The 72089-nt window shown below is 47.4% G+C and overlaps 3 protein-coding genes across 5 annotated transcripts; 1 reads left to right on the forward strand and 2 right to left on the reverse strand.

Annotated features, from left to right (window-relative positions):
• Positions 1-29738: 29738 nt before the first annotated feature.
• Positions 29739-37812, reverse strand: LOC109739450 (uncharacterized). Of its 3 annotated transcripts, XR_005757375.3 has the most exons (8): positions 37038-37612; positions 34069-34136; positions 33909-33987; positions 32098-32218; positions 31748-31933; positions 31488-31577; positions 31352-31387; positions 29739-30065 (listed from the first exon to the last, which is right to left on the reverse strand). XR_005757375.3 is itself a non-coding variant. In XM_073500354.1 (2 exons), exon 1 carries the CDS (start codon positions 37481-37483, stop codon positions 37055-37057), a length of 429 nt encoding a protein of 142 aa, XP_073356455.1. In that variant the 5' UTR covers positions 37484-37812; the 3' UTR covers positions 33342-34136; positions 37038-37054. The 3 variants fall into 3 exon arrangements, 1 of the variants encoding a protein (XP_073356455.1); XR_012184821.1 differs by lacking the exons at positions 29739-30065; positions 31352-31387; positions 31488-31577; positions 31748-31933; positions 32098-32218 and having other exon boundaries at positions 33832-33987; XM_073500354.1 differs by lacking the exons at positions 29739-30065; positions 31352-31387; positions 31488-31577; positions 31748-31933; positions 32098-32218 and having other exon boundaries at positions 33342-34136; positions 37038-37812.
• LOC109739447 (serine/threonine-protein kinase RIPK) lies at positions 30546-33350 on the forward strand. The gene is made up of 4 exons (XM_020298537.4): positions 30546-31113; positions 31226-31361; positions 31771-31907; positions 32422-33350. Exons 1-4 carry the CDS (start codon positions 30715-30717, stop codon positions 33109-33111), a joined length of 1362 nt encoding a protein of 453 aa, XP_020154126.1. The 5' UTR covers positions 30546-30714; the 3' UTR covers positions 33112-33350.
• Positions 37813-38391: 579 nt separating the features above from the next.
• On the reverse strand, positions 38392-41858 carry LOC109739448 (uncharacterized). The gene is made up of 5 exons (XM_020298538.4): positions 41467-41858; positions 40238-40296; positions 39620-39664; positions 39497-39541; positions 38392-39238 (listed from the first exon to the last, which is right to left on the reverse strand). The coding sequence occupies exons 1-5, from the start codon at positions 41596-41598 to the stop codon at positions 38644-38646; spliced, it is 876 nt and encodes a 291-aa protein (XP_020154127.1). The 5' UTR covers positions 41599-41858; the 3' UTR covers positions 38392-38643.
• Between the last annotated feature and the right edge of the window lie 30231 nt (positions 41859-72089).

The raw sequence follows: 72089 nt of genomic DNA on the forward strand, positions 1-72089 counted from the left end.
ACGATAGCCAATCCATTCCCAAAATCACATACAAACCTTGCGATTCCAAAACAATGAGGTCTGAGGGGAAAACATGCCTTCCAATGGCTAACGGTATCTTAAAACATCCTTGGGTGGCCATATACTCTGCTCCTGGCGAGGTTACTAACATGGGGCTTTTGAGAACTTGGGTGGACATCTTAAACTTGTTTACGAATCCCCTTGATATGTATGAATGCGATGCACCAGTATCGAAAAGAACAGTTGCAGTAAATGACTTAACCAAAAACTTACCTATTACTGCATCAGGCTGAGCTTCAATCTCCTCCACGCTCACGTGGTTCACATGTCCTTTGTTGAACGGGTTCGGCTTCTTCCCAGAGCTTCCATTGCCGTTTCCATTTTGGGCTTCGGGACAATCAGTTGCATAATGTCCTGTCTTCTGGCACTTGAAACAAGTAATGTGACTTAGATCTCTCTTGGTTGGGGTAGATGGGTTGGTGCGGTTTTGTCTGTTTCCTCCTTCATTCCCATTACCATTCTTGGAGCCATTATGGTTGTGCGAACTACCTCCTCCATGGGTATGCTGAAACTGTCCTCCCGGCTTCGGGGTAAATCGTGGCTTCTGCTGGGCTCCAGAATTATACTTCCTTTGTCCATACTTCCTCTTGCGGTTTTCAATCTGCTGTTGCTTCCCTTCTATCATGAGAGCTCTATCTACCAGCTCTTGGTAGTTGTTGAAAGTTGCTACCATCAACTGCATACTCAGCTCATCATTCAATCCTTCCAGAAACTTCTCCTGCTTGGCTGCATCCGTAGCAACGTCATCTGGTGCATAACGTGCTAACTTACTGAATTCCTCCACATACTGGCCTACGGTGCGTCCTCCTTGGCGTAGGTTGCGAAACTCACGCTTCTTCATAGCCATAGCTCCTGCTGAAACATGAGATGTACGGAAAGCTTGCTGAAACTGGTCCCATGTGACAGTGTCAATAGGGTGCGTGGCTGTATAATTCTCCCACCATGATGCTGCGGGTCCATCAAGCTGATGTGCGGCAAAACGCACTCTTTCCGCATCTGTGCATCCTGTAGTGGTCAACTCCCTTCCAACTTTGCGGAGCCAATCATCTGCAACAATCGGCTCGGTGCTACTGGAAAACACCGGCGGGTTTAGCCTTAAGAAACAGGCTAAGTGGTCAACAGGTGGTGGTGGCGGTGGGTTGTTGTGGTTGTTGTTGCCTTGGTTCTGAACTAACACTTGCATCAGGGCATTCTGTTGCTGAATCAACTGGGTGATCTCTGGCGGGAAAACAAATCCGGGGTCGCGTCTCGGAGGCATCTGATAGGTTTTGAAAAGATGAGAATTAAGAATAGAATGAGGTCTAGAGAGAAAACACTACCCATATGCTCATGAGACAAATTCAATCAATATCACTCAATCAATCCAAACAAGGCAAAACAATCGATCTAACTAGCGTTTACAAAGTGCTTGAACTATCCTACTAAATGGGGGAAAAACTACTACTGATATGGTAGTCTACTAAAAATTCTGATCCGTTGAAGACTCCATGATGTCTGCTCCAGCTTCATCAATCCATTCGTCTTCACTTGGTTCCGAGTCGGTGTCGTCGATGATGATGTAGTTATCCGGACAAGTGCATTCGTCGACTTCTGCTTTTGGCACTGGATTTCCCACGAATGTTCCAATCTTATTCTCCAGGTCGTCAATCTTCCCGACTAGTGCGTTGATTTCCTCCAAATAGTCTTCGCGTGTAGTCTTGAGTTCCTCTTGGAGTTCCTTGATCTTCGTGAATGCCTTCTTCAGTTCTTCCTTGTCCGTGCACATCTGGTTCTCCTGGTGTCGAATATGTTGGTTCTGCTCCTGGATGAAAGCTGCAATTGATCCATCCTTCTTGGTCTTGATCATCTCCCATTGCGCGTCTCGACGTCCACAAATTTGGTAAATTGTATCCTTAAGCTCCTGGTGATAGACTTCTCCAATGCGTCCCATGGCGATATGTGCGGCCATGCTCTTCCCTAAACTCCAAGTTGGTGCTTCGAAAACCAATCTTATGGGTTCCGTAATTGGCGCAAATGTCCTTCCTGGAATGATCACTTGAATCTTCCAGCTCTCCTCTTCAGGTAATGTAGCGTTGTAGGTTCCGGTGACGCTTGGTATTCCTATGTTCAAGTACTTGGTGACTTCCTTCAAATGTCGTCCAAATGGCGTGTCTTCATCTGGTTGCATGAACTTGCTCCTTGCATTCGCCATTCCTAAAAGAGTAGAAAGTGGAGAGGGGTCAGAAATGAGAAGAGAGAAGTTTTCTAGGGCTTAAGCTTAGTGGTCGTGTCCTATAGTCAGCGTGTGCTCTGATACCAACTTTGTAGCGACCAGACCTCAAATGGCCTGTGCTGCTATGCACCAGTGTCATCCCTGGATCAGTAATGCTGACACGCACAGTACAAATGGAGGATTTATAACAGAGTAGCAATCACACACTTATTACATCGAATATCTCCAAAGAGATTAAGTATAATAAACATGGCTTAAGGCCATCTAATAACGATAACAGCGGAAGACTTGGAAGATAAGTGAGTCCATCAACTCCAGCGGCATCACTGAGTATAAGACCACGACCTAAGGCTCCTTACTCGTCGTCTGAAAAGTCTGCAACATGAAACGTTGCAGCCCGGCGGCGGGGCTAGGCGGCGGGCTCTGGCTCGGGGAGGGGCGCGAGGGGGCGGCGGCGGCGGCTTCCCGGCGGCGGCGGCGAGGCAAAAGGCGGCGGCGACGGCAGGCTAGCTGCGGGCGGCGGCGGCGTGCTCCTCCGGCGGCGGCGCGGGGTGAGGAAAGAGGTGGGGGTGCGGCTATATATATATAGGAGGGGGGTGGCTACTTGGGGAAGGGGGCGGGCGAGGCGGCGTGCGGCGAGCGGACTCCGGCGGGCGGTCGGCGTGCGGGAGGAGGAAGGCAACGGGGCGGGCCGTCGGCTGGGCCTTTGGCCTAGTCGGCGCGGGCGCATTTTTTATTTTTTTTAAATATGTTCCGCGGAAAATATTGCGTAGAAAAATAAATACAAATCCGAAAAATATGAAATAAATTTTCCCCGTCTAGTTAGAAAATCTATAATAGGGTGAACATTTTTAAAATCAAAAATAAATACTTTGAAAACATGCATATTTTTAAATGCAATAAAAATTGCAAATAAAATCCGGTTAAATTCCAAATAATGATTTTAACATTTTTCCTCCAGTATTTCAATTGTTTTGGAGAAGTCATATTTTCTCCTCTCGTTTATTTAAAAATGAAATATTTTTCCGGAGAGAAAAATAATTAAAAATCCCAATCCTCGTTTTGAAAAATCAAATAAGAAAAATTCGAGAAATTCCCAACTCTCTCCGAGGGTCCTTGAGTTGCTTAGGATTTATCGAGGATTTGTCAGAATGCAACAAAACATGATATGCAAATGATGATCTATGTATAACATTCCAAATTGAAAATTTGGGATGTTACAGGAGTCCCGGATGAGATCCCGGACGTCTCGAGAGGTTCCGGAATGGTCCGGAGGTGAAGAATTATATATAGGAAGTCAAGTTTCGGCCACCGGGAAAGTTTCGGGGGTTACCGGTATTGTACCGGGACCACCGGAAGGGTCCCGGGGGTCCACCGGGTGGGGCCACCTGTCCCGGAGGGCCCCGTGGGCTGAAAGTGGAAGGGAACCAGCCCCTAGTGGGCTGGGGCGCCCCCCTTGGGCCTCCCCCCATGCGCCTAGGGTTCGGAACCCTAGGGGGAGCTTCCCCCTTGCCTTGGGGGGCAAGGCAACCCCTTCCCCCTTTGGCCGCCGCCCCCCCCTTGGAGATCCCATCTCCCAGGGCTGGCGCACCCCCCCCAGGGGCCTATATAAAGGGGGGAGGGAGGGCAGCAATCTACAGCCTTGGGCGCCTCCCTCCTCCCCTGCAACACCTCTCTCTCTCTCGCAGAAGCTCGGCGAAGCCCTGCCGGAGACCCGCTACATCCACCACCACGTCGTCGTGCTGTTGGATCTCCATCAACCTCTCCTTCCCCCTTGCTGGATCAAGAAGGAGGAGACGTCGCTGCACCGTACGAGTGTTGAACGCGGAGGTGCCGTCCGTTCGGCACTCGATCATCGGAGATTTGGATCACGGCGAGTACGACTCCGTCATCCACGTTCATTGGAACGCTTCCGCTCACGATCTACAAGGGTATGTAGATGCACTCCTTTCCCCTCGTTGCTAGTAGACTCCATAGATGCATCTTGGTGAGCGTAGGAAAATTTTAAATTATGCTACGATTCCCAACAGTGGCATCATGAGCCAGGTCTATGCGTAGTTACTATGCACGAGTAGAACACAAAGAAGTTATGGGCGTTGAGTTTGCCAATTCTTCTTGCCGCTACTAGTCTTTTCTTGTTTCGGCGGCATTGTAGGATGAAGCGGCCCGGACCGACCTTACACGTACACTTACGTGAGACAGGTTCCACCGACTGACATGCACTAGATGCTTAAGGTGGCTAGCGGGTGTCTGTCTCTCCTACTTTAGTCGGAACGGATTCGATGAAAAGGGTCCTTATGAAGGGTAAATAGAAATTGGCAAATCACGTTGTGGTCATACGTAGGTAATAAACTTTCTTGCTAGAAACCTACAAACCACGTAAAAAAACTTGCAACAACAATTAGAGGACGTCTAACTTGTTTTTGCAGCAAGTGCTATGTGATGTGATATGGCCAGAAGATGTGATGAATGATATATGTGATGTATGAGATTGATCATATTCTTGTAATAGGAATCACGACTTGCATGTCGATGAGTATGACAACCGGCAGGAGCCATAGGAGTTGTCTTTATTATTTTGTATGACCTGCGTGTCATTGAATAACGCAGTGTAAATTACTTTACTTTATTGCTAAACGCGTTAGCCATAGAAGTAGAAGTAATCGTTGGCGTGACGACTTCATGAAGACACAATGATGGAGATCATGGTGTCATGCCGGTGACGAAGATGATCATGGTGCCCCGAAGATGGAGATCAAAGGAGCATGATGACATTGGCCATATCGTGTCACTATTTGATTGCATGTGATGTTTATCATGTTTTTGCATCTTATTTGCTTAGAACGACGGTAGCAAGTAGGATGATCCCTTATAATAATTCAAGAAAGTGTTCACCCTAACTGTGCACCGTTGCGAAGGTTCGTTGTTTCGAAGCACCACGTGATGATCGGGTGTGATAGATTCTAACGTTCGAATACAACGGGTGTTGACGAGCCTAGCATGTACAGACATGGCCTCGGAACACACGCAATACACTTAGGTTGACTTGACGAGCCTAGCATGTACAGACATGGCCTCGGAACACGGAGGACCGAAAGGTCGAGCATGAGTCGTATAGAAGATACGATCAACATGGAGATGTTCACCGATCTTGACTAGTCCGTCTCACGTGATGATCGGACACGGCCTAGTTAAGCTCGGATCATGTTTCACTTAGATGACGAGAGGGATGTCTATCTGAGTGGGAGTTCATTAAATAATTTGATTAGATGAACTCAATTATCATGATATTAGTCTAAAATCTTTACACTATGTCTTGTAGATCAAATGGCCAACGTTGTCCTCAATTTCAACGCGTTCCTAGAGAAAACCAAGCTGAAAGATGATGGCAGCAACTATACGGACTGGGTACGGAACCTGAGGCTCATCCTCATAGTAGCCAAGAAAGATTATGTCTTAGAAGCACCGCTAGGTGATGCACCAATCCCACAGAACCAAGACGTTATGAACGCTTGGCAATCACGTGCTGATGATTACTCCCTCGTTCAGTGAGGCATGCTTTACAGCTTAGAACCGGGTCTCCAAAAGCGTTTTGAGAAACATGGAGCATATGAGATGTTCGAGGAGCTGAAACTGGTTTTTCAAGCTCATGCCCGGGTCGAGAGATATGATGTCTCCGACAAGTTCTTCAGCTGTAAAATGGAGGAGAACAGTTCTGTTAGTGAGCACATACTCAGAATGTCTGGGTTGCACAACCGCTTGTCTCAGCTGGGAGTTAATCTCCCGGATGACGCGGTCATTGACAGAATCCTCCAGTCGCTTCCACCAAGCTACAAGAGCTTTGTGATGAACTAAAATATGCAGGGGATGGAAAAGACCATTCCTGAAGTATATTCAATGCTGAAATCAGCGGAAGGGGAGATCAGAAAAGAACATCAAGTGTTGATGGTGAATAAAACCACTAAGTTCAAGAAGGGCAAGGGTAAGAAGAACTTCAAGAAGGACGGCAAGGGAGTTGCCGCGCCCGGTAAACCAGTTACTGGGAAGAAGTCAAAGAATGGACCCAAGCCCGGGACTGAGTGCTTTTATTGCAAGGGAAGTGGTCACTGGAAGCGGAACTGCCCCAAATATTTAGCGGACAAGAAGAAGGCCGGCAACACCCAAGGTATATGTGATATACAAGTAATTGATGTGTACCTTACCAGTACTCGTAGTAGCTCCTGGGTATTTGATACCGGTGCGGTTGCTCATATTTGTAACTCAAAGCAGGAACTACGGAATAAACGGAGACTGGCAAAGGACGAGGTGATGATGCGCGTCGGGAATGGTTCCAAGGTCGATGTGATCGCCGTCGGCATGCTACCTCTGCATCTACCCACGGGATTAGTTTTAAACCTCAATAATTGTTATTTAGTGCCAGCTTTGAGCATGAACATTGTATCTGGATCTTGTTTAATTCGAGATGGCTACTCATTTAAATCCGAGAATAATGGTTGTTCTATTTATTTGAGAGATATGTTTTATGGTCATGCCCCGCTGGTCAATGGTTTATTTTTGATGAATCTCGAACGTGATGTTACACATGTTCATAGTGTGAATACCAAAAGATGTAAAGTTGATAACGATAGTCCCACATACTTGTGGCACTGCCGCCTTGGTCACATTGGTGTCAAGCGCATGAAGAAGCTCCATGCAGATGGACTTTTGGAGTCTCTTGATTACGAATCATTTGACACGTGCGAACCATGCCTCATGGGTAAGATGACCAAGACTCCGTTCTCCGGAACAATGGAGCGAGCAACCAACTTATTGGAAATCATACATACCGATGTGTGTGGTCCAATGAGTGTTGAGGCTCGCGGAGGATATCGTTATGTTCTCACTCTCACTGATGATTTAAGTAGATATGGGTATGTCTACCTGATGAAACACAAGTCTGAAACCTTTGAAAAGTTCAAGGAATTTCAGAGTGAGGTTGAGAATCAACGTGACAGGAGAATAAAATTCCTACGATCAGATCGTGGTGGAGAATATTTAAGTCACGAGTTTGGTGCACACTTAAGGAAATGTGGAATAGTTTCACAACTCACGCCGCCTGGAACACCTCAGAGAAATGGTGTGTCCGAACGTCGTAATCGCACTCTATTGGATATGGTGCGATCTATGATGTCTCTTACCGATTTACCGCTCTCATTTTGGGGTTATGCTTTAGAGACTGCCACATTCACTTTAAATAGGGCTCCGTCGAAATCCGTTGAGACGACACCGTATGAATTATGGTTTGGGAAGAAACCTAAGCTGTCGTTTCTAAAAGTTTGGGGATGCGATGCTTATGTCAAGAAACTTCAACCTGAAAAGCTCGAACCCAAATCGGAAAAATGCGTCTTCATAGGATACCCTAAGGAAACTATTGGGTACACCTTCTACCTCAGATCCGAAGGCAAGATCTTCGTTGCCAAGAACGGGTCCTTTCTAGAGAAGGAGTTCTCTCGAAAGAATTGAGTGGGAGGAAAGTGGAACTTGATGAGGTGATAGTCACCCCTTCCGAACCGGCAAGTAGCGCAGCGCGGGAAGATGTTCCTGTGGTGCCTACACCGACTGGGGAGGAAGTTAATGATGATGATCATGAAGCTACAGATCAAGTCACTGAACTTCATAGGTCCACAAGGACACGTTCCGCACCAGAGTGGTACGGCAACCCTGTCCTGGAAATCATGTTGTTAGACAACGGTGAACCTTCGAACTATGAAGAAGCGATGGCGGGCCCGGATTTCGACAAATGGCTAGAAGCCATGAAATCCGAGATAGAATCCATGTATGAAAACAAAGTATGGACTTTGACTGACTTGCCCAATGATCGGCGAGCCATAGAAAATAAATGGATCTTTTAAAAAGAAGACGGACGCAGATGGTAATGTGACCATCTACAAAGCTCGACCTGTCGCTAAGGGTTATCGACAAGTTCAAGGGGTTGACTATGATGAGACTTTCTCACCCGTAGCGAAGCTGAAGTCTTTCCGAATCATGTTAGCAATTGCCGCATACTATGATTATGAGATATGGCAGATGGACGTCAAAACGGCATTCCTTAATGGCTTCCTTAAGGAAGAGTTGTATATGATACAGCCGGAAGGTTTTGTCGATCCTAAGAATGCTAACAAAGTATGCAAGCTCCAGCGCTCAATCTATGGGCTGGTGCAAGCGTCTCGGAGTTGGAACATTCGCTTTGATGAGATGATCAAAGCGTTTGGGTTTACACAGACTTATGGAGAAGCCTGTGTTTACAAGAAAGTGAGTGGGAGCTCTGTAGCATTTCTCATATTATATGTGGATGACATACTATTGATGGGAAATGATATAGAATTCTTGGAAAGTATAAAGGCCTATTTGAATAAGTGTTTTTCAATGAAGGACCTTGGAGAAGCTGCTTATATATTAGGCATCAAGATCTATAGAGATAGATCAAGACGCCTCATTGGTCTTTCACAGAGTACATACCTTGACAAGATATTGAAGAAGTTCAGTATGGATCAGTCCAAGAAGGGGTTCTTGCCTGTATTGCAAGGTGTGCAATTGAGCACGGCTCAATGCCCGACCACGGCAGAAGATATAGAAGAGATGAGTGTCATCCCCTATGCCTCGGCCATAGGGTCTATTATGTATGCCATGCTGTGTACCAGACCTGATGTAAACCTTGCCGTAAGTTTGGTAGGAAGGTACCAAAGTAATCCCGGCAAGGAACACTAGACAGCGGTCAAGAATATCCTGAAGTACCTGAAGAGGACTAAGGATATGTTTCTCGTTTATGGAGGTGACGAAGAGCTCGTCGTAAAGGGTTACGTCGACGCTAGCTTCGACACAGATCTGGATGACTCGAAGTCACAGACCGGATACGTGTATATTTTGAATGGAGGAGCAGTAAGCTGGTGCAGTTGCAAGCAAAGCGTCGTGGCGGGATCTACATGTGAAGCGGAGTACATGGCAGCCTCGGAGGCAGCACAGGAAGCAGTCTGGATGAAGGAGTTCATTACCGATCTAGGGGTGATTCCCAATGCGTCGGGCCCAATGACTCTCTTCTGTGACAACACTGGAGCTATTGCCCTTGCGAAGGAGCCCAGGATTCACAGGAAGACCAGGCATATCAAGCGTCGCTTCAACTCCATTCGTGAAAGTGTTCAAAATGGAGACATAGATATTTGTAAAGTACACACGGACCTGAATGTAGCAGATCCGTTGACTAAACCTCTCCCTAGGGAAAAACATGATCAACACCAGGACGCAATGGGTGTTCGATTCATCACAATGTAACTAGATTATTGACTCTAGTGCAAGTGGGAGACTGTTGGAAATATGCCCTAGAGGCAATAATAAAAGGTTATTATTATATTTCTTTATTCATGATAATCGTCTATTATTCATGCTATAATTGTATTGTCCGGAAATCGTAATACATGTGTGAATACATAGACCACAACGTGTCCCTAGTAAGCCTCTAGTTGACTAGCTCGTTGATCAACAGATAGTCATGGTTTCCTGACTATGGACATTGGATGTCATTGATAACGGGATCACATCATTAGGAGAATGATGTGATGGACAAGACCCAATCCTAAGCATAGCATAAAAGATCGTGTAGTTTCGTTTGCTAGAGCTTTTCCAATGTCAAGTATCTTTTCCTTAGACCATGAGATCGTGCAACTCCCGGATACCGTAGGAGTGCTTTGGGTGTGCCAAACGTCACAACGTAACTGGGTGACTATAAAGGTGCATTACGGGTATCTCCGAAAGTGTCTGTTGGGTTGGCACGGATCGAGACTGGGATTTGTCACTCCGTGTGACGGAGAGGTATCTCTGGGCCCACTCGGTAATGCATCATCATAATGAGCTCAATGTGACTAAGGCGTTAGTCACGGGATCATGCATTGCGGTACGAGTAAAGAGACTTGCCGGTAACGAGATTGAACAAGGTATTGGGATACCGACGATCGAATCTCGGGCAAGTAACATACCGATTGACAAAGGGAATTGCATACGGATTGATTGAATCCTCGACACCGTGGTTCATCCGATGAGATCATCGTGGAACATGTGGGAGCCAACATGGGTATCTAGATCCCGCTGTTGGTTATTGACCGGAGAGGCGTCTCGGTCATGTCTGCATGTCTCCCGAACCCGTAGGGTCTACACACTTAAGGTCCGGTGATGCTAGGGTTGTAGAGATATATGTATGCGGAAACCCGAAAGTTGTTCAGAGTCCCGGATGAGATCCCGGACGTCACGAGAGGTTCCGGAATGGTCCGGAGGTGAAGAATTATATATAGGAAGTCAAGTTTCGGCCACCGGGAAAGTTTCGGGGGTTACCGGTATTGTACCGGGACCACCGGAAGGGTCCCGGGGGTCCACCGGGTGGGGCCACCTGTCCCGGAGGGCCCCGTGGGCTGAAAGTGGAAGGGAACCAGCCCCTAGTGGGCTGGGGCGCCCCCCTTGGGCCTCCCCCCATGCGCCTAGGGTTGGTAACCCTAGGGGGGAGCTTCCCCCTTGCCTTGGGGGGCAAGGCAACCCCTTCCCCCTTTGGCCGCCCCCCCCCCCCTGGAGATCCCATCTCCCAGGGCTGGCGCACCCCCTCAGGGGCCTATATAAAGGGGGGGAGGGAGGGCAGCAATCTACAGCCTTGGGCGCCTCCCTCCTCCCCTGCAACACCTCTCTCTCTCTCTCTCGCAGAAGCTCGGCGAAGCCCTGCCGGAGACCCGCTACATCCACCACCACGCCGTCGTGCTGTTGGATCTCCATCAACCTCTCCTTCCCCCTTGCTGGATCAAGAAGGAGGAGACGTCGCTGCACCATACGTGTGTTGAACGCGGAGGTGCCGTCCGTTCGGCACTCGATCATCGGAGATTTGGATCACGGCGAGTACGACTCCGTCATCCACGTTCATTGGAACGCTTCCGCTCGCGATCTACAAGGGTATGTAGATGCACTCCTTTCCCCTCGTTGCTAGTAGACTCCATAGATGCATCTTGGTGAGCGTAGGAAAATTTTAAATTATGCTACGATTCCCAACAATATTTGTGTACCTTGGCACCCTTTGGCATGAAGCAATAGGTGGGAGCGTAGTCATCATTGCCTTCATCAGCCTTGTTGGTGGAGCCATTTTCTTCAGAGTTGAAGATAGACTTGCTGACGAATGCAGTAGCGAGAGCTAGACTCGCCACACCAGACTCGGACTCCTCAGATGCCTCCTCTTCCTCATGTTCCTCGGATTCAGCCTCAGAGTCCATTTCCTTGCCAATGAATGTCCGAGCCTTCTTTGAGCTGCTCTTCTTATAAGATGAAGATTTTGAGGATGAAGACTTTGAAGATTTCTTCTTCGCATCATCAGAACTGTAATCCTTGTATTTCTTCTTCTTTGATTCCTTTTCCCACTGAGGACAATCTTGAATGTAGTGACCAGGTTTCTTGCATTTGTGGCAAAGCCTCTTCTCGTAGTCACTGGATGAGGAATCATTGCTCCTTGAGGGTTTTCCAAAGCGACCACATCTTGAGAACTTCTGAAATTTCTTCACGAGCAGTGCTAGTTCATGGCTCAGTTCTTCAGGATCACCAAGGCTGCTGCCAGAATCTTCATCTTCAGATTCAGACACTGCCTTGGCCTTCAGGGCACGTGATCTGCCATAGCTCGAACCATAGAGATCTCTCTTTTCAGCAAGCTGGAACTCATGAGTATTTAGCCTCTCGAGGATATTAGCGGGATCAAGTGACTTGTAGTCAGCACGCTCTTGTATCATCAGTGCCAGAGTATCAAATGAGGAATCAAGCGATCTTAGCAATTTCTTCACCACCTCATGGTCGGTGATGTCAGTGGCACCAAGTGCTTGAAGCTCATTTGAGATGTCAGTGAGGCGATCGAAGGTTTGTTGAACATTTTCATTGTCGAGTCTTTTGAAGCGGTTGAAGAGATTGCGAAGAACATCAACTCGAGAGTCACGCTGTGTTGAGACTCCTTCATTGACTTTGGACAGCCTATCCCAGATAAGCTTAGTAGTTTCCAAAGCACTCACTCTTCCATACTGTCCTTTGCTCAGATGGCCACAAATGATATTCTTCGCTTGAGAATCGAGTTGCTTGAATCTCTTCACATCAGCAGCATTTAGAGAAGGTGTGACTGAGGGAACACCATTTTCCACAACATACCAGAGATTGTTATCAATTGCCTCAAGATGCATTCGCATCTTATTCTTCTAGTAGGGGTAGTCCGTCCCATCGAAGGTAGGACACCCAGCAGAGACCTTGATCATACTTGCGGTTGACATAACTAAAACTCCAGGCGGTTAAACCAAAATCACACAGAACAAGGGAGTACCTTGCTCTGATACCAATTGAAAGTGCGTTATATCGACTAGAGGGGGGTGAATAGGCGATTTTTATGAATTCTTCACTGAGGAATTTGCGAGTGAGGAAATTCCTTAGCGAAGAACTACTAGCAGCGGAATAAGTACTCAAAAGTAAACATAACAGAACACAAGCATGGTCATCATGATGAAATGAAGACAAGCATAGAGTACTGAAAGCGTAAACACAGGATAACACAGGATGAAGACAAACAGACTGAAGAAATTGAACTGAGGAAATTGAGAAAGTCTTCAGTCAAAGTCTTCAAACACAGATATGAAGAAATGAAAGGGTTGAGAAATAGAACCAGTAAGCTTGGTGAAGACAATGAGTTGGTAGACCAGTTCCAACTGCTGTCTCAGTTGTACATCTGGTTGGAGCGGCTAGGTATTTAAACCTGAGGACACACAGTCCCGGACACACAGTCCTCACCGTATTCTCCTTGAGCTAAGGTCACACAGACCTCGCCCAATCACTCGTGGTAAGTCTTCAGGTGACTTCCGAACCTTCACAAACTCGGTCACTCGGCAATCCACAATTCCTCTTGGATGCTCTAGACCATGATGCCTAACCGTCTGGAAGAAGCACAATCTTCAAAGGTAATAAGCGTCAGATCTACGCAGGATCAATCTGTTCAGTGATGCTCAATCACTTTGGGTTTTTAGGTGTTTGGGTTCGGGTTTTCCTCACTCGATGATTTTCGCTCAAAGTCCTCAGAGGATGGGATGCTCTCAAATGACAAGTGTCAGTTTCTCTCGGAGCAGCCAACCAGCTAGTGGTTGTAGGGGGCGGTTATTTATAGCCTAGGGAGCAGCCCGACATGATAAGATATAAATGCCCTTCAATGATATGACCGTTAGGTGGGTAGATATTTTGGGACAACTGGCGCATAGCACAGCAACGGTCGGAAATTTGAGTATCAAATTCCTCAGGGCTATCATGTTCCTCACAGTGTAGGCAATCCGCACTGGCGAATTCCTAACTACTCAGTCAGAACAAATTCCTCAGCGACCAGAAGAACTTCGTCTCTGTCACTGTAGAAATTGACTGAACTGTATGAGATTTCCAATGGCTTCACTCGAAGGGATTGGTAGGTGTAGGGTTTTGAGTTCAGCATCACTTGGAAATTTTTCCTTAGTATTTCCTCGACCCCCTTTGACAGTACGGTGTCTCCTATGACTCAAGAAAGAGAAAATGAAACTACGAAAACAAAAGTCTTCACGCTTCATGTTCCTCTAATGAATACCAAGTCTTCAAGGTCACACCAATTTCTTCACTTTCGAAGTCTTCAGAAAGTCTTCAGAAATTCAAAGTCTTCAGTCGAAGAACTTCATTTTTAGGGGTCGACTTTCTCTGTAAATATCAAACTCCTCATAGACTTATAGACCTGTGTACACTCATAAACACATTAGTCCCTTAACCTATAAGTGTTCAATACACCAAAAGCACTAAGGGGCACTAGATGCACTTACAATATAGTACGCGTCGAAGAGGTGGGAGGGGACTAGCATATATACTATACGTACGCGTCTGTGAACAAGTACACCTCACTCAGTGTCGGGACTTTTCGGTTTACGAGGCACGTGCCACATCAAAATTGTGAAATTGGCTATTCAAACATCACATAACACCTCTTTAGGCCACATGCATGCAGGCGGTGGTTATCCTAGCTGGACACTCACATGTGACGCTTCCATCTGTGGGCCCACGAGGCCATCGTCGATGCATGCATCACTTTGACCTACATCGGGAGAGGTTAATTAATTTCACCATCGTTGAGGATTCTTTTTTGGGTTGTATTTCGGTAGGAGCATATAGTATGCGTCGAAGAGGGGGATGGGACCATCATATGTAGTACGCTTCATGAACCTCGCTCTGTGTGGGTGGTTTATGGTTTTTGAGGCATGTGGCACATCAAAGTTGTGCATTTTGGGTATTCAACATATGTTTAGCCCACATATAAAGGGATAGTGGTTGTCCTCTCGCACCCACTTAAGCGGTTATCAGCGATATCGATGCTTTCCATCTGTGGGCCCGCTTGGTCCATCACTACTTTTTGCCTGACAATGAGAGAGGTTAATTTGACTTAGGAGGGGATTATTTTTTGCTTGTAATACGGTATATATATAGGTCATGCTCTGGGATGACATGATACAGTTTGAGCACACACACATGCATGTGTACGCATGATCCCTCCCATCGAGTCGAAGTGGCTAGTACAACAACACGTCATTCACCGATCTCGCTCTGTGTGGGGAGTGTACGATTTTCGACGCACGCGCCACATCAATGTTGTGAAATGGTATTCAAACATGCATGCATGCATCACCTCCATACATATGCATGTAGTGGTTGTCTTCGAACGGTACACTCCCTCACGTGGTTATCGGCTACAAGCCTATATATTCGTGGGCCCGCATGGACATCCATGATCACCTTGACCGACAACAAGATAGGTTACCATGGCTGGTTCTTCCTTTGGTTCGTGTTATCGTAGTATAGGTCATGGTGAGATTCAGACCTAATTAAGTTTGACCGCATATACTATGCACGCATGCATGCATGAATCCCCGTCGTCGGCTTGAAGTGTGGTGTAACATACATATGCATCATCAACCTAACCCTCACTCAGTGTGGGGATTTCTAGTTCGAAATCACGGTGCCACATCAAAGTTGTTCCATTGTGTATTAAAAAACACACCTCTCCATACATATGTTTGGGCCACACGCATACAGTGGTTGTCTTCAGGGACTAGCTACTTGCGTGATTATTGGTGAGCTAGTGCCCATCTCCGGGGTCGCATGGACGACCATCACTTTGACCAACAACAAGAGAGAGGTTGTACGACCAAGGTGGATTATTCTTGGTCCGTTTTACGACCCATCTTGGTGAGATGCCTCTCTGGCCCGCCGACTGAAAGTGTGTGTGGGGGGGGGGGGGCCTGCTACTTCGCACTTTGCTAGGTGAACCTTGGTTGAGGGGGGCATGCATTCATAGCTTAGGATTCCCTTCGTGCCGACACGAGGGGGGCTGCTAGCTACTTCGCACTTTGCTAGGCGAACCTCAGTTGGGGGGCATGCATTCATAGTTTAGGATCCCCTTCGTGCCGACACGAGGGGGCAAGCAATGCCGTGCACTTTGCGAGATAGGTGCCACATCGAAGTTGCATTTGGTATTTGAACATCAAACCACCCTTTTCATACATAAATTTCGTCCACATGCAAGTGTGTTCGTGTTCTGACCCTCTCCCACGTCATTTTTTGCCAAATTTATGAACATTAGACAAGTCGGATGATGCAACAGACACGGTTCACTCAAACTAACCGTGTGCCACACCGGTGCCCCTGTCACGCACATATCTGCACAGTACATTGGGCTCCACGAGGCTTGCCCTCTCAAAAGTATCTACCCGTCTGCAGCTTTTTTCTGTTTGATAACACACAGTTAATGTGTTTCGACCATGTGTGATGTTTCTTGTTCCCAATCACACCTGCATCCCCTGAAAATATCTGCCCGCCTCGAGGGTTTTTCTGTTTCATAACACACGGTTGTTATCTCCGGACTGTGTGCAATGCACCATCATCAAAATTTTCAATAGCCCCGGCATTTCACTCCCGCGTAGTAAAATTTTCAATACCCGCGTCATTCCCTCAAACACACCCCCGCCCCCTCCACACACACACACACACCAAAACCTCCTGGGGCGCGCACACACACACACCCTCCCTCGCTCGAAACCCTAGCAAGGTCCCCGCCGCTGCCGCAAGGTCTCCATTGTCAACATTTGCCGGTTTGCCCGTGCAGCTTACCCGCCGATCTCCATACCCAGGCCGCCCTGAGTTTCTTAGATGACGCCTGCCAAACGCCCCGTTTCCCACATATCCCCATCTCCATCCCCATCCCTCACTCCAGAGTGTCATAGCCTAAGCCCGGCTACGCTTCATGTGGAGCTCGAGGAGCGACTGGCCCAAAAGAGGTGTATCGCGGTCTCTTCGCCCGACGTCGCCGAGGAAGCCGACGACCATTACTGGTCGCAGGCACTCAATCAGCGGGCTAGAGTATGCGGGTATGTTGCGGACGTCGGCTACGACATCGAGGTCGTCGACAGCGACGGCCTGAGGCGGGCTATGTCACAGGTTAAGTGGCCCACCCCCAACCCCTCGGGTTCAACCACCGTCGATATCATCCATGGCCCCGCCGCAGATCTCATCTGGCTCAATGTCAAGAATTTGCCATCCTACATCGCCATCGAGCCCCTTTTGTCATTTCTGAAGGACATGTTCTGCGACGCTGGCTTGGGATCCACAGCTTCCAAGTCAGACCTCATCGACGGCGACCACGAGGAGGGCACCCTCTCCGACTCATCCAAGGGGAAAGAGCCCATTTGCTCTTCCAAGGGGAAAGAGCCCGTCTGCGACATCAGCGAAGCACCCTACAACCGTGCTCTTCCAAGGGTAAAGAGCCCATCTGAGACAACATGGAGCGCATCCAGGGTCCATGCTCTTCCCACTGGAACGAGCTCATCTATGACAAGTGAGGAAACCCATGATCTGTTTTGCCGTGCCTCTTCACAGGGGAAACCCATGATTTGTTTTGTCGAGTCCCTTTTGTAGTGTAGTGAGAATATGTCCAATTTTAAATGTTATATTTGGTTGTTTGCAGTATGCCTTGTTTATTTCAGTTGTTCACAATGTGATGCTCTATATGTGCAATTATTTACCGTGCAGTACATTTCATCAATCCAGTTTTAAACATATCGATAGGAATGCATATATTTGCTTGCTGTTAAGCCTGTTATAGCTAGCATATGCCTCTTTTAAAGTTTTTTGATTCTCGGTTGTTTGTAGTTAGCATATGTCCAGTTTCAAATGCTATCTTTGGTTGTTCATAGTATGCCTTGTTTTTTCCAGTTATTCACAACGTGATGTTCTATATGTGCAAGTATGAACTATGCAGTTCAATTTCATCAGTACCAGTTTCAACAATACCACTATGAATGACTACATTTGGTTGCTGCATCTTGTAGTTAACACGCCTTTCCATTTTTATTTAACAATAACCAGTGTACTTAGACCGGCACAATACCAGTTTGAATGACTATGTTTGCTTGATGTTAAATGTTAGGCCTGTTGCAGTTACCTTTTCACTTGTTTTGCTTTACTAGCGTGCTTAAACCTGCACACTGAAGCTATCTTTTGGAGATTATTTTGTCTGCCATGGATAATTTTGGTTGATGTTTAGCCTGTTGTGCTTAACATGCCTCTCGATGTACCTATACAGGACAATTTTGGGAACGACTGCTGTTTTCCATCGAGGTTAGTTTCATCTCATGGCTTATATATGCTCACTGCTCAGGATATCGGTAGCTGGTACCATATAGGTCGGGGGCTGATAAGGGACTAATCGGTGAATCGGACTTTTAATTGAATATATCTGTAACCCATTTATCGTTAGGTTAACTAGGGCCATATGTAATATATCTGAGTCTACATAGCAAAATGCACTGTACTTAATGTCTAAATATGCAACCCTAGGCTACATAGCAACAAGGAAGAGTGTTACCTTAATGTTCTGATGATGTCTAGATATACGTGGAAGAGCAACAGCAGCAGCAGCAGTAGCAACAACAACAACAACAACAACAACACATCCCTGTTTGGATACTCAACTTAGCTAGAGGTTAGAATTAGTTTCTAGCTCATGACTAACCCTGAACTAACTCCATCCAAAGAGGTGTTTGTATGACAGGGTTAGATTGACAATAAATGCACTAGGAGAACTAACTCCAATTAGCACCTCTTGGGTTGGATAGTTTTTTTGGGTGGGTTAGATGCAACTAGCTCAAACTAGCCCTCATGTTTGGATATAATTTACGGCTATTTGAGCCTGAACTAACTCAAACTAACTCTAACCCATGGATACAGCAGCAGTTAATCAGCCGATAATTTGTAAGAATGCAATAAACTCCTTCCGGCCCATAATATAAGATGTTAATTCATCTAATATGTGAGTATATTGGATGTTATAAGATATTATAAAAGAGTGTTGTACTACATCATTGTACAATTGATGCTTAGCTTCTAATATTAACTTGGTGCTTTTAGGTACATATGTCATCGGTAAAGATCCGCGCTTCCACCCTTTCTGCGTATGGGGCAATGAGATATCGATGAACCAACATCAAGTGAGGAAGCTGATAAAGATTGTTAGTAAAATGGGTCAAAAGATGGCAATTAAACTATTTTTTACACTTTATCCAATACAACAACGAACTGTAGGATGGTAAGTAAGAACTCCGCAGCCTTCTTTTTACTGCCCATAATGAGTTGTGTTAGATGACAATGTCTGAATCTTTTTCCTTTGAAGTGGTTCCCAAAGCAGTTTACTCAAGATTACCTCTCAAACTACATGATTGGTGGGCATGCAAAGGTTAAAGTATTTCTACCAGAACACGATGATTATCTGGATGTTTTCATGAAGACCGTGAAGGATGGGCGGTCGGCCATCACAAGGGGTTGGACTAGAGTCGTGCATGCCTTCTGCATGGAGGAGGGCACAATATGGGCATTCCGCTTCACCTTATTCAGCAACCAGAATGTATTTCGCCTCTTTCTTTACCGTCTTTAATAATACAAGTATACAACTGTGGTTCATCATTCTTTATTTGGTTCTTATGTAATTCTTGAACATATGTATCTATGAATCGAATAATGCATTGCTTGTTTGAACCTGATGGATATGAATAAAGCTATAGCATACATTCAAATTAAAATTCAAATCTGGTACAATTTGAAATAGCGGCAATTAAATTACGGTGAAATTACGCTCTCCAGGTCATTACGGCACACACGGTTGGTAAAACACAAACTTTTGCGATAAACACTATAATCCGACACGGTTCACGGAGAGGAAACGTGTGCAAGCATGCACACAGTTGCCGTTTGCAAAGCGTGTGCGATGTCAGACAATATCACAAACGGTGCGGGCAAACTAAACGTTTGTGATAGTTGCCTTGTCGTACACGATTCACAACCATGAACTATTTCTGATGAAGTATGCATCGTAAACGTTGCACCACAGAATAGCGTGTGTGGTAGTTGTCATGTACGACGATGTTACGACGGTCCGACGTTTCGTAATCCTATCCGACACTCGTACGACGATTAGCTAACCTTCTTAATTAGTTATCGCATACGGTTTGGGAAAAGCGAATGTGTGTGATTGTATGCTTATCATACACGTTCTATAATAGTGAACCATTTGTGATGGGCCGCGCATCGTAAACGTAGCATCATACAATACCGACTGCGATGGCAATGCGAGCACAAACGAGTAGGAGTATTGTATATGCATCTTGGCTCCCTATCCCCAACGGTTTCTGGGTCATGTGGGAAGGACCCCCCTATCGCCCACACTCACTTGGCGACGGTTCCAAATGTCGTTGCAGAAAGGGGTTAAAAACCGTTTATATAGCACCGACGCGTACCAGTGTGGTGACAGTGGCCGAATTGATCTTGAGATCCGATCTTTTGGTTTCCTTTGTTTGGTCGTCTTCGCCCTCACTCGCCAGGTGATACTCTGGCCTGGGGGCGAGGGGGAAGATGGAGAGGTCATTGGAGCCCGTCTCTTGATGAAGAGAGTGTGATTCGGCCGTCGGCGATTAGGGTGTGAGCGTCATGCCGTGAGGGCCATGGTCATTAACTGACTGTTTCATCGATCCTTTTCCGATCACACAGCGGAACTCTCAATGAAAGCACCTATGTCGGTACTAAAATGGGCAGACCTCGGGGTAGGTGGTCCCGAGTTGTGGATCTCAAATCTATGGGTAACAAGGGACGAAGGAGACAATATTTACCTAGGTTTGGGCCCGCTCGAAGAGGTAATACCTACGTCATGCTTGATTGTATTGATGATGCTGATGTATCGATTACAGGTTTGATCTACCTCGAGATTGTAAGTAGAGTTCTAACCCTAAGGCTAGGTGATTGCAATTGTGATCCTCCCACTATGGACTAGGCCTCCTATTTTATATAGACACCAGGGGTACCTAGGGTTACACATGGTCGGTTGCTGATCTAGGGTTACATGCACCGCCGAGCCGGTGCAGGTCTTGGAGTACACGCCAAGTCTTCGGTAGAGTCCATCTTGATCACTCCGAAGTATGAGGCTTCCAAAGTCCTTCCTTAGAGAAAGGGTGTGCCATAAACTCGGCCTATGGACTGTGGGACGACTAGGTCAGTACCCCCTAATCCAGGACATTGTTAGTGAGTGAAAAGAAAAGGACCCTGAAGCGGTAGACAACGACCGACACCACAAGGACAATGATGTTCTTCAACATTAACGTCTTTAGGAAGAAAATGATGCTCAAGCGCTGTCGTCACCGGATCTAACCACCAGAGCCGAGAGATTTTCACCTAAAGAACAACTCCGAATATATTTGAACCATGCCCCCAACAATGTAATGACGCAAAAAACGTCGTCATTATCAGGTATAAACCAACTTGGGTCAGACCCATGGTTTTCACCCATAGCTCGAGACCGGCTACTCGATAAGCACCATCAAATCAGAGTGAATGAGGTCTTGTCGCCACAACTTTTCCATGATCCTAGCAGCTACATGCACTAGGCTAGAATCTCACCACGACCACAGCACAAACCATACACTCTACGTCAAGCTGTTGCTTGTAAATTGCATCTCATAGTCGGAAGTAAATTGGATCGAGTGAGAGCCACCAAACCCACAGAGGAGACTTCCAGTTGCATCCCGCAACTTTGTCAGTTCACACTAGTCACCTCAACAACGACACTCACAATACCCTTCAGAACGAAGGTCCGGAAGCACCGAACGGGTCCCGGGCAGATCCAGATGCCAGCAGCCAGCATGCACCCAAGCGCCATCAGATTCAGTGGACACAGAGTTGGTTGCGGCCAGACCATGCAGGGGCAAAGCCTTTAAGGACGCGTTTGGTAGGCTGCATATACCTCAGCCAGGCCCGCACAGGAAGAAAAAGCCCCGTTTGGTTACCCGCTTTCACTATAGGGCATGCATAGCACGAAGATTAAAGCACCTCTGGGCATGCATCCCTGTGAACGCTCAAATCGGCCATTTTTCCTCAGCCAGGCCCGAGCAATGCAACCCTAGGCATGTGGGCGTGGGTGGTTGCACGTGTGGGTGCGGTCCCGAGATGTCGCGTGGGTAGCCATACGTAGAACACCGTGGTCGATGTCGAGGTGGGGTAGCCAGTGTCGGGGAAGTCATATCGTGGAGCCGCGGGCGCAAGGAGGCGCGGAGTTAGCATGGGCGTAGTGGTGTCGAAGTACTAATGCGCCGGAAAGAAGACGGTGTTGATGACGCGTCGCGTCGGGTGTGCCAAACCCGGGGACACGTTGTAGATGAAGGCACGCGTCGGTGTTGCCAGCACCGGGCATGCGTAGACAGACGAAGACGAAGTTGACGAAACGCCACTCCATGCTTGCCAGGCCCGGGGACACGTCGTGGACGAAGGCATGCACCAGTGTTGCCAACACCGAGCATGCGTAGACAGGGACCTGCACGAGCTATACGCCATGTCGGAGAAGTCGGAGAGGCCAGCAGAGAAGGACTCAACGACGGTTGTGGCGCCAATCGACGTGCGGCCAATGTCGCTCGCGGTTGTCGAAGTAGACGAAGTGGTCGAGGTAAATGATGGCGACGCTGGCGACGGGCTAGTGCTGGACGAAGACGAAGGAGGTGGACATGCGGCGGCCGAAGAAGAGCAGCGGCAGCGGCCTGACGGCGGCGGCAGCTAGGTTAGTAGCGCGGCGGCGGTGCTCGAAGTAGGCTAGGAACCCGACATCGTGACGAAGACCGGCGCGGACGATGACGTTCCCGCGCCAAGGGAGGCGGCGCGGCGCATACCACGAGAGGTCGACGTGCGGGGACGGCGGTGGACTGCGGGCCGCGGCGCTACGTCCCGAAGGGGCGACGCAGCAGCGGCGAGCAGGTCGGGGCAATGATGGAAGACCTCGGGGCGGCGGTGGGGGCCGCGGCGCCACGGCCCGAAGGGGCGGCGCAGTGGCAGAACCCGGGTCGGTGCAACCGCGTGGACGGCCTCGGGCGGCGGCGTAGACTGCGTGCCACGCTCGCTACGGCCCGATGGGGCGACGCAACAGCAATGCGAGGGTCGGTGCAGCCACGGTGACAGCCTGGAACGAACGTACTCGGGGGCGGCGGTAGACCGCGGGCGAGGACACTACGGCCCAAAGGGGCGACGCAACGGCAGCACGCGGGTCAATGCAGCCACGGGGAGAACCACGGGGCGGCGGCGTTGTGGCCCGATGGAGCGACGTAACGGCAGCCCGATGCTCGATCGGTGGAGGGCCGCGCTGAACTCGAAGACGATCTTTACGGGACCTGCGGAGGCGCGCGCAACCGACAGGCCAGATCGGTCGCACGGCGTAGATGGAGCGGATCGCAGGCGATAGGGTGATCAATCCTATCACTCGCGAGGTTGGGTAGCTGCTCAGCTGGCGATGAAGGTACTGTGTGGTGAGTTATCCGGCCGAACGTAGCAGGAGCTTGCAATTGCGTTGAGCCAATGCAAGTTGGGTGATGTAGGTGGCTTGGCTGCACGTACTAATGCACTGCCATCCAACACACGGACGAGCAAGGGCTAGTGCACTTCAGGCATGCATTCATCGCGCGTGAGACTAACCTCGGGCCGCACGGTGTGGATAACCACATGCGGGCGCGGGGCAGAGCGTTTGCACCAACGCACCACGGGCGTGCCGTCCTGCAGGGAGGAGCGCGATGTAGCTGGATGAAGGCGAGGTTGAAGGAGGATCCCGATCCAATCAAGGCAACGACGGTCGGCGTAGAACGACGCGAGCGACGGATGCGCGGACGACGGACATTTCGGGCCGCCGCATGTCGCACGTGGCCATCGTGTCGAAGAAGAAGCCGCGTAGTCGTGCCGATGTCGAATTAGAGGCGCGCGAGGGACGGCGGCGGCGGCGGGCGACGCAAACCGATTTTAGATCGAAAAACCAAAAGAAACGCCGATCAAGACGATCGGCGACAGAGAGAAACCACGGATCAAAGGATCGGGAGAAAGACTCTCTAGGGCAGCCGGTCAACATGACCACGGACGAACCCTAGGTACGGGCAGCGCGGCCCACGGCGGCGGTCATGGAGGCCGACCGTCCCTGGGGCGGTGCGGAGCGGAAGCGACGGCGGCGGCTAGGGTTTGGATCAGTTAGGCTAATACCATGTTAGAAGGGAGAGAGAGGATTAGTGAAATAGTTCGTTGTATTGCTTGAGCCTCGTGGGCACATATATAAGAGTACATAATTTACTTGGAGTACTAAAAGAAGCCAGAATACTTCCTAGTCTATCCTATGTTTTCAAACTAATCAATATACTGAACAGCAGCCGTGACTTGGCTTGGTGAAGTCGGAGAATACGCGCCGGTGTATTTTGTGTGATTCCTCCGTCTGCAGCTTCTCTTCACTGTAATTCACCGACGGGGCCGTCGTTTTGCACACTTTGGTTCCGTTTATCTCCAAAAGAGAAGGTACGAAACACAGACCTCATTCTTTATAATTTCACGGCATGAAAGATATTTCGGAGTCCGTTTGGGCCGGAGATATTTTCTTGCATGCAGCTCGGACGCCACAGCGACATCTGACACGTACGTAATGTAAGATTGAGCTGAAGAGGAGAGAAAGCATTGGAGTCGGATAAGTTTTAGACAGCACCGTGCCGAAGAAGTGAAGGATGGTAATTAGCTGCAAGAGCGTCCTCTCTATAGTGTATTGGTATGAACAAGCATGAATTGACGGACGGCCCGAAGCAACCCCAATATTGATATTACGGTTGTTGCCAAACACTTGTCAGGAGGATCGAGATATTTGCTGGATCCAGGAGGAGACAAGGGAGGGCGCCGAATGACAAAAATACATGGGGCGTGCCCCTTTTCCTCCCAAAATCAAAATCAAAAGGAGCAGGCGCGAAATATCCCCGGGATGAGAAGTCTATCCTTGCAGCAGCAGCATCGTCGACGGAAAGGAATATAAGAGCATCTACATGCAGACGCCTTAAACCTTCTCTCATACGTTCATTGGACGCGCCCGATCAGTGACCGAATAGAAGAGAGAAGAAAAAAAATGACCCAACCGAATCTTTTATATTATCTATATGTCCGGGCTGTCCGCGAATCCTTATATTAAGGACAAATATAAAGAGGATGCGAGGGCTCGCAGACGCGCCCGGTCTATCTGTCATGCAGGAAGCAAACCCACCCCGGACAACCTTTTATTTTTCTTTGTTCAATCTTTTCTTTCTCCCGTCTCCATCAATCACGTGCACATGACCGGACATATGAGGAATAAAATGATGATCGTGGCTACGCGGACGGACAAATAAAGGCTCAAACGGACACGCCCGGTCACTGACCGGGCTCGTCCGCTCGCGTTTAGGGGATCATATTTGCTAAGTCCGGATGTACATGACCTAGCATGGCAGAGCGCGATCGTGCTGCCGCTAATGACGGGTCCACGGCAGAGCCATAGGTGTCCGTCAGTGTCAGCTGACACAAAAAAGAAAAAGAAAAAGAAATGTCAAATTTTCAATGACACCATTAATTGGCATGTTATGGCAAGTTTACTGTACTTTGATGTTTGCCGACCCATTTTTCCCTCCCGGTGGCCCGCGGCGGCGCCAGAGCCCAGAATGGGGGTATGCGGCTGCTCGATCGGCTCTCGATCTGCCACTGTTCCATCAGGTTAAGCCGTCCTCCTGCTCCCACCCGCACCGCACGTCGCAGTGTCGTGCGCGCGTAGTAGCAGTGGAGTCTGGGAGTACACGAAATCCATCTACTCTACTCTTTTCGGCAGCTTCCCACGCCATGCGACCCACGCCACGCACGCACGCACGCGAATCCGTCGCGTCCTCCTGCCCCGAAAACGACACGACGCCGGTTTGTAAATTCTAATCGGTTTCCATCGTTCGGACGGCGTGGACTAAAACGACCGGCCTGATACGGCCCAGGATACGGCGGGCTCGAGGTCACCTCACCTGCTGGAAGAGGAAGAATGATCGGCTGCGATGCCAGCCCTGGGATTTCGCGCACGTCCGGCCACCGGCACGCCGGTGCGCCGCTCCGCGGGGCCGGGGAGCCCGACGGCCAACCACGTGTCCGCGTGCGCTGCCGGCGACGGGCGAACCGCCGACCGTGTAGCGTGTACGCTTCCTCCCGTGCCACCCCGCCTCGCCTCGGAGGAGCGGGGGTAAAAAGCCGGAGAGGGATTGTACTAGTTGACTCGCCGGCGGTGTCGCCTGGATGCTCTGCTGTCGGCCCGACCGCTGGCTCGTGCGCCGGAGCGCGCGTGGAGGCGTGGCGTCCGGATAGAGAGCGGTGCAAGTTGCAACTGTTCATCTGAAACCCTTGCTTTCTCTAAAAAACAAACTGGATCCCTTGCTGGCACCCGATATAGTGTAGAATATTGTTCGTGCATCTTTTGAAAGGATTGTTAACTGGATTTTGGGCGGCAACGCTGGATCCCGGATATAAAGAAGGGAAGGTACTACCTTTGGACTTTGAAATGGTCGCTCTCAGTGTCCCCCTGAGTTAATTGCACACAAATACCACAATTGGGGTATCATATGCAGATTGGTACCATGATTGCTAATTTTTACGTGTCAGTATCAGCATTGCTCCGGACTTTTGCAAAAAGGTCTAAACCGTGTATAAACACGTATTGACGGTGTATCTGACTGGCGGGGGCCACCTGTCCAGCGCCGACGTGGCAATTTTTTTACAGAAAACCCCCCTTACTTTGCACGTAATCACATAAATGCCCAATTATTTTGCGGGAAAAAGGCTCCGGTGAGAGTTTTTTTTGTTCGCAATATTACAACACCGAATCGGACTTTTTTGAAGTTTTCGTTACGTTGGACAAAGAAATTAAATAAACGAAAAAGAGAGCCTACAGGATTCGAACCTGCGACGCGCGATGCAGACGCTGGGCGCTCTAGCCACCACGACACAGCTACTGCTGTGTTAGCTGTGTCAGTGTCCAGCTAGGCCTGCTACTTTTTTTTTTGTTCGCGTTCGGCTCGTTCGTTGCCAAACTTTCTTTTCATTTCATTTCTCTTATGTTTTACTTTTGTTTCACCACGCATTATGTACATTTTCAACAAATATTTTTAAAAAAATTGAATATGCATTTAAAATATGTTCAGCGTATATTAAAAAAAATTAATATATTAAATAAATGTTCACAATTTGTGAAGAAAAGTTCATCGTGCATTAAAAATGATCACTATACGCAGAAAAAGTGCTCGGCATACATTAAAAAAATGTTCATGCTCATTTGAAAACATGTTCATCATATAATGGAGCCTATCTTAAAAAATGTTCAGGAAGTATGTTAAAAATCCAGAAGAAAAACTAGCCCAATGAATTAAAAAATAAGGAGGAATAGAAATAAAAAACAAAGGAAGAAAATCCAAAAAATAAGCTAAAACCAGAAAAAAAAAGGTTTTTTTAGGAAAACCAGCCACGCATTATGTACAATGTTCAACATATATTTTTAAAAAATTGAATATGCATTTGAAACAAATTTGAACTAAAACCACGACGAGTAATTTGGAATTTGAACTAAAACCACGACGAGTAATTTGGAACGGAGGGAGTACATGTAGATTAACTAGATTTGCTGCCTAGTCATCTTTAGCTCACCCTTTCCATCCTTGCTAGTATCAAATTATCAAGTGGCCCAACTGGTAGAAGCTTAGCCGGTTTGAAGCTAGTTTTCTGCCTAATCCTAGTTGCAAACTAGGCGAAGGAATTCGATTCCTAGAGTCTAGCTAGAGATGTAGAGCCTCATTGATTCACAAGAATTTTAAAACGCAGGAGCAAGAAAATACAAAATTGAAGTGCCATGCCCACTTAATCCTATACATCCATAGGATTAACAAACCACAAGATTTTGGTAGTACCGACGTTGTAGTAACAACGTTGACGTGCTCTGGACTCTATTTATTTCGTGTAGCGGTTGTACAACTTGATGCTTTGGTTGCTTCATGGATCATCATGATGTTCATGTCCGATTGAACTTGTTTTAATAATAAACCTGAAAACTGTTGTCCGTTAGTTCCACAAGGCACCGCATGTAGCTGCATGCCCGTACCATATCCGAACCACCATACGCACGAAATCTTTCACCAATTATATAGGACATCTTATAGTAAGTAGTCGGAGGCTAGCGAACATCTTGTCCATTGCTAGAAAGACAAAGCGAATCATGAGGCCACACGCCCTATATCTTGTAAACAAACCTGTAGGAGTCCACGTGTAGGTGCTCTAATCTCTGGCTCTGTCTTGTCTCCCTGCGAGTTGAATTCAAATAGGAGTATTTCCAAGGGAGATGTCGTATCGGCTCACCGCCGTTTCACATAGAAACAGCCTAGCTAGGTCACACGTTTGCGAATGTTATCTTAATTCTTGCTCCTCCAGAGGACTATTTTAATTAGCGCACAGCCCCTCTTGGAATAAGTCAATTGTCGAAACTTGTCTTCCGAGAAAATGGCAGGAAAAGGAAGAGAAGCCACGCAAGAAGGTCTTTTCGTGCCCGGGTGATGAAAGAAACGTTCCGATGCGCTGTTCAATGCCTGCGTTGCCCAGCGATCTCATGCGCTCGATCATTCAACGGAAATGATTCTTATTTTATTTTATTTGAGGCTGCGGTGCTCCGGCGGACTAGGGTTAATACATACCCTTCTTCTGATTCTGGATTGTTCTTCCCTCTCTGAATTCCTTTCTAGATTCTTCTTTTACTCTTGGTCGGGGAAGAGTTTTTACCATCACGCGCAAAAAAGAAGAATAAGAGTTTTTACAAGGTCGGTAGTGTTACGGCAACGACAATCTATGGTCAGGACTCCCGAGGGTGAAAGGTCTTGCAGTTTCTACATGCAGCGGCGGTAAAAACGTGCTTGCTTACCATGTCCGGTCAGACGTCCACGGCCCCGGTTGGCCTGCGTTGCACCAAGCGTCTGAGACGGTGGCCCTTTTTTTCTCTCCATGATAATAATGGATGGATGGATGCACCGGCCAAACCAACAAGGCACTCATTTGCCATTACCGGACCCCAGGGGACATGAGTTAATTGCATAGAAGTACGGGGCATCACATGCAGATTGGTACCATGATTACTAATTTTTGCGTGTCAGTACCATCATTGCTTCAGACTTTTGCAAAAAGTCTAAAACGCGTATAAACACGTATTGACGGTGTATCTGATTGGCGGGGGCCACCTGTCAGGCGCTGACGTGGCAATCTTTTTACAGAAAACCCCCTTACTTTGCACGTAATCACGTAAACGCCCAATTTTTTTGCGGGAAAAAGGCTCCGGTGGGAGATTTTTTCAGTTCGCAATATTACAACACCGAATCGGACTTTTTTGAAAGTTTTCGTTACGTTGGACAAAGAAATTAAATAAACAAATTTGAACTAAAACCACGACGAGTAATTTGAAACGGAGGGAGTAGCATAGAGGCACACAGTAACCTGAGAAAGAAGAATGATTGAGTTTACTTGTAAAACATTCTGATGGTAACACTCCCCCTGTCTGCACTGCATGGCATTATCCGGCAAAAGGAGATTCCCGGTTGAGCCACTACTACGCTGTACGTAGACCACGTCGGCTACATCCCTACACGGCGTCGAATGCGATGATTATGCACAAAGGCTGCGGGCACTTCTACTGTTATCACACAAGAGCCGACAGAAAGCAACATTCGTAGTTTACTCTAGCCGAATTGTACAATGCTTAAGATGATTATGGTTTACATGTGTGATGTGTCTATTCCCAAAATGACTACATGTGGTTCATGTGTGTAAAATTTACGATATTCATATTTTATGCCAGTCTACACAACTATATCGGCACAAATAAGCCAACGTGTTTTTTCCCTGTGGCCAGGACTAATCTAAACTGTATTAATCTGTACCAGTACCTACTAAAGTAAGCGAAATTGACTGCAAAAAAAGTAAGCGAAATTCTTTTTTTGCTTTAGACTGTTGTAGAACTTCTATCATGTTTACTCGGTAAAAAGGAGTATTGTATAATTTTGACCGGTAAAACGGGTGTGCTACCTTGAATTTCGCCTATTTCTTAAAGATACAGGTAGTAACAACTCGGGTGTTTATAAGAAAAAATATTCAGCTTACCAGGCCGTTCTCTTCTTCTCTGTTTGTTGATCTTGAAACTTCCATTCCCTCGAGCAATTCACTCTACTATTCACCAGAACGGCTTGCACAAAGTCCAAATTATAATTTCCCAAGGTGAATGGCTTAGCTAAAAGGCCCTGCGCTTTCTGTCAATTCTATTTCAGGTACGGTTCGACCAGTCCTTCACTCGTTCCTGCAAATTGAAGCAACTGTTACACGGTCAGGGCTTAAACAAAGGCTAAAGGCAGCTGTAGCATAAACCCACGGCGACAGTAGCGCAAAACCACGTACACTAAACCGAATTAACCTGCGAAGTTGAATAGTCAATTTAATCATCCTATCCTACGTCCGATGGTCCACCCGACCCCGGGACAAACTTTTCGCCATATAAACGCGAACCCGCGGTTCGATTTGGTATATGAAACCGCGGTGTGACATGCCCGTCTCTTTGATCCACCCATGTTCGTTCCCACGAAGAAGGTTTGGGTCAACTCCATGAATGAAAACCTACGTCGTGTCGCCGGTAGAAACTCTGGTCCCGTTGGAGGGGAGGGCGAGCCGTTCCCGCCACCAACCACCACCACATCCCTTCCCTCCCTTGCCCTGTTTGCTCCATCACAGTCCTACGGCAGGGTCGAGGCCCGCACTCCACACTTATATAAAGGCCCGGCTAGCCACTCCATCCTCCACCCAAGCCGATCCCCGCCTTCTCCTTCTCTCCAATCCTGCTGACCTGACCTTCTCCCTCGCCCGAGCTCCCCTGCATTCACAGCCACCGGGTGGCGGGAAACATTCTTGATCCTACACGATATTGATATACGCGGAGCTTCTCGGTTCTTGCCATGGCCGCCAAATCTTGGAGCCCGTTCTCGTGCTGCGTCGGCGGTGGCAGAGTGGCGGACGACGACGACGACTGCAAGCGGCGGATCGGGCGGCGGGGGAAAGGCTGCGCGAGGTCGTCGTCGAGGATGTCCTTCAAGAGCCTGAGCTCGTCGGGGACGCTGTCCCCGGAGGACCTGTCGATCACGCTGTCCGGGTCCAACCTGCACGCCTTCACCTACGCCGAGCTCCGCGCCGCGACCGGGAGCTTCTCGCGCGCCCACTACCTCGGCTGCGGCGGCTTCGGCCCGGTCTACAAGGGCGCCGTCGACGACAAGCTCCGCCCCGGGCTGGCCGCGCAGCCCGTCGCCGTCAAGTACCTCGACCTGGACTGCGGCACGCAGGGCCACAAGGAGTGGCTGGTGAGTGCCCAACAGAGTGCAATGCACTCTCAAGCACGATCAGATGCTTGGCAGATCAATTTCGAAGCCTGGTCGATGAACAGCTAGCTCATTATGTGGGTTGTTCTTGCAGGCTGAGGTATTCTTTCTTGGGCAACTGAGGCACAAGAACCTGGTGAAATTGATCGGGTACTGCTACGAGGAAGAGCACCGGATGCTCGTGTACGAGTTCATGAACGCCGGGAGCCTGGAGACGCACCTCTTCAAAAGTGAGTTACTTCTTCACTGCTTTCTGCTGTCGATTGATCATTCTGAGGATTAGTAGTACGTTTGGTGGTTCTCGAGACCAGCAAGATAAAGAAATGTTTTAATTTGGAAATCTGGGTAGCACGTACGAGTGCCATCTGGTCCATCAGCGATGAGCTGTTCTTGTCCCCTGAAGTTTCTTTTCTCGAAGTCAAGAGGATAGCTGAGCTGCTCCCTGCCTTCCAAAAGAACAACACACACTTTCTCTTTTTAAAATCAGATGAATGTGGATATTGGATATTTACTAAAAAGGGATACCGGATATTTTGGATTAAAAAATTATTTATCCTACCAACTTCCTGGTGCTTGCAAGTTACAACTCTTGGTCAACGTGGAGAAGGAAACTGACCTGAAACATCCTACCATCTTCAGGTACCAATGGCTCTCTCCCGTGGATGACAAGGATGAAGATCGCTGTCGGCGCGGCCAAGGGCCTTGCCTTTCTCCACGATGCCGACCCGCCGGTGATCTACCGCGACTTCAAGGCCTCCAACATCTTGCTCGACTCGGTAAGCCACCTGTAACTTCAGACTTTCTGCAAAGAAAAGAAGCAGTTTTGAAAATGATTGTCATTTGGGAACTGTAGTAGTGGTTACCAACAAATGGGGTCGAACACAACTTCACACCTCTTGCGCTGGAATTACTACAAAGGTGTCTGAAAAACGAAAATTAATTTGATCTCAAGTCTTAATTTCCAACCTTTAGCTTTTGACCAGTTGAACCATCCAAGATGCCATGTTTCTGAACTTAGCTGGCCCAGTGTGTTATGGGCAGCTCTGACCTGACTGAAACTCTGAAGATTCTTGGATGAATGCCAAATCTGAGGAATCCAATTAATTGAGATACATTTAGCAGTCATGATCAAGTTTACAGAAACACCTATAGATTAGTAATTCACAAACAGTAGTACAATTGTACACATATATTTACCTTGCATCTACTTTGAGAAAATTGTTCAGCTTGTAACGCATTGTATTTCACTTCATGCCATTTCCCTAACAAAATTTCAATGCTTGATTTCAGGATTACAACACCAAGTTGTCCGACTTCGGGCTGGCCAAGGATGGGCCTCAGGGCGATGCGACACATGTGACAACACGTGTCATGGGGACGCATGGTTATGCAGCGCCAGAGTACATCATGACAGGCCACTTGACCGCCAAGAGCGATGTATATAGCTTTGGTGTAGTGCTCCTGGAGCTCCTCTCTGGGCTGCGATCAGTAGACCGTGCACGGCGACTCAGGGAACAGAACCTGGTCGACTGGGCTAGACCATACCTCAAGCGCTCTGACAGGTTGTACAAAGTCATGGACCCAGCTCTCGAGTGCCAATACTCATGCAAAGGCGCCGAGGTGGCAGCACTGGTGGCATACAAGTGTCTCAGCCAGAACCCAAAGTCTAGGCCCACCATGAGGGAGGTGGTCAAGGCCCTCGAGCCCGTCCTCGGCATGGAAGACTTCTTCCCTGTGGGCCCATTTGTGTTCACAGTCATTGTGGAGGAGGACAAGGTAGTGGACATGAAGGTGGAGGTCGAGGAGAAGCACCAGCACCCACGCCAGAACCATCAAGACAGGCACCGGCAGAAGTACCCCGACTCAGCAATCCATGCCGGCATTGTGCTCCGCCGCGGCGATGGGCTCATTACCGGATTCACCGGTGCGCAGCGGCGGCAACAAAGGTCGTCGAGCTACAATCGGGAGAGGGGGGCATAGGACCTAAGGTAGGGAAGTGAGTAGGACAGAATGTTATGTACATACCATAGAGATGTGATACAATGTCACATCGGTTTGTTTGTTTCGGATTTGTGGATTGTGTTTCTTTTCTTCTTTATAGTTTTTGGAAAGGTCTCAGGGGACTTACGCCCACCTTTCTTCTTGATAGTGACAATGGGTGTTAGATAAATATAGGGATGCAAAACAGTGTGACAAAAGTCCGGTTTTGATTTTCGCAAGGTTTGTTGTTCAAGATGTTTTTTTTTAGAATCAGCCGGGGGGGGGGGGGGGGGGGGGAGTTCCCCCACCTGAATATTTTACTCAAAGTGACCAAAATGCATGAGGATTGTGGACTGATCCAGTTTATAAGGAAAACCGGATCGAAAACCTAAACAAATTGACCTCGTTTATGAGTGAAACCGGGCCGAAAACCAAAATGCCAGAGGAGTGATCAAGATGTTGTTTACAAATCAATGGTCTAGTTCAAAGGGATGCCCAATGCTTCTTTCATTTGCATAAATTTTGGTCCAATATCGTCCATTGTTTGCAAATGAAATGAGTAGTTGAAAAAATTGACATGCAGGGCTTTTGTGATTCTTTAAGAAAGTGAAATGTGTACTTGAAAAAATTGCAAGCGAGGCTTTTGTGATTCTTTAAGAAAATAGAGAAAACAATGCAACATGAAACTAACACTGTGACAAGTTAATGTTGATGGTGTCAGTTAATACTGGCAAGCTGGACCGAGCACATGTTTATCAGTAAATATAAATGCTGGGGGATGGGCAAGTACATGTCACCTGACATATTGAAGGTTGACGCAAAAGGACTAAGGTCAAGTCAACATCAGCTTTGCAATGATAAGCTTCAACTGTGAAACTGTACAGAAGAACGTTTGGCAAGCTAGCTTACATGGCAATAGATTAACTGAAATGCATGTTTCTTTAAATTAAGTCTCACCCGTCCAGCTGAGACAAGAGATAGCCCAATAGGAATGCAACCACCAGAACTGAAGGTTTGCTACGCATCTGTTTACAAGATATACATAAATTATCAGTATCTGATAGGACATCAATCTTAATGAATCATATATGCAAAAACTATAATTGAGAAGCCTTGAGTTGAAAAAAGAACTGCAAATAAATTTTGAAGAGACTTTTGGGAGCACCATCATCGGAGGCAAGGAGTACTCCAAATATTCAATATCACATCACCTATATAGCACTCATACAACAGAATCATTTGTAAAATACCATGTTTCTGCTCTAATCAGGAACGTCCAGAGAAAACAGGGGATGAAAATATACAAGAGTCGTGCACAATCTCTGATGTACTTGTCATGCCAAGCTCCATGTGATTTGGCATTGTTTTCGTCTTCAGAATAACATATAGAAAATGACACATAACAGAATGAAGTGAAAACCTAAGAAGTGTACACCATTATCACCAGACAATGATGCCATCAGATACCCAATCAAGTAAAAATCTGACAGATATGCAAATCAATAGGAATCAAACTGCAGGATTTATTGCACAAGGATGATTCTGTAGGATGCAAATGCAAGGTATGATCAGAATGCCATGAGCAATTTTCCTTAAAAGTGCAATTGATGAGGCTAGTCAGTCTCAGGTGCCAGGATTGGGTCATGAAACAGAGGATCAGAAATGCATTCCAAGTATACAAGTGGCTCATTCATTAAAACATGACCATAAGTAGGAATGCACTACATTTGCCGCCCTGATGTCCTGATGCATCAAACTTAGAGTTCTTCGTGGTTCAGAAAGAACAGATAAGATGTTCTTCTCTGATAGTATAGCTCAATCAAGAAAATTGTTGCTACAGAATGGAAGGTTCAATCTTTCAATATTAACTCCAGCAGCTTTATAAAATAATATGCGATATGTATCTAAGTCGGGGCTTATGACCAGGGTGCTTCACTGTTGTACATATAAAAGTCGAACTTCTGATAACACTGTCAATGTGATAAAGAGTGAAAGCACAAAGCAATTGTACATATTTATTTAATTTAAACTGACATGTTGAAGGAGTGAGATCACACGTAGAGCATCCCAGTTCATACAGGATACAAACTGTCTGTACGTGTAGAGAACTTCTGTTGTAGCCACTAACTTAAATGTATGAGGCACTTTCATACCGGAATGACCTATAACTATTGCGCTATTAGACATCATCTACAGCAGAAGCACTTTTAGTTACGATGGCTATTTGTACTGGTTATATATTTCTGCAATATTGATAAAGAACATGGCACAGCTTGGTGCACTTGGAAACATTTTAGCAACTTATTCTATAGCTTAACTTTTAGTGAGGAACATTATAAAGTTGGTACCTTAAATGCTAAAGTGATCTATGCATCATCATTCTGAAACAGCATTACTGTTCTTGGAGTTAAGAGCTTGTCTAGGCTACACTGTATAAGGAGCAGAGTAATTACTATGTGTTGACCTTGAAGTTTCACTTAGGTAATAGGAAAAAACAAACGGCTATAAGATATCACATGCATACTTCTTATAGATGCTATGAAAATCGAACATTTATCTTCACAGTAATTTGCGCCATCTCCCTATTAACAAAGAACTATCCTATGAAGCACCGATACGTCCAGAAGCTGTGTATCGGCGTATAATATGTTGCCTATACTCCGATACGTCAGATACGCCATCGATACGCGTATCCAATGAGTATCTCGTTTTTCGATTTAAAAAGAACGAAAAAAATGCTGATACGGCCGCCGGGACGGCGCCGACACGTCGGGGACACGGGAAGCCCAGTACGAGCCCACTCGTAACCCTAAACAGCCAGCGTACCCAATTCGTTAGGGCGGTAGACTGGATCGTCGGGCGAGCCCATCGCTGCGGATGACTTCAGTCTCTCGTCGCCGCCGCCGCCTGGAGTCGCTCGTTGCCGCGGCCTGGGCGTGCTGGCTGTGTGTGCTTATTTCCGCCATGCATGCGTGGTTGTTGTTTATGTGTGCGTGCTTGCTCACTGCTGAGTAAATTGATGATGATTCAGTCATCCAGTAGGCGAGGATTGAGTAAAGTGATGATCAGTCACTCATTCAGTCATCGAGAAATAGGCATGGATGCAACAAATGGGTAGTATTTTGATCTCATCTCAGGCATTCAATTCATTGTCTTCACAATAATATGGCATTTTATTAATTATTTATATATACCCGCCGTATCGGCGTATTGCTGTTTTTAGAAATTGCCGTATCCCGTATCCCCGTATCCGTATCGCCGTATCGGTGCTTCATAGGAACTATCCTGTCACTGAGCTATTGGAAATTAAGGTTTCCCAAGGAATAAGGGAAAATATTCTCATTAAAACATGTGAGAATCATACAAGTCAGCAGAACGATACTGAATTTGGCCACAAAATTATACAATATTTAATATCTGAAACAAAATATACTGAAAAAAATATGCGGGGAATCAGGTTCGCACACAATTCTTTGATTGCTATTGGTTTAATTTTCATTTTCTGAATCAAATTTTTTCTCTTGTTCTGTTAGCTCTAAATTCTTTTATGTAAAACATGTAAACTGTAAAGGTAAGCTGAAAAGGGTAATTTCATACGGTCGGTCGATGATTGTGCCAAATTCAAATGGACATCACAAAGGTGTTGTTAACAATAGCCAAATTTCGATTGCATATACTACTTGAACATATTTGGGCGTCCAGCATGTTTTCCCCTTCTCTGGAATACAGAGTGTGTGACTTGATCGAATCGATGCTACTGATAATAAAAACAGGTTAGAAACCACCAGCAGGCAAGCAAACAATCGATATCTTATGACACTTCAATGGAGAACCTTCTGTTACCAATTCCTGGGTATATTTCATTCACAATAATACAGCAGTAACAGTGTAATCAAAGCAGCACCTACACCACAGAAACAACATACCCGAAGCCGAACCTCGTTCAGCTATAAGCTGTGGTGTAATCCTGGGGAGCTCCACAGGCACCGTGAAGGCACGAAGCGACCCCTACCCCAACGGTGACGGCGATCGTTGCGGCGGCCTTGGCCACGGCGTTGGCGGCGGGGCGCGGGGGGCAGGGCGCGGCGAAGGAGTGCACGAGGTGGAGCGTGAGGTGGAAGCACGCGGCGAGGAGCAGGGCCGTGGCGGCGACGGCGGACGCGGGCAGGCGGGACTCCGCGGCTGCCACGAAGGGCTCCACGAACCACGCCGCCACCGTCGACGCGGCGAGGCAGAGGAATGCGAGGTGGAGGAGACGCGATCTCCCACCGCTGGCCGCAGCTGCTCGTGGAGGTGGCTGGGTCGGCGTTGCCGGGGGATGGGTCCCGGCGGGGGAGCGGGGGAGTTGGGTGGGCGCCTCCTGGTCACGCATCGTCGCGGGCGCCGGCGGCGGGTTCGACGGCACAGCACAGCACTGGAAGATGTGCGGATTGTTCCCTCGTCTGCGGATGGAATGCGACTGACGACGGCTGTTTATAGTACTCCATGGGAAGCAAAGCGCCTCCCGTTTCGCGTCGGCGGCGACGTCGCACGGTCGCCATGGCACTGGCCGATGTCGACATCTACGACACCGCTGCACTTGTGCACTGTGCACAAACTGACTGACTCGTGGGCCTGGCCTAGTCCCGGGCCCAGCGGTCAGTGAATGAGACCGGGGAGCTAGTGACTCGCTGCAGGTGCCAGTTTCCTTCTGAAAACAAAAGAGGCCTCAAAACAAAAGGCAGGGCTGGGCGGCCGGTGCGAGTGCGACTGCCGCCTGCATTTCAAGCCCTTCTCGAGTCGAGTAAAGAAACAGTGGAAAATCCGGTGAAGTTTCTATGATTTCGTCACGGAGCACGGCGCCGCATGACGCCATAAAACTGGTCATGTTTTTCCTCGAAACCATGAAAATGACCATGATCATTTTTTAAACATGCCGAAAGTGATCGTAATTATTTTTTTATGATGAAATACTCCCTCAATTTTTATTTAGTTCGCGTATTAGATTTGATCAAAGTCAAGCTTTGTAAACTTTGACAAAGTTTATATAAACAAAAATATTAACATATACAATAACGGATCACATCATATAGATTTGATATGGTAAATGTTCATATTGTTTTCTATAAACTTGGTCAAACTTTATGAAGTTTAACTTCGGTCAAATCTAATATGCAGAGTAAATAAACACGGAGGGAGTACATCAGTCCGAGAACAAGATCCAGAAAGGGGAGAGGGAAGAATGAGATGATCACAATTAGTTGAAGGAGGTCCTGAGTGTGGAAAATAACTCGATGCATCTCCCGAATAAAAAATAAAAATAAAATCCCTGTAAAATGGTTGACAATGTGCATCACCAATATATATAACTTGGCTACTGATACTAGAGCTACTCACTCCGCCTTGTGATCCGGAGGTCAAGTTATTTCTTTACATACATGTGAAACACCACCGTATGTCAAGGCCCCGAACGGACCCAAACAACGGCTTAAACAGCAAGCACAAAGGCAACTACTACCAAAAGAGAAAGGCTTAAACACCATGTGGCCTAATTTAACACAGGCACCCGCCAGCACAGCACCGGGCGCATCGGCATCCGTCTGTACAGTTTTTGCACGACCACACGCACCCGCAGGAGCACTCGGGGCACGACGGCTTCGGGCAGCTCAGGCACGACCCGCCGCTGCAGCAGCCTCCCTTGTCGCAGCACGACGACTGGCACCTGAAGCACGACGGCTGCCCCTTGCAGCACGACGACTGGCAGTTGAAGCACCGCGCGCACGAGCATTTGGGGAGCTTGAAGCAGCCCCCCGTGCACCGAGGGCAGGAGCAGCCTGCGCAGCTGCAGCTTGGCTTGCAGTCGCCGCAGCAGCCGCCGCCGCCCGAACATGAGCCGCACTCGGGCTTGCACTCGCCGCAAGGGTTACAGCCGCTGCTGCAGCACTGTGGCTTGCTGCAGCTGCAGCACTCGAAGCAGCCGCAGCTTGGTTTGCAGCATGAAGGGATCTTGAAGCAGCTGCAGCAGTTTGGGCTGCAGCATGAGCAATTTGGTTTGCAGCATGAACAGTCCAAGCACATTGGTCTTTTGCAAGTTGGTAGGCATTGGCAGGAGCAGCACAGCCATGAAGCACATATGCACAGTTTTGATCTGCAGGAAAAACATTTCCCCCAAGTTAGACCTGGGCGGGTTCAGTTAGCAGGTTACAAGTTTTGGGCAAATAACTATCATGCCATCTGAAAACAAGTATTCAGAATTACAAATGAATGCGTATCTTTCATAGTGTTATCTGCTACTGCAATGTCATTTTCTCTTGGGACAGATTCTGTGACCCAGCATGAATTATTACCAGAACTTGTGTATTCTTGCCACTAAACGCCTGAAAGCAATACAGGAGAGAAGAGATACCTGATCCACCAGTAAAGACGGCAGGACCGGTGCTTCCTTTTGTTACTGCAAAAAATTGGTTCCGTCAAAAACACACTATACATGCTTCAAAGAAATAGGATGTTTGAGTATAGAGGGCCTTACATTGGTATTAGCGGGTCTTGTTTTGTACCAACAAACTCATTTACCCTGAAAAGTATTGTACACGGATATTAGCAGGTAGCAGCATGTAGAAAAAAATAGCCTGTAACAATGGACAAAATAAAAGCATTGTGCAAGGATATTGGCGACATGTATAAGAAATTAAGGGCTAGCTCTATCCATGAACAAAGCAAAGAATGCTTTGCAAGAGAATTGTGCTTGAGTTCACTCAAGCATTTAGCTCTCCATTTCAGCTATTTCAACTTCGAGAGCATTATCGTTTATGGATGAAACCCAAGAAATGTCACTCCCAATTGAACTCGTATAATAAATGTTCTGATGCAAGTGGGGTTTGCTGGGGAGTACTGCTTTCAGAGCATGACTTCAAGTTTGGAATATGGAACAGATAAACAGAAACTTACAGAGACCAAACTGACATAGAAACCGTATGAAGGTACAACATACAGACTAATCCATACATATGGCAAGAACTTGACAGAAACAGGCAACTGCATGCATACTAGAGTAAAGAAAACATAGAATCCTAAACTTAATTAGTTGGTACAACTTTCAGGTGGAATACTAGTTTGCAATGCAGCGAGGATGATGGTGTGTGCATACTCTTTCAAGCAACCAGAACGTGAGACTGGTTGAGCCCCTTCAAGTAAATGTAGCTCGTCCTGCGAAACAGTGTTTATGTCAAAAGTCACCCACTGTAGGTAGAAGATCTTTCTGCATTTGATATGCATGAATGTGGTAAATTACCAGAGAATTGGTACTGTAAATATTATGTAGGACCTCAGATGTTTTATACTAGATAATTCAAGAAGAGAGAATAACCGATAAAATGGAAATCTGACTGACCAAATTAAGGTTGTCTTTGTAAGTGCTAGCAAATGGATGCTTAAAAGCAGCAATAATAGTCTGGACTGGACTGGACTGGACTGGCTCCTGCTTTAAACAAAGTTACTATGATTCTAAAGCCACTGCTAGCACAAAGGCATAAAGAAGAAGGGAACCCCGTCACCTGAGCACCTTCGGAAATCTGCTCCTTGAAAGCAGAGCAGCATGTGTTCACAAAAAAAAAGGGGTATTATTCTCCCCCGTGGAAAAACACAAAATCTATATATCACATAAAAAGCCCCAAAGCTGGATGGCAGCCCATCAACCCCAGCTTCGCACGGCGGAATAATGCCATGCCTGGCCACGGGCCATGCCGTCCCCGTGCCCAGGCTACTCGTCCTAGCAAGCAAGCAAGAACGGCGACACGACAGCGCTTCCATACATGCATGCGACTGACAGGGCCACCACTCATCATCATCACTGGTCACTGCCCATGCCTTCTTTTCCCGCAAGGAACCGGACCAAACACGACAAAGGTACATCCATGGCACACCCAAAGAGGGCAAACGCTTGTCCGGCCCCGGATTGTCTGCGCACGCCGGGGCACGCAGCAACGCCGCCTCCCCCTCCCCTCCCCTCCCCATTCGCAGCTCTCATTAGGCTCGAATCCCCAGAACGCTGCCGAGATAAATAACCCTACTAGCTAGCACAGATGCAGGAGCAGCAGTGGATTAATAAAGAATTGAACGGCCTAACCGTACCTACGGAGGGTAGAAAATAAACAACGACGACGTGGCGTTCGTCGCCCTTCACCACCAGCAACTGCTGCTACCAATGGGACTACTAGTAGATGAGCGAGCGAGAAGCAAATCGGATCTTGTTTTAAAAATGGGATCGGCAAAGTCAAAGGAAGAGGGAGGAGCGATGAAGCAGTGAGTAGCGCGGCGGCCGAGGCGGTGGTCAGAGAGAGAGAGAGAGAGATTCAGAGAAACGCGGCCGTGACTGACCTTGAGGAACGTGAGCTCGCGGTCAAGGATCTGCACCTCCAGCTGCAGGCGCCGGCGGCCGCACATGTCCGGGTACCTCGGCGGCGACCTGGGCTTGGGCGCCTCCAGCACCACCACCGCGCCCTCCCCCATGTCTCTCTGTCTCTCACACGCCCGGACCCGGAGGGCTTAGGCTTAGCCACCGGCCCGCATTAGGCGCCGGCGGCGGGGCGGCAGCTAGCAGCAGGAGGCGCGGCGGAGCGGTGGTTGCGCACTGGCCGGCGGTGATGTAATAAGGAATCTGAGCAGCGCAGGTGAGTGCGTGCGTGCGTGCGTGCGTGCGATGCGAGGAGATGGAGGCGGGGGACGGGGGCGGGGGCGTGGGCTGGGGAGGAGCAGAGCAGAGTAGAGCAGGTGGTGGAAATGAAATGAAGGCGGAGGCGAGGAGTCTCTCCATATAGCTCGCGCTGCGCGGGCAATAATAGCAAAGGGAGGGAGGGAGCAGGGCGCGTGGGGTTTAGAGAGAGAGAGAGAGTGCGAGTGCAGCCGCAGGGGTGGGGTGGGGTGGAGTGGGGTTTAATGAGAGAGAAAGAAGATCAAGGGAGGACGGAGGAGGCGACTGTGCGGGCCGGTTCGTGACTTGTGATGAGCCTCTGCGCTCGTCCGTGCCGGTGAATCGGTGATGTGCCATGGGTCCGCCCGCCCGCCCGGTATGGGGGCTGGGCAGCGAGCGCGGCCGTGACCGTGAGCCAGCGCAACGGCCGCCCGTAGTGCCAAGGAAACAAATGCCACTCCAGAAGTATGTTGGAGCGATGATTATAGAGTTCAAACACTTGGTAGTAGGAGTAGGAGCGATCAATTGCAAATAGTGCCGAGTTTGATGGAGGAAAAGGCTGCTGCAGGGTGATGTGATGAATTGAGTTTGCCAGCGACGGGTGGGGAATAGTACCGCCACGCACGGACGGCCACATTGATTGCACGCACGGCGTCCTCACCGATCCATCACGTACCAGGAGTACGTACGTGTAGCACCACAAGCGTGACGGTGGCCGGGGTGGCGCGTCCCCCGAGCCGGAGCCGGGCGTACGGAAAAGCCATCCGCGGGGCAACGGGACAGAAGGAGGCCCTCGATCGGCTTGCTCGGACAGAGACGCATCCGCGCGCACACACACTGACGCGTCCACGTCCGCCCGGGGGCCCAGCATAAGATGGGCGCGCTCGCTACTGGCTAGCAGTAGTAGTAGTAGCCCGTAGCACTTGCGAGGGGGGGCCCGGCGCGGCAGAGCGGTGGCAGCGACCGGGGTTGCCCGATTTGAAACGGGCAGGCCGGATCAATCAATGCCTTCCCCCCACCGCGCTTCTCCGCTTCTCCTCTCCTCTCCTCTCCGGTGCCTGCCGCTCTGGGCCTGCCTGCTGCGGCATGCCGCACGAGGGAGGGGAGGAAGGAAGGGGTGGTTCCATTTCGGAGTAATGGCCGTCACGCGTTGCGCTGCACCTGCACACCCGCTGCGCCTGCGCCGCATGTGCGGCGCCGTGCGCCCGGGACTGACTGACAGGGCGATCGGATGTTGAGGCGAGTGTTCGCTTCGGGCGGTGCCTCTCTGGGGATGGGCGAGGGCAGGGGCTACGCTGTTCATCCCAGGGTCGTTCCGAATGCAAGTGTGCTCTTCTGTGTTTCATCTTCCCCAAGTAGCAGTACAATAAAACGATTATTCGATCAGGTTTTCCTGAATCTCTAGATACAGTGCCACACCTGATCAAGAACTCAAATAAACACGAGATCCTTCCGGTCCTCGTTGTAGAAGACGAAGAATAGGATGTGCAACACACGATCGATGCACCAAGCACATATATATGATGTACAAAGAAAGGTCACAACATCAACTATACAGATGGACTAGGAGGTGGGCCCAAGACACAATATATTCAACACACACCCACAGTCGAAGTGGCGCCGGAGACACAAAGACTGGAACGAAACTCCTCGAAGGTGGAAGTCGGCAGTCCCTTAGTCATTACATCAGCAAACTGTTGGGCGGTCGGAACATGGAGGACCCGAATGCGTCCAAGGGCTACCTGCTCACGCACAAAGTGAATTTCCAGCTCAATGTGCTTAGTCCGGCGATGATGAACGGGGTTGGCGAAAAGGTACACCACAGTGGGAGACATCATGATGCAACTCCTGAAGTAGCTGTCGTAGCCAGGTGCCCTCGGCGACGGCGTTAGCCACTGCTCGGTACTCAGCCTCCGCGCTAGAGCGCAAAACGGTGGGTTGTCGCTTGGACGACCACGAGACGAGTGAAGGACCGAGGTAGACGCAGTAGCCAGAGGTGGAGCGACGGGTGTCAGGGCAGCCGGCCCAGTCCGCGTCGGAATAGGCCACCGTCTCCAGAGAAGTGGACGCCATGAGAGTGAGCCCAAGAGCCATCGTGCCACGGATGTAGCGGAGAATCCGCTTCACGAGGGTCCAATGGGAGTCACGAGGGGCGTGCATATGGAGACACACCTGCTGAACAGCATACTGTAGATCCGGCCGGGTGAGATCAGGTACTGAAGAGCACCAACAATGGACTGGTAGAACGGAGCATCCGACGCGGGCGAGCCCTCGAGGGCAGAGACCTTGGCCTTCGTGTCAACAGGAGTAGCGGCAGGGTGACAATTGAGCATGCCGGCACGCTCAAGTAGCTCATGCGCGTACTTCTGCTGATGAAGGAAGAAGCCGTCGAGTCGCCGAGCAACCACAATGCCAAGGAAATAATGTAGAGCGCCCAGGTCCTTGATGGCAAACTCATCACGCTGCCGGAGAGTAATCTGCTGAAGAAGGGCTGCGGAGGAGGCCGTCAGGATGATGTCGTCGATGTAGAGGAGCAAATATGATGCCGTGTCGCCGCGGCGATACACAAACAACGAGGCATCCGAGCGAGTAACTTTGAAGCCCAGTGTCTGAAGGAAGCCGGCGATACGCTGGTACCAGGCGCGAGGTGCTTGCTTGAGCCCGTAGAGAGACCGGGACAGCAAATACACGTGCCCAGGAAGAGATGCGTCGACGAAACTGGTGGGCTGCTCACAGTAAACCTGCTATCAAGATGGCCATGAAGGAAGGCATTGGAGACATCCATCTGATGAACCGACCATCCTCGGGAAACTTCCAGCTGGAGAACAGTGCGGATCGTGCCCGGTTTGACAACAGGTGCAAACGTCTCAGTGAAGTCGACATCAGCACGCTGCCGAAAACCACGGACCACCCAACGAGCCTTGTAGAGCTCAAGTGTACCATCCGAGTGGGTCTTATGGCGAAAAACCCACTTGCCGCTGATGACATTGGCATGAGAAGGTCGAGGAACCAGTGTCCAGGTGCGGTTCTGCTGAAGGGCGTCGAACTCTTCCTGCATTGCAGCAAGCCAGTGAGGATCACGAAGGGCTGCTCTGGTGGAAGCAGGAATCGGTGACGGCTCGATGGTGGAGGCGGCGAGGAGATACTCGTCGCTGGAGTACCGCAGACTCGGGCGGTGAACGCCGGCTCGAGCCCGAGTGAGGGGGCGAGACGGCAACTCCGGGATGAGGCCTGAGGAGGCGGCCGGCGAGACAGCCGGCGAGGCGACAGGCGAGGCAGCCGGCGAGGCGACAGGCGAGGCAGCCGGCGAGGCGGCTGTTGGAAATATGCCCTAGAGGCAATAATAAATGGTTATTATTATATTTCTTTGTTCATGATAATAGTCTATTGTTCATGCTATAATTGTATTGTCCGGAAATCGTAATACATGTGTGAATACATAGACCACAACGTGTCCCTAGTAAGCCTCTAGTTGACTAGCTCGTTGATCAACAGATAGTCATGGTTTCCTGACTATGGACATTGGATGTCATTGATAACGGGATCACATCGTTAGGAGAATGATGTGATGGACAAGACCCAATCCTAAGCATAGCATAAAAGATCGTGTAGTTTCGTTTGCTAGAGATTTTCCAATGTCAAGTATCTTTTCCTTAGACCATGAGATCGTGCAACTCCCGGATACCGTAGGAGTGCTTTGGGTGTGCCAAACGTCACAACGTAACTGGGTGACTATAAAGGTGCACTACGGGTATCTCCGAAAGTGTCTGTTGGGTTGGCACGGATCGAGACTGGGATTTGTCACTCCGTGTGACGGAGAGGTATCTCTGGGCCCACTCGGTAATGCATCATCATAATGAGCTTAATGTGACTAAGGCGTTAGTCACGGGATCATGCATTGCGGTACGAGTAAAGAAACTTGCCGGTAACGAGATTGAACAAGGTATTGGGATACCGACGATCGAATCTCGGGCAAGTAACATACCGATTGACAAAGGGAATTGCATACGGGATTGATTGAATCCTCGACACCGTGGTTCATCCGATGAGATCATCGTGGAACATGTGGGAGCCAACATGGGTATCCAGATCCCGCTGTTGGTTATTGACCGGAGAGGCGTCTCGGTCATGTCTGCATGTCTCCCGAACCCGTAGGGTCTACACACTTAAGGTTCGGTGACGCTAGGGTTGTAGAGATATATGTATGCGGAAACCCGAAAGTTGTTCAGAGTCCCGGATGAGATCCCGGACGTCACGAGAGGTTCCGGAATGGTCCGGAGGTGAAGAATTATATATAGGAAGTCAAGTTTCGGCCACCGGGAAAGTTTCGGGGGTTACCGGTATTGTACTGGGACCACCGGAAGGGTCCCGGGGGTCCACCGGGTGGGGCCACCTGTCCCGGAGGGCCCCGTGGACTGAAAGTGGAAGGGAACCAGCCCTTAGTGGGCTGGGGCGCCCCCCTTGGGCCTCCACCCATGCGCCTAGGGTTGGGAACCCTAGGGGGGAGCTTCCCCCTTGCCTTGGGGGGCAAGGCACCCCTTTCCACTCCTTGGCCGCCGCCCCCCCCAACCCTAGATGGGTTTTGGCCGGCCCCCCTCCCAAGGGGGCCTATATAAAGGGGGGAGGGAGGGCAGCAACACACAGCCTTGGGCGCCTCCCTCCTCCCCTGCAACACCTCTCTCTCTCTCTCTCTCGCAGAAGCTCGGCAAAGCCCTGCCGGAGACCCGCTACATCCACCACCACGCCGTCGTGCTGTTGGATCTCCATCAACCTCTCCTTCCCCCTTGCTGGATCAAGAAGGAGGAGACGTCGCTGCACCGTACGTGTGTTGAACGCGGAGGTGCCGTCCGTTCGACACTCGGTCATCGGTGATTTGGATCACGGCGAGTACGACTCCGTCATCCACGTTCATTGGAACGCTTCCGCTCGCGATCTACAAGGGTATGTAGATGCACTCCTTTCCCCTCGTTGCTAGTAGACTCCATAGATGCATCTTGGTGAGCGTAGGAAAATTTTAAATTATGCTACGATTCCCAACAGTGGCATCATGAGCCAGGCCTATGCGTAGTTACTATGCACGAGTAGAAGACAAAGCAGTTGTGGGCGTTGAGTTTGCCAATTCTTCTTGCCGCTACTAGTCGTTTCTTGTTTCGGCGGCATTGTAGGATGAAGCGGCCCGGACCGACCTTACACGTACGCTTACGTGAGACAGGTTCCACCGACTGACATGCACTAGTTGCATAAGGTGGCTAGAGGGTGTCTGTCTCTCCTACTTTAGTCGGAACGGATTCGATGAAAAGGGTCCTTATGAAGGGTAAATAGAAATTGGCAAATCACGTTGTGGTCATACGTAGGTAAGAAAACGTTCTTGCTAGAAACCTACAAACCACGTAAAAACTTGCAACAACAATTAGAGGACGTCTAACTTGTTTTTGCAGCAAGTGCTATGTGATGTGATATGGCCAGAAGATGTGATGAATGATATATGTGATGTATGAGATTGATCATATTCTTGTAATAGGAATCACGACTTGCATGTCGATGAGTATGACAACCGGCAGGAGCCATAGGAGTTGTCTTTATTATTTTGCATGACCTGCGTGTCATTGAATAACGCCATGTAATTTACTTTACTTTGTTGCTAAACGCGTTAGCCATACAAGTAGAAGTAATCGTTGGCGTGACGACTTCATGAAGACACAATGATGGAGATCATGGTGTCATGCCGGTGACGAAGATGATCATGGTGCCCCGAAGATGGAGATCAAAGGAGCATGATGATATTGGCCATATCATGTCACTATTTGATTGCATGTGATGTTTATCATGTTTTTGCATCTTATTTGCTTAGAACGACGGTAGTAAGTAAGATGATCCCTTATATTAATTTCAAGAAAGTGTTCACCCTAACTGTGCACCGTTGCGAAGGTTCGTTGTTTCGAAGCACCACGTGATGATCGGGTGTGATAGATTCTAACGTTCGAATACAACGGGTGTTGACGAGCCTAGCATGTATAGACAAGGCCTCGGAACACACGCAATACACTTAGGTTGACTTGACGAGCCTAGCATGTACAGACATGGCCTCGGAACACGGAGGACCGAAAGGTCGAGCATGAGTCGTATAGAAGATACGATCAACATGGAGATGTTCACCGATCTTGACTAGTCCGTCTCACGTGATGATCGGACACGGCCTAGTTAAAGTCGGATCATGTATCACTTAGATGACTAGAGGGATGTCTATCTGAGTGGGAGTTCATTAAATAATTTGATTAGATGAACTCAATTATCATGAACTTAGTCTAAAATCTTTACACTATGTATTGTAGGTCAAATGGCCAACGTTGTCCTCAATTTCAACGCGTTCCTAGAGAAAACCAAGCTGAAAGATGATGGCAGCAACTATACGGACTAGGTCCGGAACCTGAGGCTCATCCTCATAGTAGCCAAGAAAGATTATGTCTTAGAAGCACCGCTAGGTGAAGCACCAATCCCAGAGAACCAAGACGTTATGAACGCTTGGCAGGAGCGTGCTGATGATTACTCCCTCGTTCAGTGCGGCATGCTTTACAGCTTAGAACCGGGTCTCCAAAAGCGTTTTGAGAAACATGGAGCATATGAGATGTTCGAGGAGCTGAAAATGGTTTTCCAAGCTCATGCCCGGGTCGAGAGATATGAAGTCTCCGACAAGTTCTTCAGCAGTAAAATGGAGGAGAATAGTTCTGTTAGTGAGCACATACTCAGAATGTCTGGGTTGCACAACCGCTTGTCTCAGCTGGGAGTTAATCTCCCGGATGACGCGGTCATTGACAGAATCCTCCAGTCGCTTCCACCAAGCTACAAGAGCTTTGTGAGGAACTACAATATGCAGGGGATGGAAAAGACCATTCCCGAGGTATATTCAATGCTGAAATCAGCGGAAGGGGAGATCAGAAAAGAACATCAAGTGTTGATGGTGAATAAAACCACTAAGTTCAAGAAGGGCAAGGGTAAGAAGAACTTCAAGAAGGACGGCAAGGGAGTTGCCGCGCCCGGTAACCAGTTACTGGGAAGAAGTCAAAGCATGGACCCAAGCCCGAGACTGAGTGCTTTTATTGCAAGGGAAGTGGTCACTGGAAGCGGAACTGCCCCAAATACTTAGCGGACAAGAAGGCCGGCAACGCCAAAGGTATATGTGATATACATGTAATTGATGTGTACCTTACCAGTACTCGTAGTAGCTCCTGGGTATTTGATACCGGTGCGGTTGCTCATATTTGTAACTCAAAACAGGAACTACAGAATAAACGGAGACTGGCGAAGGACGAGGTGACGATGCGTGTCGGGAATGGTTCCAAGGTTGATGTGATCGCCGTCGGCACGCTACCTCTGCATCTACCCACGGGATTAGTTTTAAACCTCAATAATTGTTATTTAGTGCCAGCTTTGAGCATGAACATTGTATCTGGATCTCGTTTAATTCGAGATGGCTACTCATTTAAATCCGAGAATAATGGTTGTTCTATTTATTTGAGAGATATGTTTTATGGTCATGCCCCGCTGGTCAATGGTTTATTTTTGATGAATCTCGAACGTGATGTTACACATGTTCATAGTGTGAATACCAAAAGATGTAAAGTTGATAACAATAGTCCCACATACTTGTGGCACTGCCGCCTTGGTCACATTGGTGTCAAGCGCATGAAGAAGCTCCATGCAGATGGACTTTTGGAGTCTCTTGATTACGAATCATTTGACACGTGCGAACCATGCCTCATGGGTAAGATGACCAAGACTCCGTTCTCCGAAACAATGGAGCGAGCAACCAACTTATTGGAAATCATACATACCGATGTGTGCGGTCCAATGAGTGTTGAGGCTCGCGGAGGATATCGTTATGTTCTCACTCTCACTGATGATTTAAGTAGATATGGGTATGTCTACCTAATGAAACACAAGTCTGAAACCTTTGAAAAGTTCAAGGAATTTCATAGTGAAGTTGAGAATCAACGTGACAGGAAAATAAAATTCTTATGATCAGATCGTGGGGGAGAATATTTAAGTCACGAGTTTGGTGCACACTTAAGGAAATGTGGAATAGTTTCACAACTCACGCCGCCTGGAACACCTCAGAGAAATGGTGTGTCCGAACGTCGTAATCGCACTCTATTGGATATGGTGCGATCTATGATGTCTCTTACCGATTTACCGCTCTCATTTTAGGGCTATGCTTTAGAGACTGCCGCATTCACTTTAAATAGGGCTCCGTCGAAATCCGTTGAGACGACACCGTATGAATTATGGTTTGGGAAGAAACCTAAGCTGTCGTTTCTAAAAGTTTGGGGATGCGATGCTTATGTCAAGAAACTTCAACCTGAAAAGCTCGAACCCAAGTCGTAAAAATGCGTCTTCATAGGATACCCTAAGGAAACTATTGGGTATACCTTCTACCTCAGATCCGAGGGCAAGATCTTCGTTGCCAAGAACGGGTCCTTTCTAGAGAAGGAGTTTCTCTCGAAAGAATTGAGTGGGAGGAAAGTGGAACTTGATGAGGTGATAGTCACCCCTTCCGAACCGGAAAGTAGCGCAGCGCGGGAAAATGTTCCTATGGTGCCTACATCGACTGGGGAGGAAGTTAATGATGATGATCATGAAGCTTCAGATCAAGTTACTGAACTTCGTAGGTCCACAAGGACATGTTCCGCACCAGTGTGGTACGACAACCCTGTCCTGGAAATCATGTTGTTAGACAACGGTGAACCTTCGAACTATGAAGAAGCGATGGCGGGCCCGGATTCCGACAAATGGCTAGAAGCCATGAAATCCGAGATAGAATCCATGTATGAAACCAAAGTATGGACTTTGACTGACTTGCCCGATGAGCGGCGAGCCATAGAAAACAAATGGATCTTTAAGAAGAAGATGGACGCAGATGGTAATGTGACCATCTACAAAGCTCGACTTGTTGCTAAGGGTTATCGACAAGTTCAAGGGGTTGACTACGATGAGACTTTCTCACCCGTAGCGAAGCTGAAGTCCGTCCGAATCATGTTAGCAATTGCCGCATACTATGATTATGAGATATGGCAGATGGACGTCAAAACGGCATTCCTTAACGGCTTCCTTAAGGAAGAGTTGTATATGATGCAGCCGGAAGGTTTTGTCGATCCTAAGAATGCTAACAAAGTATGCAAGCTCCAGCGCTCAATCTATGGGCTGGTGCAAGCTTCTCGGAGTTGGAACATTCGCTTTGATGAGATGATCAAAGCGTTTGGGTTTACACAGACTTATGGAGAAGCCTGTGTTTACAAGAAAGTGAGTGGGAGCTCTGTAGCATTTCTCATATTATATGTGGATGACATACTATTGATGGGAAATGATATAGAATTCTTGGAAAGTATAAAGGCCTACTTGAATAAGTGTTTTTCAATGAAGGACCTTGGAGAAGCTGCTTATATATTAGGCATCAAGATCTATAGAGATAGATCAAGACGCCTCATTGGTCTTTCACAGAGTACGTACCTTGACAAGATATTGAAGAAGTTCAATATGGATCAGTTGAAGAAGGGGTTCTTGCCTGTATTGCAAGGTGTGCGATTGAGCACGGCTCAATGCCCGACCACGGCATAAGATATGGAAGAGATGAGTGTCATCCCCTATGCCTCGGCCATAGGGTCTATTATGTATGCCATGCTGTGTACCAGACCTGATGTAAACCTTGCCGTAAGTTTGGTAGGAAGGTACCAAAGTAATCCCGGCAAGGAACACTGGACAGCGGTCAAGAATATCCTGAAGTACCTGAAGAGGACTAAGGATATGTTTCTCGTTTATGGAGGTGACGAAGAGCTCGTCGTAAAGGGTTACGTCGACGCTAGCTTCGACACAGATCTGGATGACTCGAAGTCACAGACCGGATACGTGTATATATTGAATGGAGGAGCAGTAAGCTGGTGCAGTTGCAAGCAAAGCGTCGTGGCGGGATCTACATGTGAAGCGGAGTACATGGCAGCCTCGGAGGCAGCACAGGAAGCAGTCTGGATGAAGGAGTTCATTACCGACCTAGGGGTTATTCCCAATGCGTCGGACCCGATGACTCTCTTCTGTGACAACACTGAAGCTATTGCCCTTGCGAAGGAGCCCAGGTTTCACAGGAAGACCAGGCATATCAAGCATCGCTTCAACTCCATTCGTGAAAGTGTTCAAAATGGAGACATAGATATTTGTAAAGTACATACGGACCTGAATGTAGCAGATCCGTTGACTAAACCTCTCCCTAGGGCAAAACATGATCAACACCAGGACGCAATGGGTGTTCGATTCATCACAATGTAACTAGATTATTGACTAGTGCAAGTGGGAGACTGTTGGAAATATGCCCTAGAGGCAATAATAAATGGTTATTATTATATTTCTTTGTTCATGATAATAGTCTATTGTTCATGCTATAATTGTATTGTCCGGAAATCGTAATACATGTGTGAATACATAGACCACAACGTGTCCCTAGTAAGCCTCTAGTTGACTAGCTCGTTGATCAACAGATAGTCATGGTTTCCCTCCGATCAAGTACCGAACGCACGGCACCTCCGAAGTTCTACACACGTTCAGCTCGATGACGTCCCTCGAACTCCGATCCAGCCGAGTGTTGAGGGAGAGTTTCGTCAGCACGACGGCGTGGTGACGATGATGATGTTCCACCGACGCAGGGCTTCGCCTAAGCTCCGCAACGGTATTATCGAGGTGTAATATGGTGAAGGGGGGCACCGCACACGGCTAAGAGATCTCAAGGATCAATTGTTGTGTTTCTGAGGTGCCCCCTGCCCCCGTATATAAAGGAGCAAGGAGGAGGCAGACGGCCAAGGGGAGAGGCGCGCCATATGGGGGAGTCCTACTCCCACCGGGAGTAGGACTCCTCCTTTCCTTGTGGGAGTAGGAGAAGGGAAGGGGGAAGGAGAAAGAAGGAAGGGGGCGCCCCCCTTCCCTAGTCCAATTCGGACCAAATCATGGGGAGGGGCGCGGCCACCTTTTGAGGCCTTTCTCTCCTTTCCCGTATGGCCCATTAAGGCCCAATACGAATTCCCGTAACTCTCCGGTACTCCGAAAAATACCCGAATCACTCGGAACCTTTCCGAAGTCCGAATATAGTCGTCCAATATATCGATCTTTACGTCTCGGCCATTTCGAGACTCCTCGCCATGTCCCCGATCTCATCCGGGACTCCGAACTCCTTCGGTACATCAAAACTCAATAAAACTGTCATCGTAACGTTAAGCGTGCGGACCCTTCGGGTTCGAGAGCTATGTAGACATGACCGAGACACTTCTCCGGTCAATAACCAATAGCGGGACCTGGATGCCCATATTGGCTCCCACATATTCTACGAAGATCTTTATCGGTCAGACCGCATAACAACATACGTTGTTCCCTTTGTCATCGGTATGTTACTTGCCCGAGATTCGATCGTCGGTATCTCGATACCTAGTTCAATCTCGTTACCGGCAAGTCTCTTTACTCGTTCTGTAATACACCATCCCGCAACTAACTCATTAGTCACAATGCTTGCAAGGCTCATAGTGATGTGCATTACCGAGTGGGCCCAGAGATACCTCTCCGACAATCGGAGTGACAAATCCTAATCTCGAAATACGCCAACCCAACAAGTAACTTTGGAGACACCTGTAGAGCACCTTTATAATCACCCATTTACGTTGTGAAGTTTGGTAGCACACAAAGTGTTCCTCTGGTAAACGGGAGTTGCATAATCTCATAGTCATAGGAACATGTATAAGTCATGAAGAAAGCAATAGCAACATACTAAACGATCGGGTGCTAAGCTAACGGAATGGGTCAAGTCAATCACGTCATTCTCCTAATGAGGTGATCCCGTTAATCAAATGACAACTCATGTCTATGGTTAGGAAACATAACCATCTTTGATTAACGAGCTAGTCAAGTAGAGGCATACTAGTGACACTCTGTTTGTCTATGTATTCACACATGTATTATGTTTCCGGTTAATACAATTCTAGCATGAATAATAAACATTTATCATGATATAAGGAAATATATAATACTTTATTATTGCCTCTAGGGCATATTTCCTTCAGTCTCCCACTTGCACTAGAGTCAATAATCTAGTTCACATCGCCATGTGATTTAACATCAATAATTCACATCACCATGTGATTAACACCCATAGTTCACATCTCTATGTGACCAACACTCAAAGGGTTTACTAGAGTCAATGATCTAGTTCACATCGCTATGTGATTATCACCCAAAGAGTACTAAGGTGTGATCATGTTTTGATTGTGAGATAATTTTAGTCAACGGGTCTGTCACTTTCAGATCCGTAAGCATATTTGCAAATTTCTATGTCTGCAATGCTCTGCACGGAGCTACTCTAGCTAATTGCTCCCACTTTCAATATGTATCTAGACCGAGACTTAGAGTCATCTACATTTAGTGTCAAAACTTGCATCGACGTAACCCTTTACGATGAACCTTTTGTCACTTCCATAATCGAGAAACATGTCCTTATTCCACTAAGGATAATTTTGACCGCTGTCCAGTGATCTACTCCTAGATCACTATTGTACTCCCTTGCCAAAATCAGTGTAGGGTATACAATAGATCTGGTACACAGCATGGCATACTTTATAGAACCTATGGCCAAGGCATAGGGAATGACTTTCATTCTCTTTCTATCTTCTGCCGTGGTCGGGTTTTGAGTCTTACTCAATTTCACACCTTGTAACACAGGCAAGAACTCTTTCTTTGACTGTTCTATTTTGAACTACTTCAAAATCTTGTTAAGGTATGTACTCATTGAAAAACTTATCAAGCGTCTTCATCTATCTCTATAGATCTTGATGCTCAATATGTAAGCAGCTTCACCGAGGTCTTTCTTTGAAAAACTCCTTTCAAACACTCCTTTATGCTTTGTAGAATAATTCTACATTATTTCCGATCAACAATATGTCATTCACATATACTTATCAGAAATGCTGTAGTGCTCCCACTCACTTTCTTGTAGATACAGGCTTCACCGCAAGTCTGTATAACACTATATCCTTTGATCAACTTATCAAAGCGTATATTCCAACTCCGAGATGCTTGCACCAGTCCATAGACGGATCGCTGGAGTTTGCATATTTTGTTAGCATCTTTAGGATTGACAAAACCTTCTGGTTGCATCATATACAACCTTCTTTAATAAATCCATTAAGGAATGCAGTTTTGTTTATCCATTTGCCAGATTTCATAAAATGCGGCAATTGCGAACATGATTCAGACAGACTTAAGCATAGATACGAGTGAGAAACTCTCATCGTAGTCAACACCTTGAACTTGTCGAAAAACCTTTTTGCAACAATTCTAGCTTTGTAGATAGTAACACTACTATCAGCGTCCGTCTTCCTCTTAATGATCCATTTATTCTCAATTGCTTGCCGATCATCGGGCAAGTCAACCAAAGTCCACACTTTGTTCTCATACATGGATCTCATCTCAGATTTCATGGCCTCAAGCCATTTTGCGGAATCTGGGCTCACCATCGCTTCTTCATAGTTCGTAGGTTCATCATGGTCTAGTAACATAACCTCCAGAACAGGATTACCGTACCACTCTGGTGCGGATCTTACTCTGGTTTACCTACGAGGTTTGGTAGTAACTTGGTCTGAAGTTACATGATCATCATCATTAACTTCCTCACTAATTGGTGTAGGAGTCACAGGAACAGATTTCTGTGATGAACTACTTTCCAATAAGGGAGCAGGTACAGTTACCTCATCAAGTTCTACTTTCCTCCCACTCACTTCTTTCGAGAGAAACTCCTTCTCTAGAAAGGATCCATTCCTAGAAACGAATATCTTGCCTTCGGATCTGTGATAGAAGGTGTACCCAACGGTCTCCTTTGGGTATCCTATGAAGACACATTTCTCCGATTTGGGTTTTGAGCTTATCAGGATGAAACTTTTTCACATAAGCATCGCAACCCCAAACTTTAAGAAACGACAACTTTGGTTTCTTGCCAAACCACAGTTCTTAAGGCGTCGTCTCATCGGATTTTGATGGTGCCCTATTTAACGTGAATGTAGCTGTCTCTAATGCATAACCCCAAAACGATAGCGGTAAATTGGTAAGAGACATCATAGATTGCACTATATCTAATAAAGTACGTTTATGACGTTCGGACACACCATTATGTTGTGGTGTTCCAGGTGGCGTGAGTAGTGAAACTATTTCACATTGTTTTAACTGAAGGCCAAACTCGTAACTCAAATATTTTACCTCTTCGATCATATCGTAGAAACTTTTATTCTCTTGTTACGATGATTCTCCACTTCACTCTGAAATTCTTTGAACTTTTCAAATGTTTCAGACATGTGTTTCATCAAGTAGATATACCCATATCTGCTCAAATCATCTGTGAAGGTCAAAAAATAATGATATCCGCCAGGAGCCTCAATATTCTTTGGACCACATACATCTGTATGTATGACTTCCAACAAATCTGTTGCTCTCTCCATAGTTCCGGAGAACGGCGTTTTAGTCATCTTGCCCATGAGGCATGGTTCGCAAGCATCAAGTGATTCATAATCAATTGATTCCAAAATCCCATCTGTATGGAGTTTTTTCACGCGCTTTACACCAATATGACCTAAACGGCAGTGCCACAAATAAGTTGCACTATCATTATTAACTTTGCATCTTTTGGCTTCAATATTATGAATATGTGCATCACTACGATCGAGATCCAACAAACCAATTTCGTTGGTGTGTATGACCATAGAAGGTTTTTTATTCATGTAAACAGAACAACAATTGTTCTCTAACTTAAATAAATAACCGTATTGCAATAAACATGATCAAATCATATTCATGCTCAACGCAAACACCAAATAACACTTATTTAGTTTCAACACTAATCCCGAAAGTACAGGGAGTGTACGATGATGATCATATCAATCTTGGAACTACTTCCAACAAACATCGTCACCTCGCCTTTTACTAGTCTCTGTTTATTCTGCAACTCCCGTTTCGAGTTACTACTCTTAGCAACTGAACCAGTATCAAATACCGAGGGGTTTCTATAAACACTAGTAAAGTACACATCAATAACATGTATATCCAATATACCTTTGTTCACTTTGCCATCCTTCTTATCCACCAAATACTTGGGGCAGTTCCGCCTCCAGTGACCAGTTCCTTTGCAGTAGAAGCACTTAGTCTCAGGCTTAGGACCAGACTTAGGCTTCTTCACTTGAGCAGCAACTTGCTTGCCGTTCTTCTTGAAGTTCCCCTTCTATCCCTTTGCCCTTTTCTTGAAACTAGTGGTCTTGTTAACCATCAACACTTGATGTTTTTCTTGATTTCTACCTTCGTCGATTTCTGCATCACGAAGAGCTCGGGAATTACTTTCGTCATCCCTTGCATATTATAGTTCATCACGAAGTTCTACTAACTTGGTGATGGTGACTAGAGAATTCTGTCAATCACTATTTTATCTGGAAGATTAACTCCCACTTGATTCAAGCGATTGAAGTACCCAGACAATCTGAGCACATGCTCACTAGTTGAGCGATTCTCCTCCATCTTTTAGCTATAGAACTTGTTGGAGACTTCATATCTCTCAACTCGGGTATTTGCTTGAAATATTAACTTCAACTCCTGGAACATCTCATATGGTCCATGACGTTCAAAACGTCTTTGAAGTCCCGATTCTAAGCCATTAAGCATGGTGCACTAAACTATCAAGTAGTCATCATATTGAGCTAGCCAAACGTTCATAACGTCTGCATCTGCTCCTGCAATAGGTCTGTCACCTAGCGGTGCATCAAGGACATAATTTTTCTGTGCAGCAATGAGGATAGTCCTCAGATCACAGATCCAATCCGCATCTTTGCTACTAACATCTTTCAACATAATTTTTCTCTAGGAACATATCAAAAATAAACACAGGGAAGCAACAACGCGAGCTATTGATCTACAACATAATTTGCAAAAATACTATCAGGACTAAGTTCATGATAAATTTAAGTTCAATTAATCATATTACTTAAGAACTCTCACTTAGATCGACATCCCTCTAATCATCTAAGTGATTACGTGATCCAAAGCAACTAAACCATGTCCGATTAACACGTGAGATGGAGTAGTTTCAATGGTGAACATCACTATGTTGATCATATCTACTATATGATTCACGCTCGACCTTTCGGTCTCCGTGTTCCGAGGCCATATCTGTATATATGCTAGGCTCGTCAAGTTTAACCTGAGTATTCCGCGTGTGCAACTGTTTTGCACCCGTTGTATTTGAACGTAGAGCCTATCACACCCGATTAACACGTGGTGTCTCAGCACGAAGAACTTTTGCAACGGTGCATACTCAGGGAGAACACTTTTATCTTGAAATTTTAGTGAGAGATCATCTTATAATGCTACCGTCAATCAAAGCAAGATAAGATGCATAAAGGATTAACATCACATGCAATCAATATAAGTGATATGATATGGCCATCATCATCTTGTGCTTGTGATCTCCATCTCCAAAGCACCGTGCTCGTGATCTCCATCTCCGAAGCACCGTCATGATCACCATCGTCACCGGCTCGACACCTTGATCTCCATCGTAGTATCGTTGTCGTCTCGCCAACTTATTGCTTTTACGACTATCGCTACCGCTTAGTGATAAAGTAAAACTATTACATGGTGATTGCATCTCATACAATAAAGCGACGACCATATGGCTCCTGCCAGTTGCCGATAACTCGGTTACAAAACATGATCATCTCATACAACAAATTATATCACATCATGTCTTGACCATATCACATCACAACATGCCCTGCAAAAACAAGTTAGACGTCCTCTACTTTGTTGTTGCATGTTTTACGTGGCTGCTACGGGCTTAGCAAGAACCGTTCTTACCTACGCATCAAAACCACAACGATAGTTTGTCAATTTGGTGCTGTTTTAACCTTCGCAAGGACCGGGCGTAGCCACACTCGGTTCAACTAAAGTGAGAGAGACAGACACCCGCCAGTCACCTTTAAGCAACGAGTGCTCCGAACGGTGAAACCAGTCTCGCGTAAGCGTATGCGTAATGTCGGTCCGGGCCGCTTCATCTCACAATACCGCTGAACCAAAGTATGACATGCTGGTAAGCAGTATGACTTATATCGCCCACAACTCACTTGTGTTCTACTCGTGCATAGCATCAACGCATAAAACCTGGCTCGGATGCCACTGTTGGGGAACGTAGTAATTTCAAAAAAATTCCTACGCACACGCAAGATCATGGTGATGCATAGCAACGAGGGGGGGAGAGAGTTGTCCACGTACCCTCGTAGACCGAAAGCGAAAGCGTTATCACAACGCGGTTGATGTAGTCGTACGTCTTCACGATCCGACCGATCAAGTACCGAACGCACGGCACCTCCGAAGTTCTACACACGTTCAGCTCGATGACGTCCCTCGAACTCCGATCCAGCCGAGTGTTGAGGGAGAGTTTCGTCAGCACGACGGCGTGGTGACGATGATGATGTTCCACCGACGCAGGGCTTCGCCTAAGCTCCGCAACGGTATTATCGAGGTGTAATATGGTGGAGGGGGGCACCGCACACGGCTAAGAGATCTCAAGGATCAATTGTTGTGTTTCTGGGGTGCCCCCCTGCCCCCGTATATAAAGGAGCAAGGAGGAGGCAGCCGGCCAAGGGGAGAGGCGCGCCATATGGGGGAGTCCTACTCCCACCGGGAGTAGGACTCCTCCTTTCCTTGTGGGAGTAGGAGAAGGGAAGGGGGAAGGAGAAAGAAGGAAGGGGGCGCCCCCCTTCCCTAGTCCAATTCGGACCAAATCATGGGGAGGGGCGCGGCCACCTTTTGAGGCCTTTCTCTCCTTTCCCGTATGGCCCATTAAGGCCCAATACGAATTCCCGTAACTCTCCGGTACTCCGAAAAATACCCGAATCACTTGGAACCTTTCCGAAGTCCGAATATAGTCGTCCAATATATCGATCTTTACGTCTCGGCCATTTCGAGACTCCTCGTCATGTCCCCGATCTCATCCGGGACTCCGAACTCCTTCGGTACATCAAAACTCAATAAAACTGTCATCGTAACGTTAAGCGTGCGGACCCTTCGGGTTCGAGAGCTATGTAGACATGACCGAGACACTTCTCCGGTCAATAACCAATAGCGGGACCTGGATGCCCATATTGGCTCCCACATATTCTAGGAAGATCTTTATCGGTCAGACCGCATAACAACATACGTTGTTCCCTTTGTCATCGGTATGTTACTTGCCCGAGATTCGATCGTCGGTATCTCGATACCTAGTTCAATCTCGTTACCGGCAAGTCTCTTTACTCATTCTGTAATACACCATCCCGCAACTAACTCATTAGTCACAATGCTTGCAAGGCTCATAGTGATGTGCATTACCGAGTGGGCCCAGAGATACCTCTCCGACAATCGGAGTGACAAATCCTAATCTCGAAATACGCCAACCCAACAAGTACCTTTGGAGACACCTGTAGAGCACCTTTATAATCACCCATTTACGTTGTGATGTTTGGTAGCACACAAAGTGTTCCTCTGGTAAACGGGAGTTGCATAATCTCATAGTCATAGGAACATGTATAAGTCATGAAGAAAGCAATAGCAACATACTAAACGATCGGGTGCTAAGCTAACGGAATGGGTCAAGTCAATCACGTCATTCTCCTAATGAGGTGATCCCGTTAATCAAATGACAACTCATGTCTATGGTTAGGAAACATAACCATCTTTGATTAACGAGCTAGTCAAGTAGAGGCATACTAGTGACACTCTGTTTGTCTATGTATTCACACATGTATTATGTTTCCGGTTAATACAATTCTAGCATGAATAATAAACATTTATCATGATATAAGGAAATATATAATACTTTATTATTGCCTCTAGGGCATATTTCCTTCAACGGGATCATGCATTGCGGTACGAGTAAAGAGACTTGCCGGTAACGAGATTGAACAAGGTATTGGGATACCGACGATCGAATCTCGGGCAAGTAACATACCGATTGACAAAGGGAATTGCATACGGGATTGATTGAATCCTCGACACCGTGGTTCATCCGATGAGATCATCGTGGAACATGTGGGAGCCAACATGGGTATCCAGATCCCGCTGTTGATTATTGACCGGAGAGGCGTCTCGGTCATGTCTGCATGTCTCCCGAACCCGTAGGGTCTACACACTTAAGGTTCGGTGACGCTAGGGTTGTAGAGATATATGTATGCGGAAACCCGAAAGTTGTTCGGAGTCCCGGATGAGATCCCGGACGTCATGAGAGGTTCCGGAATGGTCCGGAGGTGAAGAATTATATATAGGAAGTCAAGTTTCGGCCACCGGGAAAGTTTCGGGGGTTACCGGTATTGTACCGGGACCACCGGAAGGGTCCCGGGGGTCCACCGGGTGGGGCCACCTGTCCCGGAGGGCCCCGTGGGCTGAAAGTGGAAGGGAACCAGCCCTTAGTGGGCTGGGGCGCCCCCTTGGGCCTCCCCCCATGCGCCTAGGGTTGGGAACCCTAGGGGGAGCTTCCCCCTTGCCTTGGGGGGCAAGGCACCCCTTTCCACTCCTTGGCCGCCGCCCCCCCAACCCTAGATGGGTTTTGGCCGGCCCCCCTCCCAAGGGGGCCTATATAAAGGGGGGGAGGGAGGGCAGCAACACACAGCCTTGGGCGCCTCCCTCCTCCCCTGCAACACCTCTCTCTCTCTCGCAGAAGCTCGGCAAAGCCCTGCCGGAGACCCGCTACATCCACCACCACGCCGTCGTGTTGTTGGATCTCCATCAACCTCTCCTTCCCCCTTGCTGGATCAAGAAGGAGGAGACGTCGCTGCACCGTACGTGTGTTGAACGCGGAGGTGCCGTCCGTTCGGCACTCGGTCATCGGTGATTTGGATCACGGCGAGTACGACTCCGTCATCCACGTTCATTGGAACGCTTCCGCTGGCGATCTACAAGGGTATGTAGATGCACTCCTTTCCCCTCGTTGCTAGTAGACTCCATAGATGCATCTTGGTGAGCGTAGGAAAATTTTAAATTATGCTACGATTCCCAACAGCGGCCAGTGATGTGGCCGGCCAAGGGGCAACACCCGATGCCCCCGAGGCAGCTGGGGAGGGCACGTCACCCGAGGCGCCCAAGGCAGTGGAGGCGGGCGAGGTAGCGAGGCCGGCCGAGGCGCCCGGAGAGGGCGCCGGCGGCAAAGCCGGCGGTGACGGCGACGGCGGCATGGGGGCACGAGGCGCAGTTCGTCCCATGGCGCGAGGACCGCCAAAGCCCGAAGGCGGTCCGAGAGCTGAGCGGGCCGTCCACCTGACGGGGTCGCCGAAGAGCCACCGACAGTACCTGCTACTGAAACGGAAACACCTTCTCATCAAAGTAAACGTGTCGGGAGGTGAACACATGATGTGAGACAGGGGCGTAGTAGCGGTAGCCTTTAGTGTTAAGTGGTAGCCGAGAAAGATGCAAGCGACGGAGCGGGGTGCAAGCTTATGAGGGGCAGTGGCGGCGGTGCTAGGGTAGCAGAGACAGCCGAAGATGCGAAGCTCATCATAAGAAGGCGGTGCGCCAAAGAGGAGGTGATGAGGTGCAAAGTTCCCGCGAGTACGACAGGGGAGGATGTTAATGAGGAGTGATGTAGTGGCGAGAGCGTCAGGCCAAAAGCACGAAGGCACATTGGCATGAAAGAGAAGGGTCCGAACGCAGTCATTAAGAGTGCGAAGGACACCCTCAGCGCGACCGTTCTGTTGCGAAGTGTACGGGCATGTGAGACGAAAAGTCGTGCCATGTGTGGTGAGGAGAATGCGAACAGCTAAGTTGTCGAACTACTTCCCGTTATCTGTCTGAAACGCGAGAATGCGATGACCTTTCTGCGTGAAAACATAGGAGTAGAAAGCGCCGAGAGTGGAGATGACATCCGACTTACGACGCAACGGGAAGGTTCACACATAGTGCGAAAAATCATCAAGTATAACAAGATAATAAAGATAGCCCGTATTACTTGCAACTGGAGAGGTCCAAACATCACTATGAATTAACTCAAACGGGTACGATGCAACATGAGAAGACGCCCTAAACGGAATACAAGCATGTTTGCCGAGGCGACATGCATGACATGAGTGATCCCCGATCTTATTACACGTGAAATAAAAACTCCGAAGTATATGATGATGGGTGGCGGGGTTGGGATGACCCAAGCTAGCATGCCAAAGATCCACTCCGGTGGTGAGAGCGACAGGGGCGGCGGAGGTGGTGGACGCGGTGGAGTGGACCGGGTAGAGCTCGTCGGGACTGTCACATCGGTGGAGTACCATCCGGGTGCGAGCGTCCTTAATAGAAAAACCACATTCGTCAAACTCAACGGTAACATGATTTTCACGTGTAAAAGTGTAAGTGCATCTAGTGCCACCCCTAGTTGGTTTTGGACTATTGAAGACAAACTTGGTTGAGGGACTAATGTATTTGTGAGAATTGCGGGATAACACAGGTAGTAGTTGTTGGGTAACGTAGTAATTTCAAAATTTTCCTACGCACACGCAAGATCATGGTGATGCATAGCAACGAGAGGGGAGAGTGTTGTCCACGTACCCTCGTAGACCGTAAGTGGAAGCGTTATGACAACGCGGTTGATGTAGTCGTACGTCTTCACGGTCGACCGATCCTAGTACCGAACGTACGGCACCTCCGCGATCTGCACACGTTCGACCTGCCGCGTGTGTTTGAAATGCGACCGTTGGACACGTGTCGGTTCCTTAGTGACCCAGGGTCATTTCGGACATATCAGGTCGGGTTGCCTCCTAGCTATAAATAGCCCACCCCCTACACCATAAATTGGTGGCTGCTCAGAGTTAGTGCACGACTTTTGTTGTTTGAGAGCAACCCACCTCCGAAGCCTTTGAGAGAGAGATCCTTGCGAGGACAAAGCCCAAAACACCCAGAGCCAAAGAGTGTTAGGCATCACTGAAGTCTTTCTGTCCGCGTGATCTGAAGACTTGTTACACTTGAGGATTGTGTATCCTCCAGCCGGTTAGGCGTCGCGTTCTCAGCATCCAAGAGTCATTGTGGATTGCCGGTGAACAAAGTCTGTGAAGGTTTGGAAGTCTATCTTGAAGACTTACCAGAGTGATTGGGCGAGGACTGGGTGTCCTTATCTCGAGGGGAATAAGGTGAAGACGCGGTCTTCTGAGTTTAATCTCAGCCTCCCTAACCAGACGTACAGTTGTCACAGCACTGGAACTGGTCTACCAAATCCTTGTCTTGACCAAGCAACTAATTCTATCCCCCACTTCCCTTTACTTTACTGTTTGTCTTTGTGAAGTCATTGCTTGGCTGTCTGATCTATTTGACTTCACTGTGTGAAGACTATTACCTGTTTGGCTTTATACTGTCTTCCATTCTGATCCATACTACCTAGCTGCTGATAGTCTTCGTACTTTCACTACATTGCTTACTTGACTATGGTTTGTCTAGTGCAGTCTATCTTCCGCTGCCTATCAATAGGTTCATTTTATCTGTTTGTCTTGAAAGACCTCGTGCTTTGAAGACTTTCATAAAAATCGCCTATTCACCCCCTCTAGTCGGTAACTAGCACTTTCAATTGGTATCAGAGCAAGGTGCTCCCTTGTTCTGTGTGATCCGTAGTTTAGAGACAGCTGCATTCACGTTAAATAGGGCACCATCTAAATCCGTTGAGATGACACCTTATGAACTGTGATTTGGCAAGAAACCAAAGTTGTCGTTTCTTAAAGTTTGGGGCTGCGATGCTTATGTGAAAAAGCTTCAACCTGATAAGCTCGGACCCAAATCAAAGAAATGTGTCTTCATAGGACACCCAAAGGAGACAGTTGGGTACACCTTCTATCACAGATCCAAAGGCAAGACATTCGTTGCTAAGAATGGATCCTTTCTAGAGAAGGAGTTTCTCTCGAAAGAAGTAAGTGGGAGGAAAGTATAACTTGATGAGGTAACTGTACCTGCTCCCTTATTGGAAAGTATTTCATCACAGAAATCTGTTCATGTGACTCCTACACCAATTAGTGAGGAAGCTAATGATGATGATCATGTAACTTCAGATCAAGTTACTACTGAACCTCATAGGTCAACCAGAGTAAGATCCGCACCAGAGTGGTACGGTAATCCTGTTCTGGAAGTCATGTTACTTGACCATGACGAACCTACGAACTATGAGGAAGCGATGATGAGCCCAGGTTCCGCAAAATGGCTTGAGGCCATGAAATCTGAGATGGGATCCATGTATGAGAACAAAGTGTGGACTTTGGTTGACTTGCCCGATGATCGGCAAGCCATCGAGAATAAATGGATCTTCAAGAAGAAGACTGACGCTGACGGTAATGTTACTGTCTACAAAGCTCGACTTGTTGCGAAAGGATTTCGACAAGTTCAAGGAGTTGACTACGATGAGACCTTCTCACCCGTAGTGATGCTTAAGTCCGTCCGAATCATGTTAGCAATTGCCGCATTTTATGATTATGAAATTTGGCAAATGGATGTAAAGACTGCATTCCTGAATGGATTTCTGGAACAAGAGTTGTATATGATGCAACCTGAAGGTTTTATCGATCCAAAGGATGCTAACAAAGTGTGCAAGCTCCAACGATCCATTTATGGACTGGTGCAAGCATCTCGGAGTTGGAATAAACGTTTTGATAGTGTGATCAAAGCATATGGTTTTATACAGACTTTTGGAGAAGTCTGTATTTACAAGAAAGTGAGTGGGAGCTCTGTAGCATTTCTAATATTATATGTGGATGGAATATTGTTGATTGGAAATGATATAGAATTCTGGATAGCATAAACGGATACTTGAATAAGAGTTTTTCAATGAAAGACCTCGGTGAAGCTGCTTATATGTTGGGAATCAAGATCTATAGAGATAGATCAAGACGCTTAATTGGATTTTCACAAAGCACATACCTTGATAAATTTTTGAAGAAGTTCAAAATGGATCAAGCAAAGAAAGGGTTCTTACCTGTGTTACAAGGTGTGAAGTTGAGTCAGACTCAATGCCCGACCACTACAGAAGATAGAGAGAAAATGAAAGGTGTTCCCTATGCTTCAGCCATAGGCTCTATCATGTATGCAATGCTGTGTACCAGACCTGATGTGTGCCTTGCTATTAGTTTAGCAGGGAGGTACCAAAGTAATCCAGGAGTGGATCGCTGGACAGCGGTCAAGAACATCCTGAAATACCTGAAAAGGACTAAGGATATGTTTCTCGTTTATGGAGGTGGCAAAGAGCTCATCGTAAATGGTTACATTGATGCAAGCTTTGACACTGATCCGGATGACTCTAAGTCACAAACCGTATACGTATTTATATTGAACGGAGGAGCTGTCAGTTGGTGCAGCTCTAAACAAAGCATCGTGGTGGGATGTACATGTGAAGCGGAGTACATAGCTGCTTCGGAAGCAGCAAATGAAGGAGTCTGGATGAAGGAGTTCATATCCGATCTAGGTGTCATACCTAGTGCATCGGGTCCAATGAAAATCTTTTGTGACAATACTGGTGCAATTGCCTTGGCAAAGGAATCCAGATTTCACAAGAGAACCAAGCACATCAAGAGACGTTTCAATTCCATCCGCGATCAAGTCAAGGAGGGAGACATGGAGATTTGCAAGATACATACGAATCTGAATGTTGCAGACCCGTTGACTAAGCCTCTCTCACAAGCAAAACATGATCAGCACCAAGACACCATGGGTGTTAGAATCATTACTGTGTAATCTAGATTATTAACTCTAGTGCAAGTGGGAGACTGAAGGAAATATGCCCTAGAGGAAATAATAAAGTTGTTATTTATATTTCCTTATATCATGATAAATGTTTATTATTCATGCTAGAATTGTATTAACCGGAAACTTAGTACATGTGTGAATACATAGACAAACGGAGTGTCACTAGTATGCCTCTATTTGACTAGCTCATTGGATCAAAGATGGTTAAGTTTCCTAGCCATAGACATGAGTTGTCATTTGATTAACGGGATCACATCATTAGAGAATGATGTGATTGAATTGACCCATTCCGTTAGCTTAGCACTTGATCGTTTAGTATATTGCTATTGCTTTCTTCATGACTTATACATGTTCCTATGACTATGAGATTATGCAACTCCCGAATACCGAAGAAACACTTTGTGTGCTACCAAACGTCACAACGTAACTGGGTGATTATAAAGGTGCTCTACAGGTGTCTCCGATGGTACTTGTTGAGTTGGCATAGATCAAGATTAGGATTTGTCACTCCGATTGTCAGAGAGGTATCTTTGGGCCCTCTCGGTAATGCACATCACTATAAGCCTTGCAAGAAATGTAACTAATGAGTTAGTTGCGGGATGATGCATTACGGAACGAGTAAAGAGACTTGCCAGTAACGAGATTGAACTAGGTATTGAGATACCGACAATCGAATCTCGGGCAAGTAACATACCGTTGACAAAGGGAACAACGTATGTTGTTATGCGGTTTGACCGATAAAGATCTTCATAGAATATGTAGGAACCAATATGAGCATCCAGGTTCCGCTATTGGTTATTGACCAGAGATGAGTCTCGGTCATGTCTACATAGTTCTCGAACCCGTAGGGTCCGCACGCTTAAAGTTCAGTGACGATCGGTATTATGAGTTTATGTGTTTTGATGTACCGAAGGTAGTTCGGAGTCCCGGACATGATCACGAACATGACGAGGAGTCTCGAAATGGTCGAGACATAAAGATCGATATATTGGACGGCTATATTCGGACACCGGAAGTGTTCCGGGTGATTTCGGAGAAAACCGGAGTGCCGGAGGGGTTACCGGAACCCCCCGGGGAAGTATTGGGCCTTAGTGGGCCTGAGGGGAGAGAGAGGGCAGCAGCCCAGGAGGTGGCGCGCCCCCTCCCAAGGGGAGTCTGAATTGGACTACGGGAGGGGGCGCGGCCCCTCATTCCCTCTCCCTCTCCCTCTCTTTCCTCCCCCTTCCTCCTCCTAGTTGGACTAGGAAAGGGGGAGTCCTACTACTAGGAGGAGTACTCCTCCCCCTCCTTGGCGCACCACAAGGCCGACCGGCCTCCCCCTTGCTCCTTTATATACGGGGGCAGGGGCACCCTAGAAGCACAACAGACATTGTTCTTAGCCGTGTGCGGTGCCCCCTCCACCATAACCCACCTCGGTCATATCGTCATAGTGCTTAGGCGAAGCCCTACGCCGGTAGCTTCATCATCACCGTCATCATGCCGTCGTGCTAACGAAGCTCTTCCCCGACACTCTGCTAGATCGTTAGTTCATGGGACGTCACCGAGCCGAACCTGTGCAGATCGCGGAGGTGTCGTACCTTCGGTGCTAGGATCAGTCGATCGTGAAGACGTACGACTACATCAACTGCGTTGTCATAATGCTTCCGCTTACGGTCTACGAGGGTACATAGACAACACCCTCCCCTCTTGTCGCTATGCATCACCATGATCTTGCGTGTGTGTAGGATTTTTTTTTGAAATTAATATGTTCCCCAACGGTGGCATCCGAGCCAGGTTTATGCGTAGATGTTATATGCACGAGTAGAACACAAGTGAGTTGTGGGCGATACTAGTCATACTGCTTACCCGCATGTCATACTTTGATTCGGCGGTATTGTTGGATGAAGCGGCCCGGACCGACATTACGCGTACGCTTACGCGAGACTGGTTCTACCGACGTGCTTCGCACACAGGTGGCTGGCGGGTGTCAGTTTCTCCAACTTTTGTTGAATCGAGTGTGGCTACACCCGGTCCTTGTTGAAGGTTAAAACAGCACATACTTGACGAAATATCGTTGTGGTTTTGATGCGTAGGTAAGAACGGTTCTTTCTCAGCCCGTAGCAGCCACGTAAAACTTGCAACAACAAAGTAAAGGACGTCTAACTTGTTTTTGCAGGGCATTTTGTGATGTGATATGGTCAAGACATGATGCTAAATTTTATTGTATGAGATGATAATGTTTTGTAACCGAGTTATCGGCAACTGGCAGGAGCCATATGGTTGTCGCTTTATTGTATGAAATGCAATCGCCATGTAATTGCTTTACTTTATCACTAAGCGGTAGCGATAGTCGTAGAAGCAATAGTTGGCGAGACGACAACGATGCTACGATGGAGATCAAGGTGTCGCGCCGGTGACGATGGTGAACATGACGGTGCTTTGGAGATGGAGATCGAAGGCACAAGATGATGATGGCCATATCATATCACTTATATTGATTGCATGTGATGTTTATATTTTATGCATCTTATTTTGCTTAGTTCGGCGGTAGCATTATAAGATGATTTTTCACTAAATTTCAAGGTACAAGTGTTCTCCCTGAGTATGCACCGTTGCGAAAGTTCGTCATGCTGAGACACCACGTGATGATCGGGTGTGATAAGCTCTACGTTCACATACAACGGGTGCAAGCCAGTTTTGCACACGCAGAATACTCGGGTTAAACTTGACGAGCCTAGCATATGCAGATATGGCCTCAGAACACTGAGACCGAAAGGTCGAGCATGAATCATATAGTAGATATGATCAACATAGTGATGTTCACCATTGAAAACTACTCCATCTCACGTGATGATTGATACGTATCCAACGTATCTATAATTTTAGATTGTTCCATGCTATATTATATTCTGTGTTGGACATTATTGGGCTTTATTATACACTTTTATATTGTTTTCGGGACTAACCTATTAACCGGAGGCCCAGCCCAGAATTGTTGTTTTTGCCTATTTCAGAGTTTCGCAGAAAAAGAGTATCAAACGGAGTCCAAACGGAATGAAACCTTCGGGAACGTGATTTTCGGAACGAACGTGATCCAGAGAACTTGGACCCTACGTCAAGACTTCAACCAGGAGGCCACAAGGTAGGGGGCGCGCCTACCCCCCCAGGCGCGCCCTCCACCCTCGTGGGCCCCCTGTTGCTCCACCGACGTACTCCTTCCTCCTATATATACTTACGTACCCCCAAACTACCAGATACGGAGCCAAAAACCTAATTCCACCACCGCAACCTTCTGCACCCGTGAGATCCCATCTTGGGGCCTGTTCCGGAGCTCCGCCGGAGGGGGCATCAATCACGGAGGGCTTCTACATCAACACCATAGCCTCTCCGATGATGTGTGAGTAGTTTACCTCAGACCTTCGGGTCCATAGTTATTAGCTAGATGGCTTCTTCTCTCTTTTTGGATCTCAATACAATATTCCCCCCTCTCTCGTGGAGATCTATTCGATGTAATCTTCTTTTGCGGTGTGTTTGTTGAGACCGATGAATTGTGGGTTTATGATCAAGTTTATCTATGAACACTATTTGAATCTTCTGAATTCTTTTATGTATGATTGGTTATCTTTGCAAGTCTCTTCGAATTATCAGTTTGGTTTGGCCTACTAGATTGATCTTTCTTGCAATGGGAGAAGTGCTTAGCTTTGGGTTCAATCTTGCGGTGTCCTTTCCCAGTGACAGTAGGGGCAGCAAGGCACGTATTGTATTTGCCATCGAGGATAACAAGATGGGGTTTATATCATATTGCATGAGTTTATCCCTCTACATCATGTCATCTAGCTTAAAGCGTTACTCTATTCTTATGAACTTAATACTCTAGATGCATGCTGGATAGCGGTCGATGTGTGGAGTAATAGTAGGAGATGCAGGCATGAGTCGGTCTACTTGTCTCGGACGTGATGCCTATAGACATGATCATACCTCGATATTATCATAACTATGCTCAATTCTGTCAATTGCTCAACAGTAATTTGTCCACCCACCGTTAATACTTATGCTCTTGAGAGAAGCCACTAGTGAAACCTATGGCCCCGGGTCTATTTTCCATCATATTAATCTTCCAACACTTAGCTATTTCCGTTGCCTTTTATTTTGCTTTTATTTTACTTTGCATCTTTATCATAAAAATACCAAAAATATTATCCTATCATATCTATCAGATCTCACTCTCGTAAGTGACCGTGTAGGGATTGACAACCCCTTATCGCGTTGGTTGCAAGGATTTATTTGTTTGTGTAGGTGCGAGGGACTCGTGCGTGGCCTCCTACTGGATTGATACCTTGGTTCTCAAAAACCGAGGGAAATACTTACGCTACTTTGCTGCATCACCCTTTCCTCTTCAAGGGAAAACCAACGCAGTGCTCAAGAGGTAGCAAGAAGGATTTCTGGCGCCGTTGCCGGGGAGGCTTACGCGAAGTCAAGTCAATATTTGACTCCCGACAACGAGCCATTTCTGGCGCCGTTGCCGGGGAGTCTACGTAAAAGTCAACATACCAAGTACCCATCACAAACCCTTATCTCCCGCATTACATTATTTACCATTTGCCTCTCGTTTTCCTCTCCCCCACTTCACCCTTGCCGTTTTATTCGCCCTCTCTTTTCCGTTCGCCTCTTTTTGCCCGTCTCTTGTTTGCTCGTGTGTTGGATTGCTTGCTTGTCACGATGGCTCATGCTAATACTAAATTGTGTGACTTCACCAATACCAACAACAATGATTTCCTTAGCACTCCGATTGCTCCTCTTACCGATACTGAATCTTGTGAAATCAATACTGCTTTATTGAATCTTGTCATGAAAGATCAATTCGCCGGCCTTCCTAGTGAAGATGCCGCTACCCATCTAAATAGCTTCGTTGATTTGTGTGATATGCAAAAGAAGAAAGATGTTGACAATGATATTGTTAAAATGAAGCTATTTCCTTTTTTGCTTAGAGATCGTGCTAAAGCTTGGTTTTCGTCTTTGCCTAAAAATAGTATTTATTCTTGGAATAAGTGCAAAGATGCTTTTATCTCTAAGTATTTTCCTCCCGCCAAGATCATCTCTCTTAGAAACGATATTATGAATTTTAAGCAACTTGATCATGAACATGTTGCACAAGCTTGGGAGAGGATGAAATTAATGATACGTAATTGCCCTACACATGGTTTGAATTTATGGATGATTATACAAAATTTCTATGCCGGATTGAATTTTGCTTCTAGAAATCTTTTAGATTCGGCCGTGGGAGGCACTTTTATGGAAATCACTTTAGGAGAAGCTACTAAACTCCTAGATAATATTATGGTTAATTATTCTCAATGGCACAGTGAAAGATCTACTAATAAAAAGTGCATGTGATAGAAGAAGTTAATGTTTTGAGTGGAAAGATGGATGAACTTATGAAATTATTTGCTAATAAAAGTGTTTCTTCTGATCCTAATGATATGCCTTTGTCTACTTTGATTGAGAATAATAATGAATCTTTGGATGTGAATTTTGTTGGTAG

Source organism: Aegilops tauschii, chromosome 5, assembly GCF_002575655.3.
Source record: "Aegilops tauschii subsp. strangulata cultivar AL8/78 chromosome 5, Aet v6.0, whole genome shotgun sequence".
Lineage (NCBI taxonomy): Eukaryota > Viridiplantae > Streptophyta > Magnoliopsida > Poales > Poaceae > Aegilops > Aegilops tauschii.

Bases quoted from the DNA above. Each gene is read 5' to 3' on its own strand.
- LOC109739447 (XM_020298537.4), top strand. From the start codon at position 30,715: ATGGCCGCCAAATCTTGGAGCCCGTTCTCGTGCTGCGTCGGCGGTGGC. The intron at 31,114-31,225 runs GTGAGTGCCCAA...TTGTTCTTGCAG, and splicing joins AGGGCCACAAGGAGTGGCTG to GCTGAGGTATTCTTTCTTGG. The intron at 31,362-31,770 runs GTGAGTTACTTC...TACCATCTTCAG, and splicing joins GGAGACGCACCTCTTCAAAA to GTACCAATGGCTCTCTCCCG.
- LOC109739450 (XM_073500354.1), bottom strand. From the start codon at position 37,483: ATGCGTGACCAGGAGGCGCCCACCCAACTCCCCCGCTCCCCCGCCGGG.
- LOC109739448 (XM_020298538.4), bottom strand. From the start codon at position 41,598: ATGGGGGAGGGCGCGGTGGTGGTGCTGGAGGCGCCCAAGCCCAGGTCG. The intron at 39,665-40,237 runs GTATGCACACAC...AATACTTTTCAG, and splicing joins CGTTCTGGTTGCTTGAAAGA to GGTAAATGAGTTTGTTGGTA. The intron at 39,239-39,496 runs GTATCTCTTCTC...TTTTTCCTGCAG, and splicing joins CGTCTTTACTGGTGGATCAG to ATCAAAACTGTGCATATGTG.